Genomic DNA, 68,441 nt, shown 5'->3' on the forward strand with positions numbered 1-68,441 from the left:
TAAGAAAACATGTACGGCTTTTGTCTTTCCTTCTACTTCAATCTTTTTGCTATCCTTCACATCAACTCTTTTTTTAAATTTTTTTTTATTCTACTGAACTTTTAGGTTACTGATGGAGTTCACGTTAAAATTTATCCAAGAAACGATCCGGATGCGTTAAAAAATGCCTTCTCACTTCTTTTATCTGAGGGAAAACTATCTGAACTTGCATATTCTATTGCTTCCTCTGGAAAGCTGCTTGCCAAAAACATGTTTGCTCCAGAATGCATAATCAGATACGCAAAACTTCTGGAAGATGTCTTTAATTTTCCATCAGATGTTCTGCTGCCTGGCCATACTTCTCAGCTGAACCATAGTGTTTGGCACTGGAGTCTGTTCAGAACAGAAACAGAGCAGATATATGGGAACATGGAAAATCTGTATCCACAAGGTTCTTTGGGAGTTAATTCCAGCATTGTTTTTGACCTTGAAGAAGACATGATAAATTTTGTTGCATTAAAAACTGTCTCCAAAAACAACCCTGAAGATCTGAACGAGGATATTCCATCAGTGTTGGACTGGGATGTTTTGAGCGAAATAGAAAACTCTGAGGAAGTTGAGAGGCTTGAAAGGGAGGAGGTATGCCATCATTTTCATGTATTTCAGCTTTTTCCAACGTCTAAATTCCTAATCAACTCTTTCCAATTTAGCTGAAGCATGACTTTATGCTTTGTAGATTGAGGAAAGAATGGAGAAATATATTGGTGAATGGGATGACATTTATCGTAATGCTCGGAAGTCTGAAAAGCTTAAGTTCGAAACAAATGAGAGAGATGAAGGTGAGCTAGAAAGAACTGGGCAGCCAGTTTGCATTTATGAGATCTACAATGGGGCTGGGAGCTGGCAATTTTTGCACCATGGTTCATTATACCGTGGATTAAGTCTTGTAAGTTTCGATGAACCTAGTTGACATATTTTTACTTGCTATATGGTTCTACCATATTATGAATATGGCAGTGTTGCTAGCATTTTGCATTTAATGAGATTTGGCAAAGCATTTACATTAGTTCGGTTAGATATTTGTCTTTATCTTACGTGGATTAAATTTGTCATTTCATCAACGCCTTTTGTGTTTTGGCTTGTGTTAGTCTACTAGAGGCCAGAGACTGAACTCAGATGACGTGGGTGCTGTTGGTCGGCTTTCTATCTTGAATGATGCATATTATCGGGATATCCTCTGTGAGATTGGTGGAATGTTTGCAATTGCTAATGGAATCGATGACATTCACAGGCGGCCATGGATTGGATTTCAGTCATGGCGTGCTGCTGGGAGGAAGGTGTGATTTGGGAGTAAAATATTTACCTTCATAGTAAACACCATGCTTTTGATATTTAAATTTAAATGAATATTAAAGACCTCTTCTATCTGCTCCAATATGATTCTAGAATTCAAAAATATGTTATTCTCGTGAATGTCTTGACAAATTTAATTTGGTATACTTGCTTTCACATGTCAGGTATCTTTATCAAAGAAAGCGGAAGAGGTTTTAGAGAAAACAATACAAGAAAACTCTAGAGGAGACGTGATATACTATTGGGCATGTTTGGATATGGATAGTGGCATTGTTGGAAGCAATGATCTGCTGACATTTTGGTCCACATGTGACGTTGTTAATGGGGGAAGGTGCCGGTAAGTGTTGCATTACTTAAATCTTTTGTGGCATGATATTAAATCAGTTGATCTCGACTTTTCTTCAAATAAAATCTTGTTTTAGACCAATTAATTGGTTTGTGAAGTACGAAATGGTTGTTTTCTTGAAAGGAGTTGTAAGTGACCTTGTTATTGGTGAAATAAGTTTGAATGTCTTCTTATGACCAGTGAAGGATTATCTGTCTGATCCATTGAGCAGATCATTACTATCTGAGAATGGCTCATTGAGTAGTATTTTCTATGGATCTTGATTGTGCAATGAACTTTTTATGTAACGAGCGGAATTTTGGCTAGTTTCAAGATTATAGAAACAATTATTTCAATTCCTCTGTTTCCAAACACGCAGAACCACTTTTGAAAACGCATTCCGCAGAATGTATGGATTGCCATCGAGTATAGATGCTCTTCCACCAATGCCTGAAGGTGGAGGGCATTGGTCTGCGCTGCACAGTTGGGTAATGCCAACCTCTTCCTTTGTGGAGTTCATTATGTTTTCCAGGTAATTTTGCGGAAGATGTTTTAGGGAAATTGTTTGGTAGTAAGGAATATAACACACCCCTAGCTAGATCCAAGATTATGCCCCAGTCCGATATATATGTGTATCACATCATACACGCCATACATCAAGGCAGTCCAACCACCCTTATAGTTTAAACTACAATGTGATGACCCCAGGATGTTTGTGGACTCTCTTCATGGTCTACACATGAACTCGAGCAAGACTTATGATTGCTTGCTAGGTTTTTCTACAACAGAGGTGAGTCCTCGTAGATGGACGTAAAATGTATTATGTTAGGCTTTTCAACAGTTTGACTAATGACAACAATGAATGTTTCTTATGCGATGCTCTCTTTTTAACAGAAGATGTATTGTTATTGTCGACTTTTGGAACTATTGGTGAATGTATGGGCTTACCACAGTGCACGGAAGATGGTGTACATCGATCCTCATTCGGGTTTATTGCAAGAACAACATCTTATTGAACAACGTAAAGGATCTATGTGGGTGAAGTACTTTAATATCACGTTATTGAAAAGTATGGATGAAGACCTTGCAGAGGCTGCAGATGACAATGATCATCCATATAAAACATGGCTGTGGCCAATAACAGGGGAAGTTTACTGGCAAGGTGTATATGAAAGAGAGAGGGAAGAAAGATACCGCCTTAAAATGGACAAAAAAAGAAAAACACGGGAGAAATTACTTGACCGGTTAAAGCATGGGTACAGACAGAAGACACTTGGAGGATAGGAAGTCCATGGTCTCGAATCATTGGCTATTATTCTTTTTGGTCACTCGACAGCTCAGTTGATTGTCCAGTCGACGGCTACGCTCACAGAGGATTTGCCGTCAAAAGCATAGTTTTGAGTAATTGCTACTTACACAATTTTCTAACCGAAACACATTCTTGGAAAGTGAGGCCCGCAATGACGAGTTTTGGAAGATCTGGATGGTGCATGCTGAAGCCTTCAGTTTTTCGAACTCAACTTGGCTTCAAATTCGTTGAGATGCGTAAATTTTGATTAATTTACGGAGTCAGCTAATTTATAAACTCAATGCACTAGAGACTGAACTTATATTCTGGCACATTGTACATACATCATTCTTAATAAATAATGGAAGGAGATGTGCGAAGTTTTGAGGTGGGATTTATGATGTAAAGTCTTGTTTATGCATATTCAATAATCTCTTTAAAAAAAATTATATTCAATTAGTAATTTGGATTAGGTGCTGCTATTCTCCAACATGTTGCAATTGCTGGCAAATTTCCTTTTTGTCATAGGCGTACCTTCTGTTAGGTTCCTTCATTTTTCCATCATAAATCAGTTACAATGTTGTTACCGAATATAATAGAAAATGGTATTCCATTATTCCGACAGGATAGAAATTTTCAGGAGAAAAATGTCAAAAATTCATTTCGATTTATTCATTAGTCTTTGCTCCGTTTCGATTTTAACACGTATAAATTGAAATGTGTAAAATCAAAATTATCCAAAATCGATAAATGTATACTACTCTATAAAAACTCTTTCGAAAGATACGAAAAAAGAGTCGCCACCTTTGAACCCAAGCCATGACATCATTTTTTAAGCATTCATGAAGGACCCAGTAATCTTGGCTAGGGAGAAATAACAATAAACCCAGAAACACCCAAATCTCATTCACTCCAAAACTTCACAAAAGCAACCAAGTAAGACTTGACTGATTCCAAAAGCGATCCGCTTTTGTGAACAGAAGATTTCTTTGATTCCCTTTTCCAAGTTTCACTGCCAAGAAAATGCATGAAAGAGACATATGATGGCTGAACGGCCAAGAATGCTAGCGAAAGAATAAATGTTATTAAGAGTGATGAGACTTACAGACTTATTCTTTGCAGCAAAGGTCTGCTTCCTTCCGATACACTGCTCGTAACGTAATCACTGGAATTTCTTTCCGTTCCAAGGGATTCTTCAGAAACCAAATGTTTTGTCGCACTAGTCACCTGCAAGATAACAAAATGTACAAAAAATAAAGGAGGCGATTTGTCTTGAGTTTTTTAATCTAGCCACAGGATGATGGAGATAACAAACCAAAGATTGCACCATTTCAACAATGTGTGGGAGTATGGCCCTCTTACCAGTTAATGTAAAAAAGTGAGAGCTAATACTTATTTTATGAATATAATGTTCTAAAACACAGATTGAAAGATTAAAGATATGGTTTGCTCATAAATAGCTATTTTAAATTATGTGTTGTTTTCAGAGATAAAATATTTAATCTATCATTTTCCTACGCAGCCAACTGCCAACCCCCCCAATCTCCCAAAATGAATGCTCGGAACATATTGGAAACTAAAAGAAATGAAAAAAGAGGCAAATTATCCAGAGATAACAGAGATCAAAGGTTTTTTGGCATGGTTACCTTATATTCTAGGTCCTTGACATCACAGATATCAAGCTCGGTAGATTCAAATGGTATAGAAAGTCTTGAACACTCCACATATGGATCTTGAAGATTTCGAACCATTTTCTCATTCCTTAGTTCATCATCCAATTCCAATGTGGAATCTGGAAGCTTATTCTCATCACTCTCATTAACACCAGAAGGGCATCCGATAATAATTAACTTGTCATGTTGTCTTGTCTTTTCTTTCAAAATTCCAGCTAAATTTCTTTCCTCGAGAAACGTGTCAGAGTCTGCGCTAATGTCATGAATTCTCCCAAAAAGGGGCCTTCTTAAAGGAAAATTTTCCACCGTAACATCAAAGTTTACATGAGATGTCATGGCACACAATACTTCTATATCTTCAGCTCCTGTTTTCTTTCTACCCAACGTCTCCATGACAACTGATTCGGTACATATTCGTTGCCCGAATTCTTTGGTTTTCTCAACCGTCTGATTATTTTTGTTGAAGTATTTTTCTCCATTAAACCTTTCAGTTTCCGCTCCATCAAAATTCTGGACAGGTGTAAGGAAATTAACTTCGCTCTTGTCTTGATCATGTATGTGAACAGCTTTGGTACTGATTGCTTTATCAGAAACTGGATTTTCTTCAAACACCTCGCCACCACTAACAAAGATCTCAGTTTCAAACGCATGGGTATCGGATGGAGGTAGCTGCTCACCCAGGTTTGAAGTCTCTTCTGCATTTGCACCCTGGCTATGGTCAAGTAAAAGATGATTATCTGTATCATATCCTTCCTCCTTATTTCTCATCTCGCTTAATCCATTGATGATTTTCAAATCCAAGGATTCGGGTCCATAGGACTGTATGGAATAACTAGAAAAGTTCTCTTCGCTTTTGATTCCATATTGATAGGGCGATTTATTCATCACTAAATGAGTTCTATCCGATACCAAGGAATCATTTTGATGTTCCGTGGCCATATATCCGTTAACCAGAAATTGATAATGATCATGTTCTTCTAAATTCATTTTAGGTGAAGTTAGCACCTTATTTTCTTGAATTATCTCTCGAACAATCTCTCGCACTGTATAAAAAGAACCACCAACTTCTTTGTGTGTAATATTGAGGGACGGAAAACTTCCATTATTTGATTTTTGATATCTGCAAGAAGTCAAATTAAATGTAAAATTGAATATCTCGTTGAAGATCAGAGGTATTTCTGCTGATAGTTTGGCAGAGATTGGATATACCATGATCAGATGCGAGCAGACGAGCATCAAAATTCATCATTAGACTCCGAACCTTTTCAATGTGATGAAGAACCTCTGCAAAATGAGCATCGGAATCTATATGAGCTTTATTTTCTAAGGACCCGGTTTCTTCATGTGGATCCGACCGGTTGTCATCTTCTTCAACATCTGCCCCCTCATTCACCACATTATCTGCTCCAGTAGTACCTTCACGGTTGGGGTGAATGGGAGAGGCATCCTTGGGAACTTCGAATTCAACCGGTGGAGAGAGAGGAATAGGAGAATCTTGTTGTTGAGCTGTGAAGATCTTGGCAATGGATCTTCATAGACGGTCTCAGGAGAAGGGCTCTGAAGACTTATGTTTGGAGATGGTATATCTCCAAAGAGCTCCGTCATAGACCGTACCACATTGTCCGCGGAAGTGAGAGGCACCTCCGGCAGTGGCATTTCTGCTTCAGATGGGGAAACAAAAAAAAGAAAAGTTACCTCGGTCGTGTTGGTTCACTGGTTGGGATGGCGGTTCAGTTGGGGTCAGCGATCGAGATGGGTTCTTCAATCGCCGATTGATCATTGATAATGGCAGTGGCTTTATCCATCAAATCAGCGGTTGAGGGGCCACCATCCCGGTTTTGGTGAAGATAGTAGGATCAGGGACGGTCGTGTTGACCTCTTCTGTTGCTTCCGGTTCCTCATCATCTTCTGCATCCATCCCCATCTCGCCCAACATCTCATTAGCCAAATTGCAAATATATCAAACGTCTTGGCCAATGGCTCAGCAGGTATTTGAAACTCCCGCCTCTTGCTGCGAACCTTAGAAGCAGCATTGAGGACGTTGAATTTTATAGATTGGAGATCATTGCATCATCATCGGCAGTCGTTCTGCTCTAAGGATCAAAATTATCCTTTTCCTGGTGAACCATCAGACGCAGTAGGTATCCTCTCAGCTGAAAGTTGATGTAGGATCTCCGGCCGAGAGCCAACTCTATGTCTCATCTCTTCGGTCTTTGCCAACTCCAGCATTTGCTTTCTAGAGTGGCGAATTTCTCACGCAGATTATCCTCTAGGATGATTTTGAAGGTGACACAGGTGCGGTGGTCAAACCATCTCTCCAAGGAGGATGCCATCTTCCTGGCAAATGTTTTCAAAATTTGAAACAGAATCAGTGCAACTTCTGTCTCAACCGTTGTTGGAGGCTTGGATGGAGGCTGCATCTTCTTCTTCCCCTTGCTTTTGAGATCCATCAAGGGGATAGAAGAAGTGGTAGGAGTAGCACCCTCTCCAATGCGAATGCCAGCCACCGGTCGAGTGGGTTGGGCTTGTGCGGCCGGTTTCGGTTGTGTCACCTCAAACACAAGCTTTTGTTTCTTCTTCTTTGGCTGCTTAGCTTCTCCGAATCATCCTCTTCATCGGTCTCAGCATAGACTATTTTCCTCTTAACAGATGCCCTAGCCGGTGCCTTTTTCTTCTGCAGCTGAGCCACTTGCTCGAAGCTGGTTCTCATCACAGCGATTGAAGTGGCAGTGTCCCTCTTCAAGAAATCAGAAATTGTAGCAGCATTTAGCCATTTCTTGGGATGCAATGGCTCAGTAATCCCAAATTTAACTTTTAACAAGCTAAGCAGATAATAGAACTGCAATCCAAAACCTTCTGATTGGCCTTTCCCTTTCCCTGCATCCCTGATCATCTCGACAAAATATTGAACAGAATATCTGACCAATTTACACCGATTTTCGAGGCAATCAATGCCATGAACGGGAACTTCTTCTGGGTAATTTTGTCATATGCCCCAGCTTTGACGAGAAGGGCTTTGTCCACAATGTTGGCCAACAGTCGATATTCCATCTTCGGATTGTGCTTTTCAGCCGGAACACCGATAGGCCTGCTTGTCAAAGAGAAGCCACTGCACAAAATGTCACGTTGCTTACTGGAAGTTCAGAGGCCTTGCCCAGGCCAATACGGAGCAACTCCAGTGAGTTTAATTTTGCTAAACATATTTTTATCTAAAGTTTTGTGAAAAATATATTAGGTCACATCGTCCAAGTTGGCCTTTTTTTATCCTCTAGAGTCCATTCTGACCAGTGCTTCTCTGTGGAGCACCTTCAGTGACAGCAACAGCTGTATTTACCTGCAGATCTTTATTGGACCATCGGTTGTGACATACCACATGTCATCATCCTATGCAGCTAAATGTGTCTGCATACGAATTTTTCAATCATCGTAATCTTCATTTGAAAACATTGGGATCTTGTTAAAAGATGTCATTCGAGTATATGTATATCAGATGCTGAGAAAAACCCTTCTGTGATACCATTTGTTAGTATCGGTTGTGTGTTTAGAGGGGGTGAATAAACAATTTAAAAATTTTCTCTAAAACATATTTTGATGCGACCAACACTAAGAAACGGTTGGATCACAGTGAGTGCGGAAAAACGGTCCAAGGAATCTTATGAAAGATATATACTCAAATGTATTGATTTAAACAAGATGAACAGATGCATTGAAGTAAATAACACATAATATATGGAAGTTTGTAGGCAATCCTTCAATGTCTCCCTTTTTTCCACTTCAGAATGAATTCATTAGGAGATTTTGGTTTTACAAATATTTTGCAACAACCCACTTCAATCTTAGGTCGTATCAATTGCCTAAGTTGAAACTCTTGATATCTCCAACAAAGATTGAGACCCTAGGTCAACAATCAGTGCAACACGGTTTAATAAAATGGTATGAATCCTAAGATTCAAAGTTTTACAACTTCTAGAACAATCTCTGGCAGAAAAACGGTCTAGTGGTTGTCTTGAAGCTCTGAATGACCCTTGATGTTTTGATGATATCTTTAAGTGAGAGATGTTGAGCAGAAGATGATTTGAATCTTAAGAGTGATCGAAATGTTTAGCAAGCTTTTGAATTTCTCCAATGTGTACTGTTCTATGTTGATATGAGAAATTTGCTCGTTTATGCTATGTATAGTACTCTTGCCTTTTTTCCCGTTCAACGGCTAAAAGTACTGTTAGCTTTGACAGCTAGGACCAATCACCATCTCTTGCAGCAGCTTTCAATAAATGTCATTAAATGTTTTTCCTCTTTTTCCTCTATCCAAACTTTATTTTTTCAAAAGCTGTCAGGCTGTAGACATGTTTTCTGTCTAATGGGAGTTGGTGAGATTTGCAATCTTTCCATTTTAAGCTTTCAACTGATGAGCAAAATATCTTTAAAGTGATCCAGCTGTAACTAGCTTTAATAGGCTCAGTCAAATGGCTCTGAACTGTCGGATGTCAGAAGTTTACAAAAACAAGTGAGCGGTTGAGTACTTATTTACTCTGATGTCGGTTGAGTGGATTGTTTGCTCACGACCGTTTTCACTGTTTGCTTTACTCTTGAAGCTGTCTTCATAACTTGCGGTTGAGTGTTGTATCTTGCTTCCGGTTGAAAAACGTATCTCGCTTCCATTGAGTGCTTGTTGATACAGTTAAATGGCAGCTTTTCTATAACAATGAAATATTGTTTGTTATCATCAAAACTAAAGGATCTGACAAAATATGTCCCACCTGCCATGTCTTATAAGAAGAGTTTCCTAATGAGTACTACACTATAATCTATATTGTGAATATTATTATATCATACATCTTCCTATTTGTGTTGTACATACTATTAAATGACGTTCAAACAAATTTCATTTATCTATAAAAAGATAATCTATGATTGTAACCGTGTGTTTTATACAGCATCCCTACATTATGCTTTTAAGAGTACCAAAGCTGCTAGGGGTTCAAGAGCAAAGGGCACCCTTCCATTGAAGGGTGACATCTTAGTCATAGTAATGGTATCCGCTAACCAAGGATAGTAGGATATCCAGATTTAACGTTGACGAGAACATTATCTGATGCCGTCTTTATGGTTTAAACTCCACCACTGAAATCTCTAGAAAGATAGTAAACTTCCACTACAGTTTCAAATTTAGGTAAAAGCCCGCCTGCAAGGAGAATACTTCGACAGTGGCCTTTTAGAATAAATACAATTAAGCCGGCAGCTAAGGTTTCATACTAAAAAAATTGTAGGTAATTCTCTCCCACTTGAACAACTCAAACGTTTACAAGTTATCCATAAACCTGGCACCAGACTTGGACAAAATAATAATTTTCATCGTATAAAAGAAATCAGCATCATCAGTAACTTACGCCACCTATCAATTTAATCAAGCCCCAAATGATGCTGTCATGCACTGCAACTTGGTCAGACTGTAATTTAAAGTTTAAACAAATTTATAGTAACAATAGAAAAGATAAGGCTCCATAAACTTACTTCTTTATGAATGATTCAGCCAGTGATTTCCTCTCTTCTTTTGACCGTCTAATCCTTGACTTCCTCACCTCCAAATCACTGCTAGGAGCAATGGAACATGACTGTCTAACCCAACCATCTTTGATTGCATACATCCTTCAGACAGATTTTAAAAAACCATGGATGCAAATCTACACATAAGAAACAAAAAAAAATTAGTTCCTTGAACAAAAGTTCAATTTCAGCTGCTTAGTTATAAATCATGTTAAGCATTCTTAGATATAAATCATCACTCCAGAATACACACAAATGGACGTAAAGAAAAGAATTTCGCAAGATGATTTTACGGAAAAATTCACAGCAGAATACCCACTGCAAAAATGCTAAAAATTTTAGGGTGAAGTTAGTGGATGCCTTATGGGGCGATCTTCCCCCTCAACAAATAAATTTTTTTCCAGATTTGGACACGATAATCTAAAAATGCCAATGCCCCTCTAAAGAACTGGCCAATAAGCAAAATATATGAACTCGGACTTGTTTCATAGGCATAAAGATTAATCCATATGCAGCCATTGAATCAAGAAAACATTCAAATACCCATAAAAAATCATAAATACAAAACTAACGTAGTTTAAATTAAGAACGATTAAATGTTGATCAGAAGAATAATACATAATCAAACAATTCGAATCAACACCCACTGACCCACACATTTCCCACAATTCATACGAACCAAATTAAGAAAACAAGGTCGAAGTTTGCGTTTTTCCCCAGTTGTTCGTCGTCACAGCTGGCTTTTTCAGAAAATGGAAGTAAACTTGACAAAGAGGCCAAAGCCCATGAACCACCCAAGAAAAGGAGAAAAAAGTAGCAAGAATCCAAAATGCGAAGAAACGAAGGAGAGCCAGAGCGATCATAAAGAGAAGTCGGAGTTACCCCGCATTCCAAACAAATAATTGAAATTGAAAGTTAAGAAAATATCAATTTATGAGACCACGACCACAATGTACGTGACCAAAAAAGAAAATATGTCCACCAAGTTTTCTATTTTAGTCTTATAATTATAAATAATCAAATCATTAAAATTAATATGTTTTGATTTTTATACCAATAAATTGGGTTTTTAACTCTTAATGTCAGTGTATTTACATAACATTAGACAATGATAATATGATACCAAATATTGTTGATGTATTCTTAGCACTAGAAAAAAAAAGGAGAAAGTACATATAAAAAAAAAGACATGAACGATGGAGAGAGAGCAATGCTACTCATGATGATCCCAGTTGTTTTGAGAACTTTCTCGTGGATTGGGTTTTGTGAGCAACGAAGGTGAAATAGAGAAATCTCATTCAATATAGTAAGACGAATCGTCCGGTTTCATTAGTATCAATTTTACGATAAAAAGAAAAGGAAATTGAAATCAAAGAGGTGGCTTCTAAAATAACTACGTTATAGTAGTGTAAGCCTAGTAGCCTCCTTAAGAAAGATCAATATGCTCATCCAACTCGATCTTGTAACATTTGGTTAGCATATATAGTGTCAGAATTAGTCTAAACGGAAAATGTTACTTGTAGTAAATTAAGTTTTCTTTCTAACTTTTTTTGTTTATTGATTATTTTGATTATTAGTTCATGAGATATCATCAAAATACTTCAGTATTTTCAGCTGGTGCAATGGGTGTTTGTGCAATTTTATAAGGATTAAAATCTAGGATGTCTATTTAATTTTTATAAGACAAAAACATGATTTTTTATGTTTCACGTGGTTCTTTGGTGCAATAAACCTTCATAGTAATATTGTTTTTTCGTTTTAATATGAGATAATTTCAAAGTTTATCTGCTATTTTACACGTACACACCGAGGGGTTAGAGATATGTATAATCCCACGATGCAGGAAGAGCCGCACAAGATCTTGTGTCTGATCCAACATACGAAACTCTTCTTGTTCCTTGACCTCAACTTGCCCTTTAATTTCTCCAAAAATGGAGATAAAAACAAAATGTGAGCTCCGATTTGCACGTTAATGGTGGTTCCGGTGGAGAAGGTGGGACATGGAATGTGAAGAGGATAAAGACCTCTTCCCCACCGTCAGGGGAAAGCGCACCAAACGGTATATGATTCATTCCCCCATAGCCTTCACCACCGAACCACCAGCCAGAGATCACAACGCCGTCACAGTCTCCGACAGACGCAACCACCCCATCTCCCCCGCCTCCATCTCCTCAGAAGAGAGCACCACCACAGGGGTGGAAGACACCGCCCGCTGCCTGATTTTATTAGCCCACGGCCATTTCTCCAGGAACCCAGGACAGAACAACAATTCCGCCACAGCCAGTACCGCACAGGGTGGAGCCGGAGGTGACCATCAGGTGAAAGGAGCGTGCTTGTATACATGCAAGACGTGTAACCGTGCTTTCCGCTCCTTTCAGGCCCTCGGAGGCCACCGGGCCAGCCATAAGAAACCGAAAAATGAGAGAAAAGTATCCTTGTCTCTTCGTGAAGATGATTTCCGATCACCGTCATTATCGTCTTGTAAGAAAAGAATGTCCCCCGATTATCTATCTCTTCAACTGAACAATTTTCCCACCACCGCCGATTTCGCCGCACCAAAACCGGCTCCGTCTCCAAAAATCCACGCGTGCTTGCATTGCGGGGCGGAGTTCACCTCAGGTCAGGCCCTCGGAGGGCACATGAGACGGCACCGTTCCGCTCTGGTTACTCCATCTTCGAACCCGAACGCAGCATGCATTTATATTGAAGAACATAATCAAGTGATTGAAGGCGAGAATGAAGAAATATTGAACAAGCCTGGCAATGGGTTGGCTCTGGATCTGAACCTTCCGGCGCCCGAAATGGTTTTAACTTTGAAGGATTAATTTTTTTTTATAATGTTTTTTATCTTCAAACTAAAAAACAATTTGTTGATAATCTGACTTATGATCATATTAAAAACTCCAACAATCAAAAGAACTTATTTCTTCCAATCCATAATATTGTGTACAAGCTGTGAGAAGCCCGAAAGTTTATTGAACTCGTGTCATTACTTGAAATGAGATTGGATTACTTGATATTAAAATGCAGTTCTTGATTTCTTCAAAAAAATAAAAAAAATTTGCAGTTCTTGATGATCATAATTCATCAATATGTTGGGGACTCGAGATGAGATGTCTTTAATAATTGCCAGGAATCACAATTTTTGTAGGGNTATTTATGATTTTGAATTTTTATACTAACTAGAAATAATGCACGTGCGTTGCACGTAGGAAACATATGTTGAAATAATAAAAATTTGAAATAAATTAGTTAACTCAACAAAAGATAATGATAATAGTATTATAAATTTTGACAATTCTTGTTAATTAGCATATGTAACTAATTTGGAAAAAAAAACATATTTTTTAATTTTAAAAAAAGATTTGGACTACTAAAATTTTTCTCGTATCTTTTTTATCATATTGTTTTCTTTTGTTAGTTGTCATATTCTCTCAATAATGCATATATTTTATTATAATATTCAATTATTACAATATTTTTTGACAATCAATGATATGCAATTTTTTATTTACAATGTTTGATTATTATTCTCTTTCATGTAAATTGACAACAATTTCTACTGGATGCTTTTACTTTCCTAGTCACCTTTAATTTATTAGACACTTATACTTGATAACATATAAACTACACATTATTATTAGGGGTGAGCAAAATTTCGGTTAAACCGAATTAACCGACCGAACCGAGTCAATTCGAAAATTTGGTTTTCAAATTCAAAAAATTCGGTTATATCGGTTAATTCGGTTCGGTTAAGATTTTCAAAATTTTGAAATCGGCTAATCGAATTAACCGATAAAATAAATAATATTATTTAATACATTTTTATTATTTATCAATTTTAATATATTTTTTAATTTTTACTTTTTAATTTTAAAATCGGCCCTAATTCTAAAGAAAAATTTGTGATGTATGTGATTTTATGTTTTTATGCATTTGTGTAGACTGTAATGTTAAAAAAATTACATATATAATTAAAGTTAAATCACAAATTTTTTTAAAAACTTATCGGTTAATCCGGTCACCAACCGAATTAACCGATTTTAATTTGGTTCGATTTTCATCGCTTATGAAAATTAATTCGGTCGGTTCGGTTATTGCTAAATATTTCGGTTCGATCCGATTATACTAATTCGGTTCGGTTGGTAACAAAACTGACCGAATGCTCACCCCTAATTATTATAATAATCTATCATTATATAAAAAGTACTGATGGATTGATTTAAAAAAATATTGATTAAATGTTGTCATTTATTTACAATTTATAATAATAATATTTTTGACAATAAATCATCTTTTTACTGACTCTTATGACACTTATTTTAATATTTCATATCAACTCATAAGTATAATTAGCACAATCAAATTACTAATGTCATATTGATATTACCTCCAGAAAAATAATATATTTAATTTTTCTAATTATTTAAATATCTTAACAGGAACATTTGTGTACCCTTATCTTGAGAAAAATTCATTGCATTTATAAAGTTTGAACGGTAAATATAACTTTATAATATACATTTAATTTGAAAACCGAATTCATTATATGACAAACACTTCTTTCATTTCTATTTTTTTGTGTAACCCAAAAGAATTAATATTTTTTCTCTTTTATCTTCTCCAACTCACTGTAAAAAGTTATAAAAAAAATATTTATATCTAGAAAAATATTTTTATTTATTGTTTTTCTTGTGTATATATTTTGTTATATGTGAACATATATTCTACTTCATTGTCTTAAATGTTATATATCTTTACATTATAATTTGTGTACATTGAAGATGAATAAGTTCATTTTGTAGTTTTTTATTACCTGGACTTAGGTTGATATATTAATATGTGATATACATAAATATAAGAATTTTTAAATTCAATTTATTCACAATGATTTTTCATAACAAAAACCAACTCAAAATAATAAAATTTAGGATTCATAATTATTTTAAATATGATATAAAAATAATATGTGGAGACTTTTTTTGACATTTTAGTTGCAAAATACAGAGATAAATGCATGTAGGTGCATTATTTCATTGTGGCAATTATAACTTTATTTAAATATATTATTTCTCACTCAAGGATCAAAATTTGTTTATTTCTTATTTTGATTATCGACAAATCCAATATTTCATTTAAATATTTTTGTTAATAATATTTACATGAGTTTTATTGTATATTTATCCAATTTGAAAGGGATAAATTATAATTCAATATATAATAATATTTGAAAATTGTAGAATGCTTCTAAATTTAAAAATCGAGTAACATGTAAGGGATCAATTCAAAACTAAAAGTTGATGCAACATGTTTCTTCTAGCTTTACAATCGAATAATATAGGATCGAGCGTTTGTCGCTTTACCAAAAGCTATAACTGATGGTAACTATGCAAGTCAAATCTTTAAATCATACAACAGCTCAAGCGCCTACCCATCGTGGACAATTATTGTACCAAACAATCTATCTCCTAATAATTGCACCAATTGCAATCAATGAAAATCAAAGTCGCGATCTTGGCTCTGATACCAATTGTAGGCTCAAGCGTTTACTGTTTTATCAAAACCTATAGATTATGGTAACAGTGCAAATCAAATATTTTAAATAGTACAACAGCTCAAACACAACATTTCAATTACTCTACCCAACATGATCAATTATTGTACCCAACAAATAAGTTTATGCAAATAACCTTTTACTATATCATATGAATTTATAAGACATTTGAGTAGAATATATACTTGATATTCTACATAAGTAGTATGAAAAAAAAATCATTTTTCATTTATTTGAAAATTTATATTTTAAAATAAAAAAATCACACACACACACACACACACACACACATATATATATATATATATATGTCAAAGTACATCATTTTCTGATTCCGAATAACGATCACATTATTATTACGTTACAATGATAAATAAATTATTATTTTTAGTTTATCATCATAGTCTTTATCTCAATAAACACATTTTCGAATGTAGGATGTTAAATTTAATATTGACATTAGATAATTATAGTATTAATTCTAACATTCTTTTTTTATTCTTCTCAATATATTACTTTTTATATCTTCAAATATATTAATCTATTTATTATTGTATACAAAGTATAATAATTATTTGGTTAATTGATCACATTTAAGATTAGATATTTAGAAAAAATTCTAATATATCTTTAAAGACCAATAGATGATGAAAAATTAAGAAAATGTAGAACACTACAGTGCATAAACTTTCGCTTTATACAGTGACAAAAGATAAGGTGAGACCAAGTGAGATACTTATATATATGAGTCTCATTCAACTTAGCCCATTATAATATTTTTATTAACCGACTTTGTCCTTCGTTTTTACTTCACTAACTTTGCAGTGTGACTCATTCAAGCATTAACTTTTTATTTTTTTAGTACATAGTGGCCTCCACTCTCACCGACTTCAATCTTTAGAAGTCGGTATTAGTAGTTTATAGGTAAAAGACAATTATTTAATTTTTATTTTCTGTCTTTTGATTAATTGTGTAATTTTTTATGTTCTACCTAATTCATTTTTAGAATTTTTATAATCACGATTAGAAGTGTTGCACACATACAATATAAAATTAATATATTTTAAAATGTTAATATTGAAGTGTCGAATAAATGTATTAAATCATTATTTAAGAACTTTTAGAAAAACAATATACATCATAATTCAGATTTAAAGATTAACATACAAATAAAGAATTGTGATGAATATCTTATAAAATAAATGGTGTTAGCCCAAAAAGATTAAATATGATTATTGTAAATGAATTTTTCTTAATTAATTAGAAAATTTTCAGCAAATGCGCTGAATTAATTAGAATGTTTTCAATATAGTATGTCGATAAATGTTTTTCCATATGAGTTAGTGATTGAGTCCTTATGAACATTTAAAAAAAATGTGTCTTTAGTTATAGTAACGGTGTCTTATAATTTAAAATATTAAATGAAACAAATTATCAAGATAAAAAATTAATTAGGAAATTCAAGAATATGTGATTACTCAATTAGTTTAATTGACACGCTCTTTAGTTTGCTGATTTAATAGATGTTAAATCCACAATCACTGAGTTTGACAAGAATTCTTGTAGAATAAAATACAATTATAATAAATTACTTGATTGTATATGTAATAAAATTTTGTATATTTCATATATGTTTGATTTATTTCATTTATAAGGTTGAAATTTTATATATTATGATATAAGATTTGTTATGCATCTTAACATCGATAAATTCATTAAAAATTTATTGGTTTATATTTTAATTCTTGTTACCACATAATTTGGTTTCGCCCCAGACTTTGTGTATTCGTTTGCTTGAATCTAATGTTCCACATTTTTCTAAGACTCAGAACATATTAAACATGAAAGTAGATATTAATTTAAAGATATGATAATACTTATTTATTTTAATAAATGTGTTTATTATTCACGATACTGATAAAAATAACTTAAAAATAATATGTTGATGAACATATTATCAGGAATCCAAAAACACATTTCAAATGTCAACTTTGACACTTGATTTTCAGTGACTACCAAAATATCTGAACAACCCACAATTTATGGGCAAGATACTAACATATTAATTTTAAAATCAAGATGATATTCTCCTTTTTACATGAGGAATTCGTAATTGAAAATCGACAATATTAGATATTTAATATAAACTCGTATGAGCTCATTTAGGCCCACCTTTAAATGGGTTGACAAAATTTCAACCCAACCCATTTAAATTGTTTGGTGGTGTGGGCCAATAGACGGACCCAACTCAAATTGATGAGTCTAATCACAACGATCCTTTAACTTGTTTTATTCAAATAATTTATAAATATAAACCGCCAAAAAATATTGATTGAATTTTTTTTATTTAAACACATAAATTCTAGCCAGCGGTTATAAATAAAGAGATTTAAAAATTAGAAACTTTTTTTTTTATATAAAAATGGTATATTATAATAATTTTTTTAACCATATTTTATTAAAGTAATTTAAATATAAACCTTTGCAAAAAATATTTTTTTAACTCATTAGTTATAGCCAACATCACAAAAAAATAAAATAAAATAACGAGCACATGAAAAAAATTTAATAAGACATCAAAAAAAATTCACAATTCAACAATGAACTATTTCTAAACTTTAATTAATTGAATTGGCATAATGAAAAGATAAATAAAAAAAACTAAATCATTGGATTAAAAATAATATATTGTAATGTGGGTAGACAACAATAAAAACAAGCAATTAATAGTAACATCATAATTTTAAAATCAAGATGATAATCTTCCTTTTATACGAGGAATTCATGATTGAAAAGCGATAATAGTATATATATTGATATTTAATACAAACTCGCTCGGACTCATTTAGTTCCACCTTTAAATAAGTTGACAAAATTTCAACCCAACACACTTAAATTATTTGGCGATGTGGGCCAAAGAGACGAACTCAACCCAAATTGACGGGTCTAATCACAACGATCTTTTACCGTGTTTTATTCAAATAATTTATAAATATAAACCACAAAAATGTTGGTTCAAATTTTTTTTATTTAAACACATAAATTCTAGTCAATTGTAACAATTAAAGAGATTTAAAAATTAGAATTTTTTTTTATAAAAATGGTATATCACAATAAAGTTTTTAACCATATTTTATTAAAGAAATTTTCTTTTGCAAAAAATATTTTTTAAAACTAATAAGTTATAGCCAAAGTCACCAAAATAAATAATGAGGACATGATAAAAAAATTAATAAACATGATAAAAAAATTAATTAGACACCAAAGAAAATTCATAATTCAACAATGAATTATTTTTAAATTTTAATTAATTTAATTGAAGTAAGAAAAGATAAATAAAAAAATCTAAATCATTTGATTAAAAATAACATATTATAATGTGAGTACACATAAAATAGATCAAATACTAATTTACATAATAAAAAAATAAACAAATAAATCTAAATTGATAATGTGGGTAGACAACATTAAAAACAAGCAATTAATAAGTTAGACAACATTAAAAACAAGTAATTAATAAAACAAGTAATTAATAAGGAGATAAATGGAAATTCACATATAAAGTCACATATTTATATAGATAGATAATAGATTGATTTCAGTTTTAGTGTGTCGTCTTTATTTATTTTTTACGATTTAGTCTTTTTTCTAATTTGGCGTTGTCATGACACCAATGTAGTGCTAATGTGACGCTGAAATATATAGTGTCACATCATCACTTCCGAAGAAAAATGACAAAACTCCTAAAAATCAGAAAATAAATTACTAAAACTAAACTCTGAAAACATAGAGACCCAAAATCGCAATATGACAAAATTACAAGATCAAAAATACAGTTTTCTAATTTTCGTATGCAACATATCCATCTCCGGCCGATGGTTTGTTCCAGCTATCGGAAACCTGAAAACAAGAATAAATAAGTATAGGGCCTCAAAAGGATAAGAGACTCGGGTTCAAAACATTATATACCCATCTTTAATCATATTATATTCGAGACTAGAATGAACTTCTTTTCTGCCATTGATACACTAGCTCTATACGACTAGAAAACCTCAGAATACTATTTATAATTTACTTACAAACTCTGCTTGTTGAATTATATATAATTCTTCTCCGAATTCGAATATTTAATCCAAATGCGACCTACTTAACAATTAGTGCATGAACCTTATTTTATAAATTCTGTGAACATGCTTGTTATGTGAATTATTGTCAAAATGACAAACTTGCTTCTTTGTATGTTTATCGAGAAAATAGTCAGTTTAGTCTTTTAACTTGTCATATTTTCTGTTTTGATAATTTAATTTGTTAAAACTGTGTTTTAATCTTGTCACTTTTTTTGTTGTTGTTGGTTTTTAGCAGTGTTCTAATAAGCTCGCTTAAGCCTCGCTTAAGCTTGAAGCTCGGCAAAAACGCCTCGCTTCGGAGAAAGCGGAAAAAAAAAACGGTCAAATTATAGCTTGACCGAATTAAGCGTAATTAAAACGTTTAATTAAGCATATTTAAACACAATTAATCACATCTATTTATTTTTTTAATTTTTTTATTTTGAAGGTATGTCTTTTTATTTTAAAATAATAAATTAGGTTTATAATTTAGATTTTTATTTTTTAATTTTAATTATGATTAAGCGTGTCTGATAATGATTTGACAAATATTTAACATTTTTAATGTGGTCTAGTTGCAAAAACAAATAAAGATTGTAATTTTGAGATTTTTATGCTTCTATAAATATGAGAATTAATGCATCTGACTTATATTTATCATATTTATGTATTATTTTTATCTATTTATTGGTTTGAGATAATTACAATTAAACTAAAGATAAAAAAAACGCTTTTTCACGCTTAAGCCTGTGCTAATCTCGCTTAAGGTTGAAAAGCTTGGAGCTCGACATCCGCGCTTCGGAGCGCTTTACGCTTTTTAGAACCTTGGTTTTTAGTCATATTACGCTGAAATACTGACGTGACATCGAAAAATGATAACGTGACTTCGTAAATTGATAATGTGTTCAGTGTCACGTCGACACCAAAGGCATACATACCATCCATAGGAGAGATTGGCTGGGCTTAAGCTTATAAGTGTTAATATATAGGTTGAGCCCAATTATTAATTTATTTCAGCCAATTTTTTTACACAAACATCTAAATTTTTTTTTTTAACATAACACATAAAAAATTGAAAGAAAATGAAAATAATCAAAAACTGAATTCAGAGATCCTTCCATTCTGGTCTTCTTCATTTAATCCTTTCGTTTATATTGGCCATTCGTTCACCTTTCAATTTATTTAATATATTTTGTTATGTTCCTTTTGCTTTTGTTTATATTTTTTCTATTTTTTACTTTATCAAATTTAATATATCCTAATTCCTACGTCAATGCCAATGAATTGATGACTAATAGATTCCTTCAAAGATATGTTTCTCTTTTTATAATTTTAATTAGGTGTTTGTATAATTCATTTGTGTTTTAATGTTTGAGGGAGAGATTTCTTGTGATATTGATTGGAATATATAACTTACAGGTTTTATCTTTTGAAAAATTACAGGTTGCGTTTAAAGTAGTATATATAATTTTGTTGATATAGCTTGCTAATATTATCTTTGTTTTATGTTTTAAAATTTTAGATTTTCAATTTTTTATTTAATTTATAACTGGAAATAAAATTTACATTATTAAAACACCAACGTTGACAAATTAGAGGGGGGAAAAAATTGAGAACCAATTGGTCTAAACAGACTACTTTCCTGTGTTTCACGTTGGTTCTTTTGATGGCAAGTTTTCCACATGAGTCTTGTCGAACAACTGACTTCTTGTTTACCAATTTCTTCAAAAATCAAATTTCTTAAACGTCACATCTTTGATAGATATATATATATATATAAAACAAATATATTAAGTTTGGTGAGGAAAAAAAAATCGAAATGTCAAAATCCAAATGATTTTGGGGATACTTCAATTGAAATCTTTTTCTCAAATAATAAAATAAAACTAAACCTTGTTTTATTACATCATTTATGAGAAACGTACATACAACAAACCAATGTACAATTTTCAACATTATATAATGATCCTACTCATTAATACACCAAGAAAAATTTAAAGTTTCATAATGATAACACAACTCTCACGCAATGGAGTGGGTGAACAGAGTTGAAGATCCTATTTGTTAGTAAGAAGATATTTGGCTACCGTCCGCTAAGATTTTTTCTTTAACGTGCTTTTTGCTGTAACGGGTTTGGCTTCGCCTTGATTGTTTTGATGTTCTTGGTCCCTGTGTCATGAAAATTTAACTGCAATCTGATGAGTTTTCTTAGAGCATGAGTTGTGAAGTTCAAATCTTGCAAAAGCTGATTCTTGGAAAGAAATTATATGTTTCTGCTTGCATTCACTTTTTGAAGTTGAGTTTTAGCTTTAGTTTTAGATTCTTGGTTCTTAATTGACTCTGGAATATTGTTGAAATTAGCTTATTCTGAGGAATAATATAGAATCTGCAGATTTTGGTTAACTTCAGTGATTATTGAAAGTAATCCTCTGGAAAAACAAAATGAATGGTGTTTTTTTTTGTGTGCATTTACGGTATTTATTCTGTGGTAAAATGGATGGATGTATGTGTGTGTATAATGTGTTCTTATTTAGGAAATAAGATTTATTATCAGAACTTTTAAGTGATGAAATCCCTTGTTTTCCATAAACAGTGTATGGATGCATAAAGCATATATCCAAGAAAATGCAGAGTATCACTTCTAATATTCCTCTGATATCTTCTTTTCTTGTAAGAGATCTTGTTTATTCCCTTGTCTGTTTTCAGCAATGTCTTGGAAAATTATAGCGGTTTTATCAATCGGGCTTCTAGCATGGTGGTACAAGGCCGCCTTCTGCCCTCCCTCGCCGCTCATTTGTGGTTCTCTTCGTGGTCTACCCATTACCGCCCCCCGAATTAGGCTTAGAGATGGGAGACACTTGGCTTATAAAGAGCATGGAGTACCCAAAGATATAGCTAAATACAAAATCATCTTGATTCATGGCTTTCGTTTGAGTAGACATGATGATGCTCTTACCAAATCGGTATTACCACGACCGGCTGTTCAATTCTGACATTTTCTTTGAAAACCGCTATGTTCCAAATGAACACCTTATTTTTGCATTTTCAGGAATTGGCTAAAAAGCTTGGGGTATACTTTGTGTCTTTTGATAGGCCGGGTTATGGTCAGAGTGATCCTGATCCAAAACGAAGCATGAAAAGTACAGCATTAGACATAGAAGAACTTGGGGATCAATTGGGACTTGGACCCAAATTTTTTGTTCTTGGATATTCCATGGGAGGGCAAGTAGTTTGGGGATGCCTGAAGTACATTCCTCATAGGTTAATCTTAGCTATTTATTAAGACAACCTTTTCTTTTGTTCTGTATTCTATCATTGGTATTGGAAAGTTTGTTCACTTCTCTCATATGAAAACAGACTGGCCGGTGCGACGTTGATTGCCCCAGTTGTTAACTATTGGTGGCCTAGTTTTCCTCCAAAATTATCTACAGAAGCATACAACCAACAATCTTGTCGGGATCAATGGGCGTTACGAGTGACGCACTATGCACCGTGGCTCCTTTACTGGTGGGATACTCAGCAATGGTTTCCTTCCTCCAGTGTTGCAAATGGGATGCCTAATTTTACTGCTCCAGATCTGAAAGTTCTTCCTAAGTATCTCGCGGAACAAGTTACAGATCCGGTATGGATTTATTATCTTTTCGTTTTATTTCAATCCAACTACAACTTAAAAGAGTTAGCTGTGCTATAACTTTAGCGACATTTATTCAATGCTACATGGTACATAGTTCATAGCACCTAACTCCCAAAGTACAAAAATTGTTCAAATTTCAATTATTCGGCTTTTCGATGCACGAATTGTTCCATCACTGATGTTTACGGTGCTTAAAAATCCATGTCATCTTTCACAATAAATGGCACAAAATTGTCACACAATGGAAAATCTAGGCTCAATATTTGCCACAAAAGCACCATTTTATTTCATTTCATGGAAAGGGAAAAACTAACATTTCGCTTCCTTCTGGAGATTCTATGTACAAATAGTATTTTTTTTTCCTCTCATGTTTGGCAATAATACTTAGTTCATCAATAGGACTATGCAACACAACAAGGAAGATACGAGTCCCTTCACCGCGATTTGATGGTTGGATTCGGGAAGTGGGATTTTGATCCTATGAATCTCGAAAATCCTTTTACCGACAAAGAAGTTTCGGTACATTTGTGGCAGGGCCTTGAAGATGGTCTCGTTCCTCTCACGCTGCAACGGTTCGTTGCTCAGAAGCTTCAATGGATACAATATCACGAAGTACCGGATGCTGGGCATCTGTTTGCATATGCTGATGCCAAAGATGCAATCTTGAAAACACTTTTGGTTGGGAAGAAATGAATATCCAAGTTGAAATTTTTATGTCCTTTGTGATTGATCCTGTATTTTATGGAATGAATATTACAAGATATTTTGCATAAAGATCTATTAGACTATCTCAGATAATCGAGACAGTAATTTATATTTAGTTACTATTATAGAAAAGATATTGTAGATAATTATTGATATTATTACCTATTCAAATTCTGTAAATCTACTCTATAAATAGATGTCTCAAATGATGAATAAAGTATGTTAAATCATTCTCTCTCCTCTATATTCTCTACTCACGTTATCAGTACGAGTGCTCTTCAAGGTAAAATTTATAAATAATTTATTATTATTCTTGTATGAATACTGTTGAATAAGCACAATATTTAGATTTAATATTGATGCTCCTGAAGTAGCACCAATTATAAATTTATATTGATGTTCCTGAAGAAGCACAACTTTTAATTTTATGTTGATGCTCCTGAAGTAGCACAACACGACTTTAAGTTGAAAATATTGATAGATCTATGAATAAGATATAGATTAATAAGATTTATCAATATTCCCGAAGAATCTTGATCTAAAATCATAAAGATCTATCAATATCTATGAATAATATTGATATAAAATATAACGTTATCATATTCTTGAAGAATTTACATAACTATCATATGTTTCGACAATATTCTTGAAGAATATTGATTACAAATGTATTGTTGTTTTGATTCAAGTTTTTTTTATCATATCTTTGATTGCTTGTTTAAGATTTATATTATTTGGATTTTGATGATTTAACTAGTCACTAAAATATTTTGTGAATACTAGTATTTAATAGTTTTATGATAATTTTTGAGTCAATCACAACACTATAATTTATATTAATTGGACCAAAAAAAAAAATTCACAACAGCAACAGAAATGTGAGATATTCTAGGTGTGGGAGTAAAAATTTTTTTATTTAAGACATAAATTTTGTTATAATTTAATTTGTATTTCTTTAAGTCCAAAGTGTTGGATTTTTTTTTCCTTTAGTTTATAATGCTACAATTTGTAATTAGTGCAATTTGAAATAGATACATAAATTATTAATTGAGCACATCTCAATGTACACAAAATTTGATATACTAAATGATATTATGTTCATTTATATATATTTTTTTATGCACAAATGAAGACTAGATAATGGTTAAATATAATAACTCATTATTTATATGCATCGATGTTAGTTTAACAAATAGAATAACAAAATTTCAAAATTGCATAGTAAAAATGGTAACATGTGTATAATTTGTTATAATATTTATTTTCAATAATAGTAATGCAATTTTACTCTATTTATGTCATACTTCTAATTATATAAAAAAATTACTTCTAATTATATAAAAAAAATTTTAAGTTGCAATGGCGAACATTACCAAACTCGAATTTGAAGCACTTGACTTGACTGGAAAAAATTATTTATCATAGATTTTGGATGCCGAGGTCCACCTTATCTCTATGAATTTAGGAGATACAATAAAAGAAAGAAATGAAATGTCCCAGCAGGACCGTGCAAAGGCACTTATTTTTCTCCGTCATCACCTCAATGATAGGTTGAAAGTCGAATATCTCACTGTGAAAGAGCCACGAGAGCTTTGGAAAAATCTAAAAGAAAGATTTGACCATCAACGAACTGTAGTTCTCCCAAGAGCCTGATATGAATGGATGCAACTACGGTTACAAGATTTTAAGTCTGTAAGTGACTATAACTCTGTATTATTCAAGACTAGTTCCACACTGATACTTTGTGGAGAGAAAGTCACTGATCAAGACATGTTAGAAAAAACATTCTCCACTTTCCATGCATCAAACGTGCTCCTGCAGCAGCAATATCGTGAACGTGGATTTCAAAGGTACTCTGAACTCATCTCATGCTTACTAGTTGCTGAACAAAACAATGAGATGCTCATGAAAAATCACCAAATGCACCCAACTGGATCCACACCATTTCCTGAAGCAAATGGAACTACATTTCCTGAAGAATATGAAATTGCACTTCCTGAAGCGAATGCTAATTCCACTCAAAATCATAACAATGAAAGTCAACGTGGACGTGGGCGTGGGCATGGTCAAAGAAGATACTATCAGCAACAAAATGGAAAGAAACATAAAACAAGCCACAAGCAGTGGAATTTCAATAATGAAGAAAAATGTTATAGATGTGGAATGGAAGGGCATTGGTCTCGTACCTGTCGTACGGCAAAACATCTTGTGGATCTATACCAAAAATCAATCAAGGAAAATGGAAAAAAAGAGATAAATTTTGTGGACAATGATGATCCAATTGATATAACTCACTTGGACGTCTCTGATTTCTTTGCTAATCCAGATGAAGATATAGATAATTTTATTGGTGGTGGTGTGTTAGAAAATAATAAGTAATTACTTTCATTAGTCTTTTTCCAACTTTGAATTTCTATTGTTATTAGGTTATTGTGGTCTCATTTTTATTTTGATGTTCCGTTCATGTTTAGGATTTTTCATGGAGGTTTATTTTGTTATTCAATAAATGTTTTCATTATTCAATAAAATATTTCCTTTGAAAGTCTTACACATTATTTATCATATTTAGCTTATTGAATTATATTTTTATTTTAGATTAACGATGAACTGTCAGGATGAATGCTTAGTGGATAGTGGTACAACGCATACCATTCTTCAAAATAAAAGGTATTTTTTGGAGTTAACATTAGCTGAAAATAATGTTACAACAATATCGGGTGCATCAAAAATTATTGAAGGTTATGGAAAGGCAAAATTCATTTTACCAAATAATACGAGCCTATATATTGAAAATGCCCTATATGCGAGCAAATCCAGTAGAAATTTGCTTAACTTTAAAGATATCCGCCGAAATGGATACCATATTGAAACATTAAATGAAAATAATTTTGAATACCTTTGCATAACATCTATTATATCTGGCCAGAAGCAGATAAAAGAAAAATTATGTGCACTCCCTTCTAGAATGTATTTTACAACAATAAAAACAGTCGAAGCAAACATTGTCACAAACCAGAAGTTGGTTGACCAACAGAGCTTCAAATTATGACATGATCGACTTGGTCACCCTGGGGCAACAATGATGCACAAAATAATAATTAACTCACATGGACACCCTCTAAAGAACCAGAAGATTCTTTTACACAATGATTATCCATGTGTAGCTTGTTCACAAGGCAAACTAATTATAAGATCTTCCCCTACAAAGATTGATGTTGAAATCCCAACCTTCTTGGAGAGAATTCATGGGGATATTTGTGGGCCTATACACCCACCATGTGGACCATTTCGATATTTCATAGTATTGATTGATGCGTCTACTAGATGGTCACATGTTAGTTTGCTTTCAACTCGAAATATTGCTTTTGCTAGATTACTTGCACAAATTATTAAATTACGAGCTCAATTCCCAGATCACTCAATCAAGACAATTCGTCTTGATAATGATGCTGAATTTAAATCGCAGACATTTAATGATTATTGTATGTCAATAGGGATTTCAGTTGAGCATTCGGTTGCCCATGTTCATACACAAAATGGCTTAGCAGAGTCATTTATTAAGCGTTTGCAATTAATTGCTAGACCATTATTGATGAGAACCAAACTTCCATCATCTGTGTGGGGCCATGCCATATTACATGCTGCATCATTAATTCGTATAAGGCCAACTAATTATCACCAATACTCGTCCTTAAAACTTGCTTATGGTCGAGAGCCTGGTGTTTCTCACCTTCGAGTATTTGGTTGTGCAGTACAAGTCCCTCTTCCACCTACACAACGAACCAAAATGGGCCCACAACGTAGACTTGGGATTTATGTGGGATATGATTCACCATCTATTATTAGATATTTGGAACATTTACCAGAAGATTTGTTTACTGCGAGATTTGGAGATTGCCACTTCGATGAATTGGAATTTCCAAATCTAGGGGAAATAAAGTTGTGTCCCGAAGAACAACAAAAGATTTATTGGAATGAGAAAACACTATCTCATTATGATTCTCGAAATAATCAATGTGAGCAAGAAGTTGAAAGAATANCTATTTGTCCATGCGCTTTTATAAAAAGAACAGATGAGGGTTTTGCAATTGTAACAGTATATGTTGATGATCTAAATCTTATTGGCACTCCATAAGAGCTTACTAAAACTGCCAATTACTTAAAAAATGAGTTTGAGATGAAAGATTTAGGAAAGAAAATTTTTTGCCTCGGATTGCAAATTGAACATTTGCAAGAGGGAATATTTGTTCATCAATCATCATATACAGAAAAAATATTGAAGCGCTTTTACATGGACAAGGCACACCTATTAGCATCACCAATGTTTGTTCGATCACTTGATGCTAACAAAGATCCTTTTCGACCACCTGAAAATGGAGAAAAAATCGTTTGTACAGAAGTACCATATCTAAGTGTCATTGGTGCACTGTCATATCTCGCAAATTGTACTCGCCCAGATATATCATTTTCTGTTAATCTTTTAGCGAGATATAACTCATGTCCAACCCGAAGACATTGGAATGGTGTAAAACACATATTTCGTTACCTTCGGGGTACAACTGATATGAGATTATTTTATTCGACAAAATCAAAGTCTTCTTTAGTTGGATATACAGATGCAGGATATCTTTCTGATCCACATAAAGCTAAATCCCAGACAAGTTATGTGTTTACACGAGGAGACACTGCTATATCATGGAAGTCGGTGAAGCAATCCTTAACAGCGACGTCTTCAAATCACTCTGAGATCATTGCAATGCATGAAGCAAGCCGGGAGTGTGTGTGGTTGAGATCTATGATACAACATATTCAAGAATCATGTGGGTTCCCAACAGCCAAAGATGGCCCAACAGTAATATTCAAAGATAATACTACTTGCATTGCGCAGTTAAAAGGAGGCTACATCAAAGGTGATAGAACAAAGCATATTTTACCAAAGTTTTTCTATACACATGAGCTTCAAGAAAATGATGATATTGACGTCCATCAAATTCGCTCAAGCGACAATGTAGCTGACTTATTTACAAAGGCATTGCCAACTTCAACATTCAAGAAATTGGTGCACAAGATAGGGATGCATCAGTTGAAGGATCTCAGATGATTGAGATCAGGGAGAGTATATATTGTTGTACTCTTTTTCCTTCGTTCAGGTTTTTCCATTGGTTTTTACTGACAAGGTTTTAACGAGGCAGCATTTGAACTCCAACATCTCTTAGAAGTAATTTGTTGAGTCGATAATCATCTAAGAGGGAGTATTATAGAAAAGATATTGTAGATGATTATTGATATTATTACCTATTCAAATTATGTAAATCTACTCTATAAATAGAGGTCTCAAATGATGAATAAAGTATGTTAAATCATTATCTCTTCTCTATATTCTCTACTATTCATAACAGTTACAATTATTTTTAGCAATTGCATACTGAGAAACAAACATTTGGACCATCTTAAAAGCCGAAAATTTAAACAATAATTTAGACCAACTGAAACTCATTGAACAAAATATAGCACAAATTGATCGTCAATAATCGAATATAAATAATTCGCATGTATGCCCAACACAAAATATTTTGGATTGTAACGTCTATGGGTAAGATAACTTGTCTTGATATACATAATGTCCGAGTTGGATTTTCATTCCTGCTTACAAATACAAAAACCAAAATCTTGACATTTTAATAAGACAATTTAAATTCAATATAATATTTTGACTAATAGATTTTATCTTACATCATTTTGACTAACTTTTTCTTAACTAAAAATGAAGATGTACTCACGTTTGGCCAACCGACTCCACCTAATTTGTGGATTTCAGCCTATAATATCCACTCCATCTGTAATCATGCAACCACCGGATAGGAATCGGACATTTTTTTTTTTGCAATACTAAATAATGTTTGGTTTTATTTTTTGCAAATTATTTTTTTAATCCTTCAAGAAAATTATATTTTTATTACCAAGTTTTAAACTTTTAAATATAAATATTACAATAGTTTCTAATTTGATTTTTGCCTAATTTCCAAATAATTGATATATCTTGAACTTAGATATTCTACATTTCAAATTTTAAATCATCTCACTTTTAATCACAATCTACATTTATACCCGTTTTAAAACAATATTACGTAATCTTTTTATACTTTATATAGTAAAAATTGAATATCCTACTTTTTTGCATAAATTATTAGATTAAATATATCCTTTTATCTCCAATACAAAACTTCTTCTCAAAGTATTTACTCCAAAATTTTTTCTTTAACAATAATCTATATTCTTTCTCGTAGGACATAAAAATTGCATAATTAAACAAAAGACATAAAATAAAAACTAAATATTCTATCGACTTCTAAATATTTAAGTTGTTGAGAGTGGAAGTCGCTATTTAGTAAAAAAAATCAAAAGATAATGTTTGTCACACTGCAAAGTTATTGGAGTAAAAAATGAAAGACATAGTAAATTAATAAAATATTATAATGGACTAAGTTAATGAAATGCGTATATATAAATATCTTACTTGAGATAAATAATGGACTCGCTTTATCTTTTGTCGGTGCATAAAGTGAAATTCATATACTAGACTGTTCTAATTTTTTTTTGTTTTTTCTGTATTATTGGATCATTTATGAGGAACATACAAATAGGTAACAAGCTATTACAATTCTTCTCTTTCTTTCTTTTTCAAAGGGTGTCCAAATCACTGGACAATTTTCAAGATAATATATATTATCATACTTGATGATAAACCGAGAAAATTTGAAGTAGCAAAATGATAGCATTAATCTCACGCAATGGAGTGGGTGAACTAACATGAAGATCCTATTTGTTGGTTTGAAAATATATGGCTAGTAGCCCTCAAAGATTTTTCTCCATTCTCGTAATTTTCAGGTGCTTTTTGCTGTTATGGGTTTGGCTTCGCCTCAACTGTTTTGATGTTGTATCTTGAAATGTTAACTGCAATCTGACAAGTTTTCTTAGATCATGAGTTGTGAAGTTCAAATCTTGCAAAAACCGATTCTTGGAAATAATTTATCTGTTTCTGCTCGTATTCACTTTTTGAAGTTACATTTTAGTTTTAGAATCTTGGTTAAGTTTTAGAATCTTGGTTCTTAACGGACTCTGGAAAATTTTTGAAATTAGCTTATATATCTGAGGAATTGTTTAGGATCTGCAGATTTTGGTGAACTTCATTGATTATGTATATCTAATTATTTTTATTGAATCCTGGCATTTTTCAGAGTAATCCTGTTGGGGAAAAAAAAGTCACGTATGGGTATGTATAATGTGTTCTTATTGGAAATAAAAGTTCCAGGTTATAAAGATTAAAGAATGCTTATCTTAACCATTTTAGGCATTGAAATGACAAAGATTTATTACCAAGACTGTTGGTGATGAAATCCCTTGTTTTCCGTACACATTAATGTAATAGAGTCCTTTGATATCTTGTTTTCTTGTAAGAGATCTTATATATTCTCTTGTGTGTTTTCAGCAATGTCTTGGAAAGTTATAGTTGTTTTATTAATTGGGCTTCTAGCATGGTCGTACAACGTCTTCTACCCTCCCCCTCCGCTCATTTGTGGCTCTCTTCATGGTCCACCCGTTACCGCCCCTCGAATTAAGCTTAGAGATGGGAGACACTTGGCTTATAAAGAGCATGGAGTACCCAAAGATAGAGCTAGATCCAAAATCATCTTGGTTCATGGCTTTCTTTCAAGTAGATATGAGGATTTTCTTACTAAATCGGTATTAACATGGACGGCTGTTGAATTCTGACATTTTCTTTAAAAAACGCAGCGTTCCAAATGAACACCTTATTTTTGCATTTTCAGGAATTGGCTGAAACACTTGGGATATACTTTGTGTCTTTTGATAGGCCAGGTTATGGTCAGAGTGATCCTGATCCAAAACGAACCATGAAAAGTACAGCTTTAGACATAGAAGAACTCGGGGATCAATTGGGACTTGGGCCCAAATTTTTTGTTGTTGGATTTTCCATGGGAGGGCAAGTGGTTTGGGGATGCCTGAAGTACATTCCTCATAGGTTAATCTTAGCTATTTATTAAGGCACCCTTTTCTTTTTTCTGTATTCTGTCATTGGTTTTGGAAAGTTTGTTCACTTCTCTCATATGAAAACAGACTGGCCGGTGCCACTTTGATTGCCCCAGTTGTCAACTATTGGTGGCCGAGTTTTCCTACAAATTTATCTACAGAAGCATACAATCAACAATCATGTCGAGATCAATGGGCATTACGAGTAGCCCACCATGCACCGTGGCTCCTTTACTGGTGGGATACTCAGCAATGGTTTCCTTCCTCCAGTGTTGCAAATGGGATGCCTAATTTTACTGCTCCAGATCTGAAAGTTCTTCAGGAGTTGGCTGGGACACGTCTTACAAATCCGGTGAATATTTACTATATTTCTGTTTTATCCTATTCCAAGGTAGGACACAACCAACAGTTAGATTGCCATAATTGGTAGTGTTGGGGAGAAAAATTGTCTCTACCATCTTCTATGGTTGTGTACATGGCACCACAAATCAGTCGAAACATTATGCTTAGGATACTGCGCATACGGCTTAAAATATCAAGTTGCAGTGTTATTTCTAACTATAGCTTTTGATAAAGTAGCGACTTTTATTCAATGCTACATAGCACTCACTCCCAAAGTTTATATATATGTTCAAATTTCAAATGTTAGGCCTTTTGATGAACAAGTTCTTCCATCACTAAGATTTATGGCCCTTAAAAATCTATGTCATCTTTCAATATAAAATGAGACAAAATTGTCACACAGTCGAAAGTCTAGGCTCAATATTTTCTATAAAATCGCCTTTCATGTTTCATTTCATGGAAAGGAAGAAACCAACCTTGGCATTTTCTTGATTTCCAATTATGCTTAACCTTTGAAGGCTTTGCTGTTGATTCTATGCTCAAATAGTGTTTTTTTTTATCATATTTGGTCATAATACTTAATCTATCAATAGGGCTATGCAACACAACAAGGAAAATACGAGTCCCTTCACCACGACATGATTGTTGGATTCGGGAAGTGGGATTTCGATCCTATGGAACTCGAAAATCCTTTTATCCACACAGAAGGTTCTGTTGTACATTTGTGGCATGGCGTTGAAGATGGCATCGTTCCAGTGACACTGCAACGGTTCATTGCTCAAAAGCTTCAATGGATACAATATCATGAAGTACCGAATGCTGGGCATCTGATCGCACTTGCTGATGCTAATGTTAAAGATTCTATCTTGAACACACTTTTGATTGGGAAGAAATGAATGTTCAAGCTAAAATTGTATGTCTTTTTTGACTGATCCTGTATTTCGTCGATGGATATCGACATATTTGTGCATGAATAAATTATATTTTGTAATTCCATTCTGGAAAACAAACACTTGGACCATCACGAAAGCCGAAAATTCAAACCCAGCATTCATCCACGGACCCAAATGCATCGGGGTCGTTGGATCTTGCGTAAGAGCAATGGCCTAATGGCGTGATCGACATTCAAACACAGGTGTGATTGAGTTAATATTGCTCAACTGTTTTCATTGTCTTGAACAATTAATGAAAATAAATCGTGATTAAATATAATCAAATATTGATCATACCAATATCATATATTGATCCAATAAAAATTATAATGATATTGAAATTTAGTTTACGTTGATAATCGCTATCCCTACGTATATAAATAAGAACGATTCTCTGATAAATCGGAAATATGATACAAAAGGCTACCATATAAGCCATCCCAGTCAATACTAATTGGCGAGATCCACAATCAATTTTATAAATAAATTGAATTTAAATTTCAAGATTAAAATATTAATTTTTCAGAAATACCCTCAAATCTTCATTTTTTTTAACCAATCAAACTTGTCTCCAATATATCTCATCACTTATTTATTTTTATTAATCATATTTTATCTATTTTTTAAAAATTTTAAATTCATCTAAATTTTTAATATTTAATTAATTCATCGTGTCATTCCTGAAAATAAAGCAAAATTTAATTAAGATAAAAAAATTATATATTCAAATTTTATTTTTTTTACATATATGCGCGGTAGGATTGAGCGATTGTCGCTTTATCAAAAACTATAGTTGGTGATAACAGAGTAATTCAAATTTTTTGGACCACATAGCAGCTCAGGCGCTACGTTTCGATTGCTCAACTCAACATGGACAATTTTTGCACGCAACAATCTCCCTCTCAATAATTGCACTCATTGCAATCGATAAGAATCAAACACGTGACCTTTGACTCTGATATCAATTGTAAAACTGAGCGCTTGTCGTTTTATCAAAAACTATAGTTGGTGATAACGGTGTAATTCAAATATTTTTAAACGCACAAAATCTCAAACACTGTGTTTCGATTGTTCTATCCAATATCCAACATACATGTATCACGTGTAAGGGGTGCTAGTATTTATTAAAAAAATCAACCCCTTTACCAACAATTTTTCAGTAAATTTGATGAAGCCTTAATTAATTTTACAGAAATACCATTGAATCCTCATTTTCTTTTAACCTCTTCTCAAACTTGTCTCCGAAAATATCTCATCGCTTTATCTATTATTGTTTATCATATTTTATTTATTTTTTGAATTTTTATATTAATTTAAAATTTTGAATATTTAATTCATCATGTCAGTCCTAAAAAAACATTAAAATTAATTAACAAAAAAATTATGTATTCAAAAAAATTTACATACAAACGCGCATAAGTACGAGAGGCGTCTAGTTATTATTTTACATTATAGAGTGAGTTTGAATACAAAATTGTAGTTTTAAAAAACATTTAAATAATTCTAGCTTTTTAAAGTTATCTTATTAAAATAAAATAAAAAAAACAATAGCGGTTTTGGCGTTTGGATAAATATTAAAAAAATATTTTTTAAGAATTTTTAAAAATAAAAATAGAAGCAAAAGCGAAAAAACCAGTTTTGTTTTTAAGGAAAAGCTCAAAATAACTTTTTGGAAGCAATCCCAAAAAGTGCTCGCTTTAAAAAAAAAAAAGTATTTAAATAAGTATTTTTTTAAAACTGTTTTTGAAACCAAACATTTTATTTTTTAAGAAAATAATTTTTAAAAATGCTTTTTTTGTTTACTTATCTAATCAAACATACTCCTAATTAAAAATATGCCGTCTATATTAAATAATTTTCAATTAATTTTGTCAAACCTAAATGAAAATTAAAATTATATATTTATATATATAATATTAAAGAGTATAGAGTAACTAACTTATTTGTTATTTAAAAATAATTATCATATTTTATCTGCTAAATATTTTTTTTAATCTTAATTTCAGCCTTTGAATATTTAATTTTTCATGTAATTTTTGAAAAAAAAATTTAATTATCATAAAAAAAGTGCAAGAGTAGTTATTATATAATTAAAGTAGGGGATAACTAACTTACAATTAATTTGATAAAATCTTATTTAAAATTATAATTATATTCTCATTGTATAATTTTATTCTTTTAATTTTTTTTATTTCCTAAAACAACCCATTTTTAAATATTTTAATTATATTACCAAGGAGATAAAATAAATAGTTATTCTTCTTTGAAAAAAGAATAATAAAAAGATAGTTATTTTTGAAAGTGCAGATGTCTTATAAGATAGTTTCATTGATTTATATCTGTGAGATGTGTCGATCCGGTCTATATTTTCAAAAGAAAATAATAATTTTGGCATATAAAGTAATATTTTTAATGGGTCGGGTTGTGTGACGGCCCAGCCATCCCACTTGCGATATTGTCAGCTTTGGCCCGAGGTCTCACGGCTTTAAAACACGTCACAAAAGGTTGCTACACGCTCATTTAAATGCCCAGCATCTCTCCCGTAGTTTAGCAATGTGATATTTCGCCTAAGAACCTTCACCCCCCCTTTCGAGACTCAGCGTCATCGCTGAGGTTTACCCCACTATCCCAAACCCACGCGGAGTCGCTTGATACCAAATGTCATGGCCCAGCCCACTTGCGATATTGTCCGCTTTGGCCCGAGGCCTCACGACTTTAAAACGCGTCACAAAAGGTTGATACACGCTCATTTAAATACCCAATATCTCTCCCGTTGTTTAGCGATGTGGGATTTCGCCTAAGGAGCGTCATCGCTGAGGTTTACCCCACTATCCCAAACCCACGCGGAGTCGCTTGATACCAAATGTCATGGCCCAGCCCACTTGCGATATTGTCCGCTTTGGCTAAAGGCCTCACGACTTTAAAACGCGTCACAAAGGGTTGCGACACGCTCATTTAAATGCCCAGCATCTCTCAGGTGGTTTAACGATGTGGGATTTCGCCTAAGGGCCTTCATCCCGCGTTTTCGGGACTCAGCGTCATAGCTGAGGTTTACCTCACTATCCCAAACCCACGCGGAGTCGCTTGATACCAAATGTCACGGCCCAGCCCACTTGCGATATTATCCGCTTTGGCCCGAGACCTCACAGATTTAAAACGCGTCACAAAAGATTGTTACACGCTCATTTAAATGCTTAGCATCTCTCTCGTGGTTTAGAGATGTGAGATTTCGCCTAAGAACCTTCACCCCCCCTTTCGGGACTCAACGTCATCGCTGAGGTTTGCCCCACGATCCCAAACCCACGCAGAGTCGCTTGATACCAAATTTCACGGCCCAGTCTACTTGCGATATTGTCCGGTTTGGCCCGAGGTCTCACGGCTTTAAAACGAGTCACAAAGGGTTGTTACAAACTCATTTAAATGCCCAGCATCTCTCCCGTGGTTTAGCGATATGGGATTTCGTCTAAGGGCCTTCACCCTCCCTTTTCGGGACTCAGCGTCCTCGCTGAGGTTCGCCCCACCATCCCAAACCCACGCGAAGTCGCTCTGATACCAGATGTCACGGTCCAGCCCACTTGCAATATTGTTCGCTTTGGTCCGAGACCTCACGGCTTTAAAACGAGTCACAAATGGTTGCTACACGCTCATTTAAATGCTCAACATCTCTCTTGTGGTTTAGCGATGCGAGATTTAGCCTAAAGGCCTTAACCCCCCTTTTTCGGGACTCAGCGTCCTCATGTGTTTACTTGATATGATGAATCTCATGTTTATTTATTTTTTTTATGGCATTTCCTAAATAATAAAGTTCATCCACACTTATCTAAATAACATTTTAAAATTTGATGTTTCGATAATCATTTTTTTTAACTAAAACTCCTTCTAAATATCCATACACATAGATAAAACAAATAATGTGTAATTCTTAATTTTTTTTATACTTTATTAAATATCTTCTTCTTCTTGTTTTGATAACTAAAGTTAGTAATGAAACTGTAATTTTAAATAAAATATTATTTGTAAAATCTTTGGTTAAATCAAAATTGAAATAAGTTTAGGTGTTTTGTGGAAGATTGAGAGATAAAGTATTATATTTTGATAAAGAATTTGGATAAAATATAGAAATAAATGTAGCATGAATTTGCAACAGTTTTTGCTAGCTAGCTACTCGTCTTACGAAAGATGCATATGGATTAGAACCAACCATGCATATTCATCTTATGTATCAAAACTATGCATGTACATAAATAAATGGCGTACCAACACCGGCTTCAAAATGATCGTCCAAACCGATCGAGCAACCGAAGAACGCTATCGAGCAATCGAAGAACGAATATTAATCTTGCATGATACCCCATAAGAGCCCAGGTCATCCATGATCCGGGAAACTAAATGGATAGCCCGAATCAGAGTCAATATGCAGAGTGCTTTCTTCAGCAGCTAGGCAAGAAGATGCCCGGTATATTTTTTTCCCGGGCAATCAAGAGCTCGGGCTCTCATGCAAGCTCCCGGGAACTTTCTACCCGGGCTATCTCGAGAAGTGCACCACACTCGAGTATATTAGTATGAGCTACCTTATGCTTGGCAGTCATTACTATCAGAACTACATGGATTTGGCGTGTCAGAGAAGTCATCAAAAGCAGGGTATGGGCAGTCATCTTTAGGGATGGAAACTTTCCCCACGGGTTTGGGGCCCCTCGGGGAAAACCCGAAACGGGGATGAGGATCCCTGATTTTTTCGGGTTTGGGTTCGGGTTCGGGGATTTTTTTATATCCCCGATGTAGTTCGGTGCGGGTATAAGATTACTATCCACATCCCCGAAATCCCCGAACCCGCCCTGAAAATAATATCAATAATAAAATAATAGTATTATTAGTATTAATAATATAATAATAATAATATTTTTTAAAACATTAATATTATTATTATTATTAATATTGATATTAATATTAATATTATCTCTAATAATAATAGATTAATAAGTTTTGGTTTGAGAAAATCTCTGAATCCGTCATCGTCTTACCATATTAATATTTTTGAAACGGGGATGGGATGTTGATCCCCGAAGTTTCGGGTTTGGGGATTCCCTAACCCGAAAAAGAAGGGATAGGGGCGGGTATGGGGGTGGGGATAGAATTCGGGGATGGGGATGGGAATGGCAAACCCGCCCCTGCCCCTGCCCCGGTCCATTGCCATCCCTAGTCATCTTATCATACTTAGCAGGTGGGCACTGCAAACAAGTTAATCATGGGATTTCCTTCTATAAATAGCAAGTATAAATCTCATTCACAGATTCTGGAATTTTGAACTTTCAAACACTCACGTATATCACCACATATACAGTCATTTTACTCTTCTTCACCTGCTGACTTAAGCATCGGAGTGGCTACGCCGGACACTCCTCCGGCGCCTATTCACAAGCTCATTTCATTGTCTGCATGTCATAGTTGAAGCCATATCACAGAGATATACCTTCATCACATATATCTTCCTTGCTCATTTTCCTTAAACAAAACTTTTATCAGATCCGGTGGATTTTCCCGACCCTGCTCACCCAATTCACCCGGATATCATCATTAACGCGGTCTGTGGGAAATTGAGCTCAAGAAGTTGATATGGCTCCTACCAGAAAAATCAATCAAGATACTTCCTGGGCTCTAGGAGATGATGCAATTGTCTCTGGACAGGGTGGTCTGCCACCTATCGGACCTCCACCTGTCATTACTTTGTCCCCATAGGAGTTGGCTTGGATTATATCCGGTGCGGTGGAAAAAGCTGTAGCCCAGATAGATCCTTCTCATCATGCTACGCAGCCGAGAAGAGAGCAGGAAAGAGAGGAAGAGGTAGAGGAAGAAGAAGCAAAGATGGAAGAAAGGGAATCTAGTGCCGGTTCCAAGTCCTCGACTGTGGCGGATGAGTTTAAGAAACATCCCAGTATACATTTTATATAATAGAATTCGCTACATATATAATAAATTAGAATAATTTAGTTGTTAACTTAGATATTTAATTTAAATTAGGGCATACTTATGGCAAAACGGGCCAATCTGGTATTTCACAATAAAGTGATAAACAGAACTGCCATGAAACGACTTATTAGTAGATTAATATCACTTCGAAATGGCATATACATCACACATCCTGGATCAAGTAAAGACTCTGGGTTTTCAACAAGCTACTGCTACGTCCATTTCATTAGGAATTGATGATCTTTTAACAAGACCCTCGAAGAGATGGTTAGTTCAAGATGCAAGAATTGAGGCAAAAGATGAGAGTTTTGGAGGAGCAGATGGAGGGTCGGAGTCATTCTCGGGTAATTGTCAAAGGATGCCCGTTTGTTGATGCTATTGTCTGGTAACCTCTTCCCGGAAATTTTAATTCTGCCAAAATCAAAGACTATGATGGCAGTGCTGACCCGGAGGAATATTTGATCAGGTTCGAGAATATGGCCATGTTGCAGTGCTATGCTGATAGGATCAGGTGCAAAGTGTTCTTAACCACTCTGATTGATTCAGCCCAGAGATGGTTTGAGGAATTGGTCCCTCAAAGTATACATTCTTTTGAGGATTTCCATAATGTGTTTTTACACTATTTTAGCAGTACCAAGAAGTACAAAAAGACTGTATTTAGTCTTTTTGAAGTGAAACAAAGCCCGAAAGAGATTCTGAGGGCTTATATTCGAAGATTTAACAGAGTTGCCTTGGATGTCCTTTCTTGTGCCCCCGAGACCAAGACCACTGCATTCACCCAGGGGCTGAGGGGGTGAATTTTTTCGTTCACTAACGAATAAGACGCCCGAGGACTTTGTAGATTTGTTGGCCTGGGAAGAAAAATATATTAATATGGAGGAGGCGCAGAAGAGGGAGTTGGTGAGGAGAGAGAGCGGAGACCGGGTATCTAAGCCCTAGGAGAGGGTGTAGAGAAGGGGTAACCCGGGGCATTTTTCTCATCACGTGACTCTGAAGATTGCCCGGACCGGGAGGTCCAAGAGTGCAGTAGGGACTTGCCTCCCTCTCAACAATTTACCAGGCCCGATAAGAAGAGATTTTGCACTCTTCACAAGGTGTGCTATCACAATAGACTGCCTAACATTGAAAAAATATTATGTCTCGCCCTCTGTCTAGGGACATAATACACCAATCAAGAGTTCGAGCTTGCCACCTTGGGCAGCCCGGCAGCCAGAGCCCAGTGCCAGTGAGGATTCTAGGAGTGCCCCGAGGGGGAGAAGAGAGCCAGATCTCAAGAGGAAGAAGTCCTTGCCCCCTGTCTTGGGGGTGATAAAAATGATATCTGGAGAATCTACTGACGGTGATTCCTATCGGGCTCGGAAGTCGAGGAGCAGGAGAGATTTGATGGAGGTGGAAGGAGTGAGAGAGAGTGAAGCAGTTATTAGTTTTGGCCCAGAGGATCTTAAGGGTGTTAATCTTCCCCACAATGATGTCCTGGTAATTCAAGCCAGGGTAGCAAATTGTGACATTATGACGGTTTTCGTTGACTCGGGCAGTTCAGTGAATGTTATTTTCAAAGAGGCCCCCATACAAATGGATTTGCAGGGATATCAGTTGGAGACAGTGGACACATCACTTTTTGGCTTTTCTGGCCATGCTGTCTATCCAGAAGGGGAGATTGTCCTACCCATAACTATGGGTACCAGGAAGTTGAAGAAGACTGTTATGACCACTTTCACTGTTGTGGATGCCCCGTCATCATATAATATCATCTTGGGGCGGCCGGCTATGAACGAACTGAGGGCCGTAGCATCCATCTACCACTAAAAGATTAAGTTCCCGGTGGGAAGCCAAGTGGGTGAAGTCCGGGGAGATCAACCTTCTTCTCAGACGCGTTATGTAGAAGCGGTCTGGGTGGACCAGGAGAGGGCAAGGAAGGAAGGGAAGAAAATCAAGGGTGGTGAGGAGATGGAGAGGGTATTTGAGAAGGGAGAAGTCCAGTTTGTGGCAAAAGAGGATCAAGAGGTGGTGGAGATCGGGCCAGGCAAGAAGATCCGGGCGGCTCGGGACCTTGACTTACACACCCGGGTCAGTTTGATAAATTGTTTGAAAACTAATCTTAATGTTTTTTCTTAGTCCCAGCAGGAATTGATAGGGATCTCACCCCTGATAGTTGAGCATCATTTGAACATCCTCCCGGGGTCTCAACCTTTGAAGCAGAAGAATAGACAATTTTGTCCCGAGAAAGACAAAGTAATTGATGTACATGTTATAGATTTGCTAAAATCCGGTCACATTAGGGAAATACAATTTTCTACCTAGCTCTCGAATGTGGTGCTGGTACCAAAAGTCACCGGGAAGTGGAGTATGTGTGTTGATTTCAGGGATCTCAACAAGGCTTGCCCTAAAAACATTATCCCATGCACAAAATTGATCAGTTGGTGGATTCCACCTCTGAATATGACCTACTTAGTTTCATGGATGCTTACCAAGGGTATCATCAAATTCCTCTGGCCAAGAGTGATAAAGATAAGGCCAGCTTCATTACCTCTGGAGGCACATTCTGCTATGTTTTCATGCCTTTCGGGTTACTCTGGTTTTGGTCATGACTGCCCAGAAATTGCGACCTTATTTTTTGTCGCATCAAATCATTATACTTAGTAATAGTCATCTCAGGAGGATTATGACTCATTCAGAAGTATCCGGGAGGATGATCAAGTGGAAAGTGGAGCTGGGAGAATATGATATTGAGTACAGGCCCCGGGTTGCCATCAAAGCCCAGGCCTTGTCAGATTTCTTATCCGAGATGGTTCAGCCGGATGAAGAGGAGGTATGGAGAGTATTTGTGGACGGGACGTCTAGCCTTTCTGGATGTGTAGTGGGAGTAGTGATAATAGCTCCCCCGGGAGAAAATATAAAATTTGCACTGAGAATTGACTCCCGGGTGACTAATAATGAAGCAGAATTTGAGGCTGTTCTGGCTGGCATTCGAGCTGCCCGAGAACTTGGAGCTTGCCTGATCATTTTGTACTCTGTGTGAAGACCTACTCATGCAGCTCAATTTTAGGACTTCTTTTTAATAATTATGGTGTAAATATTTCGAATGAGAAATGTAGATATACTCTTGGATATGCAATATCAAGCCAATAATATTATGTATAAGCATGCAGATTTCGAAAGTTGGGGGAGAATATTTACAAAGATTGAGTATCATACAAAAATAAAAGGAATTAAGAATGGATATGACAAGAAATTTCGAAATCCCCCTAAATTAGTTGCCTAATTTTTGTGATGGATAGATACTAGTATGATTGGAAACTATATCATCAAATTTGGCTCAAAATCCCTTGGACTAGCATCATGATTTCGAGCCAAGAAAAAAGAGAAAGAATCAAGGTTAAATCCCACAAGTTAGTAGCCAAATAAGCTTTGCTTGAAATAAAAATATGGGGAGTCAACCGTGTGATTTGGAGGCAAATTATGGGCATGATTTGATTACCTTGTTGAGCCTCATATCATCCACCTATAAATACTCCATCATTCCTACTCATTCCCTACTCTAGATTTTCGAAATTCCCCTTGCTGAAAGTCTCGAAAGCAGCATTCCCTAGCCGAAATTCTGCTCCAAACCCGTCCCGAGTTTAGGCTAGAATCGAAGCCAAAGCGATGCTCGATCGAGGAACAAAGAAGCAATCCAACCCAAGCCGTGCACTCCGCGTTTCATAGCATTCAAAATACAGTAAGTGGGCTTGCTTTTAAAATTTAAATTTCGGCTTTTTGGCATATGAAATTTTCGGTTTTTGGGTTTTAAAAATTCGTTCGAGCACCGCCTCCCATCTATACGTTTTTTTTATGAAATTTTGATACGTTTATGTGCTGACACTGTGAGGATTCCCTGAAAAAAGGTGGAATTCCAACATATGGCCCTTCACGATGGGATATAACCGTTTTATGGCCTCGCCCCCTTAGATGATTAAAACTTAGGGACTGACGTCAGTAAACCGTTAAAGGTGAAAAATCGCCGTGTTGTTATGATACGGATATGATGTTACGATTATGAAAAGCATGCTGTATTTATATGTTATTTTCGAAAATGTTGTAAAATTTTTATGTCGTGTTCGATATCCCCCACTTGCTAAGTATTTCCCAAAATATTCATCCTCCTTACTCTCTCCTCCCAGATAAGTCCGAAGAACAGGTTGAGGATGAAGAGTCTGAACAGTTTTGAGGCTGGTGATTCACGAGACCAGTAGTAGTTTATATTTCGAATTTATTGATTAAAACTTTGTAAGACGTTTTCGTATTTATTTCTGTCGTTTAGTGATTTTGGTTGTAAAGACAATGTTCATTCGTTGAAATTATGAATTATAAACTGGTTTCGGTTTATAATGTGCTACAAAGACTTGTTGTTTCGATTGTGTGATTGTTAAATAACGTCGGTGTCAATCCCGAGTTTCAGGGCAAGACACTCTGACTCGGCAGATAAAAAGCACTTATGAAGCTAAAGATGACAGGATGCTTTAATATATCAAGCTCATTAAAGCCCAAGCAGAAGTTTTTGTGGATTGGAGTATTGAGCAAATACTCCGAGATGAGAATGGGGAAGCAGATGTTTTAACTAAAATGACCGCCTCTTTATCAGAAGTCAATACTCGAGAAGTATTGCATGTCACCCGTCTAATCCTCTCCATTGAAGAAGAGACATTACCAGCACCAGAGGATTCGTGGATGACACCCCTGATCAAATTCATTGTAAGCAATGAATTACCTGAAAATAAAGCTCAAGCTCAGAAGATCAAGAGACAAGCCCCCAAGTTTATTTTATTAAATAATATCTTGTACAGGAGATCATTTCAAGGACCTTTGTTAAGGTGCTTATTTATGGGAGAGGCGGATTATGTCCTCTGAGAGATTCATGAAGGGTGTTGTGGAGAGCATCTCGGAGGAATAGCATTAGCTCGGAAAGTCATGCTTGCCGGATTTTGGTGCCCCACTATTATCCAAGATTCTGCTCGAGCGGTCCGGGCTTGTGAAGGTTGTCAACATCATTCGATTTTCAACACAGCCCGGCCACTCTCATGAAGCCTATCTGAGCATCTTGCCCCTTTGATCAATGGGGCATGGACATTGTTGGCCCTTTTCCAGTTGCCCGAGATCAGAATAAATTTCTTTTGGTGGATGTTGATTATTTTCTAAGTGGGTAGAAGCCGAGCCCCTAGCAAAGATTACTGAGCAGAAAATTTTGAAGTTTCTGTGGAAGAATATTGTGTGCCAATTTGGAGTCCCCATGAGACTAATCTCAGACAATGGGAGGCAGTTTCAGGGAAAAGAGATCAAGGCTTGGTGCCAAGAAATGAAGATCACTCAATCTTTCACTTCTGTTGTTTATCCTCAAGCCAATGGTCAAACAGAGGTTGTAAATAGAATTATTGTGCATGGCTTGAAAACTAGGCTGCAGGGCAAAAGAAAAGACAGGTTGAGGAATTGCGTAGTATTCTCTAGGCATACAGAACTACTCCACGAGCACCTACTCAAGAGACTCCTTTTAATCTGGTATATGGTTCTGAAGCAGTTCTTCCGGTTGAAATCGAACAATCTTCTGCATGGGTAGAATCTTACCTGGAGGATAATGATCAAAGCCGGGCAATGGAGTTGGATTTAGTGGAAGAGAAGAGAGAGCATGCTCTGATTCAAATGGAAGCTTACCGATGTCGAGTTATAAAATCATATAACAAGCAAGTCCGAATCCGAGACTTTCAGACAGGAGATTTGGTGATGACAAAGTCAATCCAGCCGGAGATGTTGGAAAATTGGAAGCTCGGTGGGAATGACCTTTTAAAATAACTTGTAAGGTTAGCTCGGGAGCTTTTTATCTAGAGGATGCTCAAGGACTCTCTCTCAAGCGACCCTGGAATGTATTTCATTTAAAAAATATATTATGCTTGAAAGATGTAATTATTTTTTTGAAGGTATAATAATAGTTCTGTTCTTATCAGAAAGTGTATGAATGTGAATGTTATATCTAAACCCAGGAGGTACAAAGCCCCAGTTAATCTACAAGTCCCAAGACATGATCACCGGCCCAAGCCTCTGTACCTTGGTTATTAATAAGCCCAGGGCTCTACACCCTGGCTCGGGGCTCCGCACCTCAACCATTCTCAAGTCTCGGGACATGATCCCCGACCTAAGGCTCCGTACCTTGGTTATTAATAAGCCCAGGGTTCTACACCCTATCTCGGGGCCCCACACCTCGACCATTCCCAAGTCTCGGGACATGATCCCCGGCCCAAGGCTCCGAACCTTGGTTATTAATAAGCCCAAGGCTCTACACCCTAGCTCGGGGCTCTGCACCTCGACCATTCTCAAGTCCCGGGACATGATCCCCGGCCCAGGGTTCTGCACTCTGGTTATTGAAAATATCCAGGGCTCTGTACTCTGACTTAGGGTTTCTACACCTCGATCATCCACTAAGTACATGGATTTTTATTCTGTTCAAGGTTCAACATCATGTCCACTTGTCGACATTCTCGTCTAATTTACAACACTTAGAAATTTTTGTGATTTATTATTCACAAGCATTGATTGAGATTATTTCTAAGACTAGGCATGACTGATCGGGACAGCGAGTAAGACTCTAGCCCCACTATTTAAGAGATTGGTGGTGATACCCCCATAAGATCCCGGGTCATAGATGACCCGAGAAACTGAATGGATAGCCCAAATCAGAGTCAATATGCAGAGTGCTTTCTTCAGCAGTCGGGCAGGGAGATGCCCATGATATTTTCTCCTCAGGCAATAAGAGCTCGGGCTATCATGCAAGCTCCCGAGAACTTTCTACTCGGGCTACCTCGAGAAACGCACCACACTCGAATGTATTAGTATGGGCTACCTTATGCTTGGCAATCATTACTGTCAGAACTACATGGATTTGGCGCGTCAGAGAAGTCATCAGAAGCAGGATATGCGCAGCCATCTTACCATACTTATCAGGTGAGCACTGAAAACAATGTAATCATGGGATTTCCTCATATGAATAGCAGGTATACATCTCATTTACGGATTCTTGAATTTTGAACTTTCAAACACTCACATATATCACCACATATACAGTCATTTTACTCTTCTTCACCTGCTGACTTAAGTATCGGAATGGTTACGCCGGACACTCCTCCGGCGCCCATTCACGAGTTCATTTCATTGTCTGCAGGTCAGAGTTGAAGCCATATTACAGAAATATACCTTCATCACAGATATCTTCCTTGCTCATTTTCCTTAAAAAAAAACTATTATCAGATCCGGTGGATTGTTCCGACCTTGCTAACTCAATTCACCCAGATATCATCATTGCATTTCAAAGATTCATGAGTATATGGTTTAATCAAAATAATTATTAAAAGTCTAAGTTTTTAATTTGAGAATTTTATATTAAGGTTTGGTTTAATTCGGGATTAAAACGCAGTAATATGCTATATTTAAATAATAAATTAAAAGCCATCGATTTAAGCTAAATAAAAATACGAGAAAATTCATGTAAGATTAAATAATTATTTGGGACATGTTAGAGCCAATAGAATTAAGAAAATGTCAAAAACGCAAAAATTTACGTCCAGGGGTAAAACAATAATTTTACATCTAAAAATTAGTAAACGTAATGGCAGTGCCTTGAATGATGTTTTATATGCTAATATGATTATTTCAAATGTTTATGAATTTTTATACGTTAAATTATAAGTTTTAAATATTTATGGAATGTTATGATTATTTATGGAATTTTTGGATGAAACGATAAAGTTAAAAGATATGTTGCATGCTTGTTTTTAAAATAAAAGGATATTAAATGCATGATTTTTATAAAGTGATGAAAATGTGAAATATTGGAGGCGGTGAAGTAATTGTGACTATTGAGGATATGAGGATATGAATGGGGATATCGTGAGGGAAAAGGCCTCAGACGGAGTCCATTTATGGGATAAGGCTCCAGAGGGAGCCCGACGATCGTATTTTCATTCGATGAGGATAGGTCAAGGCTCAGTTGACGGGTGAGAGTGTCACTGATGTCCCCGTCGTCCAGTACTGTGGTTACATGTAGATGGATCCATCGACTTTTGAGGAAAAGAAAAATCACGATTAACGATCTGAATTCAATAAAAAGGAAAATGAAATGTTTATGTTCATGATAAAAGGTTATATGTTATGAAAAGGATAAAAAGGAAAAAAAATGTTGAGGTTAAGTTATGCATGATTATGAAATGATATTTTAAGTAAAGGTATTTTCACTGTTGCTTGTGAACTGTATATGTATTATTGTTATAAAGATTATGATGTGTTGAGTCTTTAGACTCACTATGTGTGATTGATGCAGGTAAGATTGATGGAGGTCTTGATGGTTGACCTTGCTGGGCTGAAGGTGCACATAACCCGAGGACCAGCGCTTCCATTTTCCGCACTTATGATTAATGACTTATGTTAAAAGATTTTACGACTTTTTATTTATGCTTGGAGATGTTTTTGAGAGGTGATAGTATGGACTATACTTTTCAAATTATTTATTTTTAGGTTTGGTTTTATTTTTAAACTATTTCCTTGATTTTCAAATAATAGTTGGTTGTTTATTTTTAAAGTAGTTCAAAAGTATTTTATATAATAGTATATGGTTTCGACCGAATGAGTGAGGTTTGGAAAAAAATTTCTAGTATTTTTAAAGCAAAACGATTAGCAGACGCTTCACAAGTGTTGCATACATAATGTTTTTTTTTATTTTTACGAGGCTTAAAATATTTTAAAATGAAAAATAATATATTTTCTAGTTTTTTTTTTTTAAAAAAAATATATCTCATTTAAAAAATTCCTTTAGTTTTATTACTGTTTTTCCTCCACTGGGAAAACTGAAAGATAAAAAGTAATTTTCTATAACACTCGGAACTCAAGGATAACTTGTAGGGATTAACACATAATCAATCAACATTCAATATTAACTTTTCATCAAAATGCTAAAATACATATAATGGCCAACGCGCCCTCACATATATCTTTACAGTAACTATCTTGGTCATTTTAACGGGGAGAAAAAATTAGAGATGTCAATGGGGCGGGTATGGTTAAACCCAAGACCCGCCCCATGAAGAAAACTTTGACCCATTACCCGCCCCACCCCGATTAAATATTCTTCGGACCCACCCCACCCCGAATACGAAATGGGGCCGGGTAGACCCACGAGACCCGTGAGACCCGAATTTTTTTTAAATGAAAACAGTAATCTTCTTATCACATGACTGAATTATGAAACAAACAAGCCTCTAAATACAAAACAATAGAAAACTAATTCATGTCTTCGACCACACTTAATAATAACAAACAAAGTATTTTCACGACATAATGAATTACATAGAAAAAGAGTTACAAGCTCTCAAAAAAAAGTCTTGACATCCCCAAAAATAACTTATAACATAACTTAAACAGATCAATGTAAAATCAGCGAGTAAGCAATCTTTCAGACACATTCTTCAGGATCATCTTCCTCTTTATCAAGAATGGTAGGACAAGTTGGTAAATTACTTGAAGAATTACTTACAAAATTAAAGAGAGAAAGTACATTGAAAAAATAAAACTGTAATTTAAAACCCTAAAAATGTAATTTAAAGAGAGAAAGTACAGTAACAAAATTAAAATGAAAGTAAAATAGCAAAATAAAAATGTGATTTATTTACCTTCCACCTCACCTCACAACCATCTTCGCGAGCACACCAATTTATATTCACATATATGGGGTGGGTATGGGGCGGGTATTATAGGACCCATGACCCGCCCCATACCCAGACGGGTCTCAAAAATTAGATCCGAGACCCGCCCCATGACCCATTTAGTATGCCCAAATCCGCCCCAGATGGGGCGGGTCCATTGCGGGTCTGGGTAAAACCCGGACCCATTGACATCCCTAAAAAAAATCTTCTCTGTCACGTTATGAGTCTGGCCATGCGCGGCTGTGCCTCTATTGCAACTACTTCGTATTCGTCCTCGCTTTATGAAAATGATTAACTCAAGTTGCTATAGAAGTCCATTGTAACTCATTATAAACTCATTTTAAATATTTAATTCTTAAGATATGGGACAAGAGGTATCACATTCTCGATAAATTCTAAAAATAACTAAATGATTCGTTAATCATAATCAATAACTTGAAAGACATTTAAAGAACCTATGCGTGCATGAATCGTAGCTTTGAAATATACATAGCAAAAATTCGTAAGCATGATATAGTTAACTGGTTGGCATCTGAAAACGGCAGAGGGGGCAATAGTGACTAGTCCTCAGCCATCTCTTGATGCAATCGCCATGAAATATATGGCAGCACGGCATGCAAACACCCTCGCAACGGCCTTCAAAATCATCTAAACAGATCGAGCATCTCGTACCGCTTTCATCCAAATAAGAATCGACAATCATGCTTTTCAAAGATTCGATAGATGCTTCGCTACTAGGGATCATGGCCGGGTCATCACTCCCCAGTAGTAACTCTTCGATCACATGATCGTCGTAACGAATGCGTTGGTGGACCAGGTTAAAATCGATGTCGAGATACAACTGGTTGTCGGATTGAGACATGGAGGAGACGAGAATATTCCAAGCCTCGTGGACCGCAAACTCGGCCAACTTGCTTCGGGCCGAAATCGATAGACGAAAGCCTATTAGACCTCGATGCAGTGTTCGGAACATTTTTTCTTTGGACCTCGCCGTGTTTTGGGGTTTGAACTGGATTTCTTTCGGGCGTGAGTATGACCAACGCTGCCCCAACGACTCTAACTCCGTCGAATTTCGGCGTAAAATCCGTCGACAATATTGGTGAGTACCAGAAAAAGTGAAGATCACTTGAAACTGTGCAGAAGGGACTGATTTTATTTCGAATTTTGGGGTCGGTATAATCAATTCTTGAGAGAATTCGTGGAAACGACGTGAATCCATATCGTTGTTCAAGATGCAACAAGAAAAACAAGAACAAAGAGAGAGCAGTTTTAGAATTATTTTCTGAGAAACGAAACATTTTAAGGATACCGTATACTGGTGGAATCTTTGATTCTAAAGGATCCATGAACCTAAGGAAAGATAATCTGCAAATCCCCTGGATTTTCCTTTTTGAATACGCCGGGGAAAATTTGTTAAAAAGAGAATCAAAATTTTCCCAAATTGAGCACTCAATTATAGTTAATGGATCGGGGTAAATTTTTATTATTATTATTATTCAAATTCACCGTGAGTTTCGATTCATCATTTGTTTACTTGATATGATATGATCAATCTCATGTTTATTTATTTATTTTTTTTATGGCATTTCCTAACTAATAAAGTTCGTCCACACTTATCTAAATTACATTTTAAAATTTGCTGATTCGATAATCAATTTTTTTAACTAAAACTCCTTCCAAATATCCATACACATAGATAAAACAAATAATGTATAATTCTTATTTTTCTTTTATACTTTATCAAATATCTTCTTCTTTTATAACTTAAGTTAGTAATGAAATTGTAATTTTAAATAAAATATTATTTGTAAAATCTTTGGTTAAATCAAAATTGAAATAATTTTAGGTGTTCCGTGAAAAATTGAGAGATTAAGTATTATATTTTGACAAAGAATTTGGATAAAATATAAAAATTAATGTAGCATGAATTTGCAATAGCTTTTGCTAGCTAGCTAATCGTCTTACGAAAGATGCGTATGAATTAAAACTAACCATGCATATTCATCGATGGATCCATAAGTATCAAAACCATGCATATACATAAATAAATGGCGTCCCAACACCGGCTTCAAAATAATCTTCCAAACTGATCGAGCAACCGAAGAACGAATATCTTGCATTTCAAAGATTCATGAGTAGATGGTTTAATTCATTACTAGTAATCATGGCCGGGCCGGCCGCACTGATGATCTCCATCGGCTCTTGGATCACGCATGGTGGAAACAACAATGTCCGGTGCCGTTTTTGGACTTGACCAACTATTCTCGATAACCTAGCTATGAGACCTTTCTTCAATACATTGAACATTTTGTTTTGATTGATTTTCGTGGTAGGAGTAACCCGGAATTCATTATTGTAATTGCGTGGAATTTAATTAATTTGGGGTAAAATTCAATTGTATACGGTGTACAAGTGTCTGCGGAACCTTGGGAATTTTCTTTGTCCGATTTCCGACAATGCATGTCCTAAGCGTGTATGTCTACATGTATGCAAACCGTGCCGATGCTAGCAAATGCCAATTTCAATTTGGCTATGCGGAGATAATTGAATATAGTGTAAAGGTAATACCAATATTCTAACATCGGCACGGTTTGTACATGCATTGTCGGAAATCAGACAAAGAAAATGCCCAAGGAAATCAGAGGCAATAATTTCTGCCCGATTTTGTGTACATGGCACCACAAATCAATCAAAACATTATGCTTATGATACTGTGAATACGGCTTAAAAGATCAAGTCGTAGTGTTATCTTCACCTATACTTTTGATATATTAACATAATAGTCGTTCCCAAAGTTAATCTATATGTTCAAATTTCAAATATTAGGCCTTTCGATGAACAAGTNGGGGATGGTGATGAAGCGAATCCAATTCGAGACCAGTCGAATTTAATCCGTCTGTTAATTTTATCATCATGTATTTCGCTTCCGCATTTCGTTTTAATCGCATTGTAAAGACGATTACTTAATTATGAAATAGACTGGTTATTTTGATTACTACGAGGCTTGTTGTTTACAAATTGTGTGATTTTGAAACAACGCCGGTGTCGACTAACCCCGGTCTCGGGGCGTGACACAAGTTCTTCCATCACTAAGATTTACGGCGCTTAAAAATCTATGTCATCTTTCACTACAAAATGAGACAAAATTCAAGCTAAGATTTACGGCGATGAAGATGGCATCCATCTAGTCACAGTGCAACGGTTCATTGCTCAAAAGCTTCAATGGATACAATATCATCAAGTACCGAATGCTAAAGATTCTATCTTGTACACTCTTTTCATTGGGAAGAAATGAATATTCAAGCTAAAATTGTATGTCATTTCTGTATTTCGTGAAACTAACACTTGGACCATCACGAAAGCCGAAAATTCAAACCTGGCATTCAACCACGGGCCCAAATGAATCGGGGTTGTTGGATCTTGCATAAGAGCAATGGATTCTAAAACACACCGGTGTGATTGAGTCAATATTATTGCTCAACTGTTTTCATTGTCTTCCTTTGATAATCCCTGATTCTCATTATTTGCTATATTTGACTTGTATTCACCGCCCGTACTCCACCTTCCGGATTCACCAGTCGCCAAAAGGTATGTCAACTTCATTATGCATGCATGGGATAACATAAGACTGGACTGAATATAAACTTGGCAAAATAAATATATTTCAAAAAAGTTGAACATTTTAAGCTAGCTAAAAGGCACAACTAATGGCTAGTTGAAGTATATATATAGTCTTCTGAAGTTGATTTTTTGTTACATATATATATATATATATATATAAAAACTAGTTAGCTATCGACTACTGAAGATATGCTTCGAACGACAAGATGCAAGGATTTTTAGACTACGCTTGTGGGGTGATACATTGTGGAGCAATTCAAAGGTGGCTCATGTTTTGAACCCAACACAATTCATGCCCACAATCCTATGCCCTTAACCAATTATACAAGAGTTTTGTGCAATGCAACCCTAAGAAGATTGGCATTACCACAACAATCGATCCATGTAAGTGATTCTACTTCGCATTCAATCTTGCTTTGATTATATATGTAGCTATTGTGTTCGCATCTCATCTTCGGTATATTTATTAAAACTAAAACATAATTGGAGTTCTTCAACAAAGAATGACACCAAAGTATCTATTTTACTCATTTTACGTTGTTTTTAATGTACACATTGGCTTTATTTTATGTCAAAACATTCTATAATTGATATTCATATACAAATATTTCAATTTCCATTGATCAAATAGAGGATGGATTATAAAGGACATAAAATCCAGCTTGAATATTCATTTCTTCCCAATAAAATTAAAATACACCTGTGAAATAGTGTATCTACAGCCAAACTATGACTGGCATAGTACATGTCAGTAAGTCTGTAGTCATTTTCAAAAGTAAAGCAAATCCGAGAAGATGAAGAGTTTAAAATGAATATAAATGACCAATAGCTGTTGTGAATGGTTAATAAAAAGTGAATGAGAAATCAAACTTAGTACACAATGCGATAAGAGTACTGAACGAAGGTTTACTGGAATTCAGTGAATGACTCATTTAGTAAATCCATCGTATATCAGTGAAATCCGTTCATATCTTAATCTTAAGTATGTCAGTTTCTTCCTCAAGGAGCGAGAAAAGGTTTTGGGAGGTGAAGGTGTGGGATCAGACACACACCGTTTGAGACTCGAAGGCAGAGGGATTGGTCCTGATGGCAAGGATTCACTTGATTGCTTTGAGCTCCCTGAGAATGGAAATGCAGATGTAGAGGCTGCCTCCCAAGCATTTGATCCAGGAACAGAAGACATTAGATCCAGCTTTGGGCTCAGTACCTCCATTAGGTCATTGACTCCCATTTCCGTTGATTGGACAACCGGCCTTAACGGCGGAAGAGTACGCACGCTACGGCTTAGGCAGTTTATCGGATCATAACATGATTCTCCCTAAAATCATGCACATCTAGAATTTGAATGTATGGTTTAATTAGATTTTTCTTATTTATGACCGTTTAAATGATCAGTAGTCTTATATAAAGATCGGTGTTCCAAAATATTTCGTAGTCTTTGTGATCGATTCTGACCAGAGTACTGAATTTATCTATTTCTTATTTATGTCAACATTGCTGGACTTTGCTGTTTTTAAATTTTTACGATATCAATGCCCATCATCAAAACTTTAATATTCTAACATATACATTATTTTTCAATAAAAAAGTCTTGGAATTATTTATAGTGCAAATTGCCGCGATCTTACGGTAATTTAATCCATAATTTTGACTAATAATGGTTTATTTAATTTATATTAGATTTATATGTGATATATCAAATATTAGAAATTTGTAAATTTCACAAAAATTTATGATTTTAAAAGTCGTTAAATCTCTATCGAAGGTAAAATATATGCTTTCAAAACAATATTATAAAAAAATCTTCTAAAAAATCATATAAAATTTGAGACATTTTCATTAAAAGTAGGATTATTATGTTTATTTGTTCCTCGTTAACCACACAATCCCTAATGCTATACAATAGGGTAAGTTTTGTTATGTACTTCTCGATTGAAATTTTTTAAAATGAAAAAATATATATATAAATCTAAATCTTTCTTCTTCTTCTTCTTTTTTTGGTTGAATAATCGTGAATTAAATTAATCTGAATTTTATTTATTTCATTAATTTGTTTATTAGTGTAAAAATTAATTTCAAATTCAGTTAAAATTCAGATATTTGAAATTCATCCATTAAATCTTCCGACAAAATCCAAATAAAATCTCGCTCTCGAGCCGACACGTCTTGAACATTCAAAGATGTTTTCGAAGATGAAGTAAAGATATAAACGAATTGAATGCATGTATCTATATCAAGAGAAAACAATATACTCTTACATTAAATCTAATCTAATCTAATCTAATCTAATTTTATTATAAAGGATAAGAACTCTCAAGACTTAAAAATAAATAAATAAATAAAATTATATAGATGATAATTATGAATGAAATGTAGGTTGTGTGATGCGAAATGCGCCACCCTAGGCACTATCAATTTCAAAGTTTAGTTTTCTTTCTCCATCATGAAACCAGCACATTAAACCAATCAAATTTAGACAATATCCACATTTGTCTCAAATGTTCAAAGTTGAAATTATAGGATCATTAAAATGTCTAAATAGATTTAAAATTCAATACGTACGTTTTTATATATTAAAAAAAAGAGTTTAATTTTATAATTACTACATAAATATACTTCTTTATTTTCTCCTTTCATATCATCCTAAAAATCTCAAATATTTATTCCATATTGTTGGGATTTTTTCGTTATTCTGACAAATATTTGTCCCCTTTATTATTTATCTCAAAACAAGTTAGATATATATATGTCTGATATTTATTCTTTGGTTCGAGATATCGTGTCACATTTATGATCCTCGTGTCATGTGTTATAATTCATCGACATAATTAATCATTTCATTACATTTAAGAATGTCATTTTTTTTTTCTACTTTGATTCCTTTAAATAGAGAATAGTTCCATGCATAAAACACGGAAAAGCTCGAATATCACAAAAACAATTCCTAAGGAGGTCTCAATCTTAATTCAAAAAATTCAATAATATTTTATTTAGTTGCCCTCTTTAGATTCTTTAGAAAGAATACATGAGAAAAGCCAAGCCCACAGAATCCAATGCTAGGCAAGAGATAATATAATAATTATGGGTGATTTTAGTTATAATAATTCGAAGGATTAGCATGCCTACAAAGTCGAAAAAAAATTTAATGGAGAGATGTGACATATAAAAAAAAATTAAAAGTGGGGCCAAAATTCCAATAAAATTGAGTATGGGACTCAATAATCCAAATTGGCTGATACTATATTGACCTTTTGAGAGGACAAAAAAATATTCAAATAGATTTTTGCCATGAAAAAATGGGGAATGGCCCATATGTTTTTTTTTTTTGTCTGTCATTTCTATTTGGACATTGTATAATTTGTCCTTAAATGTTTGTTTTTTTCCCTCTCTTGGGTCGTTATCTTTTTCTTGACACGAAGCCAATTGTTAGAAGAATTCGAAAAATTGATTCTCTTTTTTGTCCGTCTCATTTGTTTTGGATCATTGGTAGTGTAGAAAAGAAGGCAAAACCAATGAAATTGTGAAAGTTATGTATCTTGACGGCATACTTGCACTACTAGTTAGATAATTTGTTTTAAACATTTTTGTAGTTCTTAGTAGAGGAATAACTTTAATATCCTGCTCCCAAGTCGATCTAAAATGGAGAAATTAGTTAAATAATTTCGGTCAATTTTTTTTAAAAAAAAATAAACTCCTCCATTGTATTTGAAATATACTTGAGGAAGTCATTTTCTTAAAAAAAGAGTTGACCGAAGTTAAAAAAAATACCCATCTAAAATTGATTGTAAAATTATTTATGAGGTTGAAATGAATTTCTATACAATTTAAGTTATCGAAGATGAAATATTGTAAGTATTCATAAAGCAAGAATTGACTCAATCTTAAGACAAAAAAAAAAAGGACAAGTACAAGAAATTTCATTAGCTTTTTGATACAATAATATATAAATGTTTGATTTTGTGATATTTGCATTACCCTTAATTCTAAACGTTCAACTACAAATAAGTTATTACAAGGAATAATTAAAGCTAAAAAAAAGAGAAAAAACAATATTAATTTATACTTTGGGAGTATGGTCCCCTCTTTGAACAGATTCCTCGCTGCTTTCTCCATACTTTTGACCAAGAACAAGGATGCCATCTTCTTCGGCATCAAAGCTCGAGTGGACGCTATACAGAACATATACAAGCACCATAAGGGCGGAGAAGAATCCGAATCTCATGTAGGACGGTTTATCGAGAGATCCTAACAAGAATATATTAAGAAATATGGATATGGAAGGAATCCATGGCATCAAAGGGACACCCCAAAACTCGGGCTTTCGAGCTTGGGGAATCGTAAAATGGAACAACTGTACAACAGCAATGGCAACAACGCCACAGGCACCGAGCATGATGGCTTTGGGCTTTCCGAATGGTGCTAATTGCCAGAGGAGGGTAAAAATGAAGGAAGCGAGTGAGAAGGAGAACAGGAAAGAAAGGGTCGGCCATGGATTAGTCGTTCCTAGAGTTACATAGCGTCTGAAGATCACTGCATTTGCCACCATGTAGAAGACAAACAGTGTGCCAATGGATACAAGGTTAAGCAGAACATTTAGATCAGTGAACAGTGCAATTGCCGCGGTAAAGATCCCTGCAAAATACTTGCAGATATGAATAAACAGGATAAAAAAGAAAAAGAACGGAAAAAATGGTAAGCAGAATCTTTTTTAGAGCGAATCACTCATTGAAGGGAATAATTGGTCAAGTGGCTCTTTCCATGATAAAGGGTCGTTTTCGAAAGTGCAGTTGCTTTCATCTAAAAAAAACTTGCACTAATCTGGGTCTTACCTATGTTTTAGACCCACCGTAGCAGCACAAAATCTCCAAAGGTCAAATTTAAGGGATTCAATGAATTTATCCCAGGCACAAATCTCCCACTTTCCATGGCTATCGCCAAGTCATTTGAGGTATATTTACACGAACCATTTGTTATAATCCATTCAGCAAGTTAAAATAAAACTTTACACTCAAACCTATAAAACTATGTTCTTTGATCAGAATAAAACTGTGCGTCCGTTATTGTGCCTTGTTACTAGATCCTCATGTCGATATCAACAAACACCCGGAGTAATATTCAGAAGACATTTGTGAAATCTACCACAAAACTTTAACACAGTGGCCTCAGACATTAGAAATTCGAGAGCTGAACCGGATGCAGGATTTCATGTGAATGATTAATAACATACAAAAGTCAACTGATGAGTGTAATTGCATTATCTTACAAAACAAAAAAAAAATAGATCCTAGGAAACAAAAAGGATATTGGCAAAGGCTAAACAGTAAGTGGACCCTGTTCAGTAAAATCACTGGCCATGGAAGACCTCCAAGTTTTGACTTACCTAATCTTGACTGCTTTGAACATTTTGCACACCTAAATCTTGTTTGAAGATAAAAGAGAACAAAAGAATAATGTTACTATCAAAATCACATCATGTGATACAACGTTATTCTTATCAAATCTTAATTGTTCCACTAGCCAATTATTTAATTATGAAGCAAATAGATTCTAAAGACTTTAGTTCAAGTTCCACTCATCAACACCAAGTGCTAATTTGTGTAACCCGAACAGAATAGTAATTAATTATAGAAGAAACGAGAAAGATAGATCCACTTAGAGATGAGAGTGGGAATGGCATACCTAGAAAAGCAGAAGCATTGACTGGTGTAGAGGTACCAGGGTGAATCTGAGCGAACCAAGATGGTGCGATGCAGGACCGTCCAATTACGCACATGTACCGCGCTTGCCCCAACATCGCTACCAGTAATGAAGTCAAAATACCAAAACTTGCTCCTACACCGATCACGTTAGAAACCCATCTCCAACTACTTCCTCCATCTTTAAATGCACCAGAAAACGGTGCCTCCGGATCAATCTGTCAAAATATATATATACCAATTATGGTCATTTGCATTCAAGGTTGTCATGCTTCAATCTTCTAGCACATTTGGAGTATACATGGGAAAAGTGAGATATTCAGCTAATTAAATTTTAAAAAAAGTCACACTAGTTAATATATACATACAACTTTATATGAAACACAAAATGTATCGCTAGTTTTCTGAACTGAACGATACCATGTCATAAGGAAGAAGTGAGGACAACGAAGCGGCCATTAAGCAATACAGAAATGATACGAGGATCACAGATCCTGAAACCCCTATTGGAATATCCTTAGCAGGATTTTTGACCTCTTCAGCCATGGTGGAAACAGCATCGTACCCGATGTAGCTCAAGTATACCATCGCAGCCCCATTGAACATCCCGGTAACTCCAAAAGGAAAGAACCCACCCGCGTTTTTCTGGTCACCGGGTTCGGTAAAATTCTTCCATTCCCCTCTCAAAAACCCCACAACTATCACAAATGCTATGAACAATAAGTGCAGAGCTGTCAAAACCATGTTTAACCACGAACTCTCCCTCGTACTGTAGAAAGAATACCAAAGTTTAACCCAATGAGCTCTAATTCCAAGAATTCAAGGGATTTTAGAATGAAAAAAAAAAGTGGACTTTAGCTGAACTTTACGAAAATGATGAGATCAAACGACTAAAAATAATTATTTAAATGTATTTGATAGAATTTGTCAAAGGTGGTCAGATTTGAAAGGATTCGCAGTTGAAACAAGAAAAGATAAAATTTGAAATTCAATCTGAACTTTCAAAAAAAGCTTCAAATCCGTATGTTTCCAAATCAAAGTCCTATTCCTGCAAGAAGATTTTTGTGAAAGGAAAAAAAATGGTGCAAAATTATGAACCTGTAGCAAATGACGAGTGTGAGGAGCAGGACCACAGCCACAGCAATTACGTCCATTTCATTATACCCTTTTGGTAGGCCATTGATGGTGAATCTCAGCTGTGAATGGGAGAACAAACCCAATGCAGTACTTAAATACGCCGTAAAACTCCTCGCCACCGCCGCATTCGACAACACGTAGTCGATTATCAGATTAGCACCCGTCAAGAACGCCAAAAATTCCCCTACGAATTCACAAATTTCGCAACATAAATCAACATCACGCGTATCAAAAAAGGTATTCGGCACCATTTACATGAGAATCCCACGACATCAAAAAGTTCCAAAAACAAGTACAACAACAACAACAAAAAAAAAAGAAAAAAAAAGAAAGAAAGTGGGTAACAAACACCACCGACCGAACGTCGCGCGAATGTAGCTGAAAGCACCGCCAGCCACGGGCATGTCGACGGCGAACTCGGTGTAGCAGAAAGACGAGAGAAGAGCGCAGAGTCCGGCAATGGCATAAGAAACAATGACCGAAGGCCCAGCGTACACACGACTAGCTCGGCCGGTGGTGACAAAGACTCCGGCTCCGACCATCCCTCCGACGCCGAAGCCGATGAGATCGTACCACCGCAAGCTCCTCTTCATGTTCGGCCCTGAGCGAGCCCGAACCCGGCTGTCCTCCTGGAAAGAAGTGGACACGGAGAAAGCCCGACGAGAGATGCGGGACGGGGTCTCCGACAGCGCCCGGAGATAAGCTCTACAGGTGGAGAAAGACGAAAAATGGGTCTCCATCTGCTTGGAATTTCTCTGCGGAAGAATGGATAGAGAGGCAGAATGGGTGTAATATGTAACAGTATATCCGTTTGCAGGGAAATCAGACAGAGTTGAACAAGTAGTGGGGGAGATGGCCAGGAGGAATGGGGAATTCTATTTTTTATTTTTATATAATGATGTTAAATATATTTTTATAATTATTTTTTAATATTTACAAATTTGTTATAATTAAATCTCGACTCGAACTCGTCCTCGTGTCTCTAAGCTGTATTATAATAAACCCTAAAGTTTGTTCTAAACTTTGGTATTTTGTTAAAAACCATTGGCTCTTTGTTTTTCAATTACTTGAATTCTTTTATGGATAATAATTCCAAAAACGTCAGAGGGTTTGTTATGAGGCGTTTGTGTGTTGAGGTGGATGTATCGTGTATTTAGTATTTAATGTTTCGTGTGATCAAATTATATGTACAGCAGCAATAAATAATATAAGATATGTGTCTCGTATATATCTTATTCATGAAAATATTATTTTTAATATTGAAAATATTATTTTTCACTTCTAATATAAAATAAGTCGTCGATCCCTCTCACGTATATAAATTCACAATATACTTGATTTTTTAGTAGTTTATTTTTAATATATTTTTGTTTTTGAATTTTTTTTAGAGCCCATAGGTTTTTGCGAATTCAAGGGGGTATTTTTTTATAAGTGAACTTTAATATTTTATGTGTTGATTAAAACTTTTGTAGGCTTTTGCAATTTAACGGGGACATATTTGATAAATCTGTGTTTTCAAGGAGATTATAAGTTTTGTAATTTGATACGTCATTGCAATTTATTTTCAATATTATCATTTCAAATTGTATGAATTCTCACTAATTTTTTTCAATTATTATTAAATTAAACAATTAACAAAATTAATTTTTTTATATATAAATTACGATTATAACTATGCATAATTTACTAGTATACATAAAACATAACAAAATAAAAAAAATTAGTACTTATCTAAAATAATGATATGTGATTTATTTATATGTTTAGATTAATAACCTTTATTTTCATTAATTCGAGGTATCACTTAATTATTTGAGATAAATGGTAATTTTTTTAGTTGAGCTAGGCAGCAATTATTATAATTGGATTTCGATTAAAATATATATTATATAATAATATAACAACCTTTTAGAATAATATTTTGATAATTCTTATGGATATACAAAAATATCTCTTCTTTCTTTAAATAAAAGTTATTATAAGAATCTACTTAATAAATTCTAAAAAAACAAAAAAATAGTTATGTGTAACCAATAACTCAAAGATTTTAAAAAAGAGTGGGTCTCATGTGAGACCGTCTCACGGATCTTAATCAGTGAGACGGGTCAACCCTACTCATATTCATAATAAAAAGTAATACTCTTAGCGTAAAAAGTAATACTTTTTCATGGATAACCCAAATAAGAGATCCGTCTCACAAATATGACTCGTGAGACTGTCTCACACAAGTTTTTGCCTTTTAAAAAATAATTAATCTAGTTTAAAAAAATCTTGCTCTAAATTATGATTTGCATGCGTGGATTGCTTACTATATATTCTTGAGAATAGTGGGACATGTGAGTGTGGGTAGTGTGTGAATTGTGACAGAGACCAAGAAACAAGCGGCCCTCTCAGCTGCTCTTTTGTACGAGAGAACGACAAGTTTTTGATTTGCTTTTCTTCTCCTTTAGACACACTTTTCAAGTACCATCTTGGATCACAAATTTACATAAAATTATGATTTCATTACACTTGTAAACGCATGATGATTACTTCCATATTGTCTCCACTGCACATTTTAGGTCAATGAAGGTGGTTCGTACGTCACTTATCGATGTTTACATAGATATTGTGTTTTGGGTCAATTATAATCTTACGTCACTTATCGATATTTATATAGATGTTCACAATAAAAGCTCAGAAAGTCAATTTCATATATATAAATTGAGATGATATAGAGTTTGAGGTGTGGCTTATAAACCGAAGTGGTTGTTCCTACATCTAACATTTTATGCGATATTATATAATTATTTGAAAGATTTGGGAAGGAAGATTGAAAGGACATAAATGTATTTGGGGAATTAAGTAATATTCCCGCAATCTAATCTTTGCATTTAAAGCTTGGTTGACTAAACTCACTACACTACACTACACTACACTACACCACGCAAATAAAAAGCATAGTCACTAACTCACTATCATTCAATGCTAAGTTCCTAACATAATTTGATACGTTGTTGACTCGTTATATTCACATATTATATATATAATTTTGATATGTCTCCTANACACACATAGAACTTTATTTGGAATTTAAAATTTTGAGACCACTCTCAAATTTATTAATATCATGAAAAATACATGAAAATGTGTTTGATTCAAAATCAGTATTAAATGTTGATGTAAAATATCAGTCATTAGATTTATCTTTTGGAGGTTATATAAGTTGGCTTGAAAATTAGAATAAAAAATAAGATGAAATAAGTCGTACTTCAAAAAAAAAATGATGAAATAAGCGCAAAACATAGGATAAAAACGACAGATAAACACAAATAAAACAATATAAATCTTTAAACTCTCCATAGGGGTCGTGCTTATCATGTACCGATCCCCCCTGGTGGAGCCACATTCATTGGCATCCGGGCGGGCTTGGCCAATTTTTGTTAAAAAAATGTATATATAAGTTTTGTATAATTTTGAATTAATTTTATATTAACTCGGATAAAAAAATTTAAAATATTAAAAGATTTTAGGGTTTAAAATTCTAGTCTAGTTAAAACCATATTCCTAACTATGCCGTTGCCGATCCCCGTTGGTTGGAAACTCAAGTTATGAAATATCCAAGGATGTCCCTAGCTAATACGAGGACCGATCAGTGATATCAAGCAAGTCTGTGAGTCCTCTAGCATCGAGAATTAAAACGAGAGAAATGTGCGTGCGACCTCCGGGCGAACTGATCGGATGACTCGGCCGGGCAGCTTCCCTTAACGTTCAGATCGAGCAATTTAGAGTAGGGAATTCGGCCACTGTTAACCAAATTTGAATGATCTTGAAGTTCTAATATATATTAAAGTTTGAAAAAAATGCTGAGTCAAAATGCTTCGCTTTAGATGCAAATACAACAAACNTATTTTGTCTTCTCATCACAATGGTAGTTTAGACAAATACGGCAGATTGCACTTTAATAATTAGGAAAATTAGATTTTATTTTATTTTTTCATGTCGGTCCACTAATTTGCAGTTTTCTTTCATTTTAGTCTTTTTTTTTAGTGTAACGTTGACATGAAAACAAAATTGATGATTTAGCACCAGAAAAATACTAACAATAAGACACGTACATATTGTTGGTGTATCTGATGTCAAGTCGGCATTTCAGTGGAAAAATAACTAAAAAATTTTAAAAAAATATAAGATATTAGATTAAGACTAAGAATTAACGAATAACATGTTTGAAAAAAGAAAAAATGTATAAGTGATTCATCATTCTTTCTCTATGTTTATTTAATTAATTAGATTTAATTTATAACTAATTAAAGCTAATCAATAATATATCCAAATTTCTCCCGCATGCTTCTGTCCTATCAATTATGGTAGGTAATAGATTGAGACATTTTATTGTTAAATAAATTATTTGATTTGTTATAATAATCAATCAAATTTTAAATTTAATAACAACAATGATTTTTAATAGGAAATTACTATGTATGGTGCATGCATGCATATGAATTATTATTATGAAATTAATGGGTAGCTGATATTTGTGCCATCCAATCCAATCCAATCCAATCCTTCTTATTCATAGTCATCAAGTTGAGCATCATGGCACAATCGTATGTATTGATCGATCACGTTAGAGCTCCAGAAATTCGACTCGAATCAATCCAAAATGAAACAGTACTTATAATCCGAGTCTCGCACCTGCCTATATATCATCACAAACATAAATAATTCCCTAGTAAAGTCCAGAAATCCGAGTTCATGTACTCAGACGGTGTCGAGGATATCTATGCCTGTTGAAGATTCGACGTGTTCCACGTTTAGCGCTAAGATTCGTCCATGTCGCAAGGAACATGTGATCTCGAATGTTCCGGACGTTGAGCTTGTTGGGCGGGGATGGAGCCAGAAAATGAAAACTGGGGCCAAAAATATTTAAAAAAATTTAAGGAGCAAGAGTAAATTTTAGAAGAAAAATGAAAAAAATATAATTATTTTTAGAACCTTAATCAATCATTAAAATTATAAAATTGAGGAGCGGTGATACCCACCCGTCCCTTGACTCCGTCACTGTTGTTTGGTCAAAATTTGTCCATTGTAGAGCCGCTTCAGGTGCGTTTTGACTTTTGATATCCACAAAACAAATATTTTAAGAAACATTTAAACATATGTGAAATTTATTTCTTTAAAATAAAAAATAAAATCGAAACTTGTTACAAGAGAGTGCTTTGCAAAAGATTACAGAGAAATGTGAAAATATCATAAATGTTAGTGTTTGAAAATAAAAGCGAAATGTAAATTTTTTTTTTAAGATAGTTTTTATTATTGAGACTCAAATTAATTATAAAGGCTCAAGCCCGCTATACACTCCAAAAAAATCTATAAATAGGAGAGGATTCTCATTATTCAGGAGGTAGATGATTTTATGCTTAAACTTTTTAACTCTCAATTAACATGGTCTTTAAATTGTTTTATGACTTGAGCGTCGAAGTGTCTACGCCGGGCAAACCGCGGTGCCTCTGACGTTTTTTTGTGACACATGTGATAACCCATAAAGATTTCTCTCCACCAGCTACTTGGACTCGTTTACGAGCTAGCTAGAATATCTTTAATTTTACGATTACTTGAATTCGTTTACGAACCTGCAGAGTAATTCGGATAATCACAATTTTTTACTACATCATATAAGATTGACCAGAAAAAAAATCATTTATTTATCAAAATATCATAATCATTTTGAATAATCAGAATCAAACACGAGAATAGATTCTGGATTTGGATTACATTAAGCAAAAAACAAATTTTGGGGTAACAAAACACACCAAAAAAAAAAAAAAAAAAATTATAAAAAAAAAAAAAAAAAAAAAAAAAAAAAAAAAAACTTATTTTTAGAAATGAAAAATAATAATTTTTTTAGAAATCGCAAATCGTCGTTAAATTTTAAAACTACTTTATTCGTACGAGTAGTGTCGTTCTCATTAATAAATGAATGATGTTTACGAANTAACATTTTGTTGAAAATCACTGGTAAATAATAAAAAAGTTCAAAACTACACTCATGAATTCATTCACAATCAGTATATATGATATATAAACTTGCATGTCCATAGAAATGTTGAATTCATAAATTAGAGTGGAAGTTGACATATTAAAAAATATGCAAATCGTTTGATTCATGAGATGAAATATAGAAATATAAGGACAACAAAACTATTTTTCGATTCAAATTATGGTAAAACTTGAAACAAACGTGGAAAATGAAAGTATGTTTGCACCGAATTAACAATTTTTACTAGCACTGTGTAAATGGTCCAAAGGATTTAACCTTCATATACAAAACTTATACATCACGAAAGTTTGAAGTACTTCGGATTTATAAAGCAAGAAATCGCAAGTTTGAACTAGAACTTGATGTACTTGTAGAATTAATATATCATATGTGATATGCTGTAAATTTAAACATTTTTGTTCATATATAAATCTATCAATCCAAATAGATGGTAAAGAAAATTTAAGAATTTTTTAGTTTACAAATAAATTATTGAGATTTTGCAATGCAGCAAATTAAAAGAAAAAAAAAATAGATCAATTTCTTAAAATTTTGATGTATTTTAATTGATAATGAGATTAATCACGTACAATTATGACCCATAATGTAATTTTGTATAGTCATAAAATATCATATCCTCTTATTAAAAAAATCCAAAAGTATTATTATATACCAACATAAATTTTAAAACTAATAAAATCTCATTCTACTTAATTAATAACTATTATAATTAATCATGAAAAATTCATCTCTAAAATTTTTAATTATAACATAATATTTAAATAATTTACATAAAAAAATTAACTTTTACGCCAAAAAAATAATTCACACGCTCGAAACATAAACTTGTGGGCGTACACAATGAATGTTCTATCTCACGAAATTAAATTTTATCTATTAAATATTGTTGTTTTTAATTTATCTCCAAAATGAGTTATACTATTTTCAAAAGAAACAAAAGTTTTACTATAAAAAAATACTTTAACGACATATATTTGACTTATGAAATAATTTATTCTAAATTTATATAAATTATAATGATATTTGCACTAAAATAGTCAACGACTCTTGCCTGTGGAAACCACTTTCTTTCTTTCTTTGTTTTTTTTTTTAAATAAAAATAAAAAATAATATAGCATTAGAATGAGAACAAAATTCAAGTGGACAATATTTTTTATAATAAAAAAATTCAAGTGTACATTGAAAGTGGCTATTTTGCTTTACGACTTTTTTCAAGGGGCGCAAGTCCGTAGGATCATCGAATCAATAGCAATAAACCCAAGTTGAAGAGTTATATACAAAATCCTGGAAAAATAATTCGTCGACCGAGAAGATTCGAGGGATGGAAAACATTCTTCTACTCAAAAAGTATTATCAACATTTTTTTTTCTGAGCTTCTGTGTAAGAAAAACATGGGTGTAAGCGAACCGAATCAGTCGAATATGAAGAAGACTTTAAAGTTCGAGTTTGGCTTGAATTCGAGCTCGACGACACGAAAGATGTTAACATGTCATTCGAACTAAATACATTTATTTATTACATAATGATATTTATATTACCAACATTTTAAAAGTTGTGAACTATAAAACAAAATAATTTAGGTTCGAATTCGGTTTAAAAAAGTCCGAACATAGTGAGATTCATTTTGAATTTGATAAATTCAAATATGAATTTATTTTTTTTATTCGGCTCAATTCTTTTGCATACTTATTAGACAAATAATACATGGATCGAAAGATTCAATTGATCAATATTCACAAGTCAGAAGTCTATTTGGAAAAAAAAATTTCTGCATAATTTATTTTGACAATAATATTCTTAATATGAAAAATAAACAAGTAAAAATTTTAAATCTACGTGAAAAAATAAACAAGAAGTAACATCATCAACTGAAATATTGTCTAATGGACCTGTAAAAAACTTAAATTATATAACCAAGTCCAATAAAAAAAAAGTTTAGAAGCCCACAAAAGCCCAATTTTACGTAGCAAAGACCAAAGAAAAAGCCTAACTATTAACCCAAAAGGCCCAAATTAGAGAGCCCAAAATAAATTTAGTTTCTAATTAATTCCATAGCTTTGTAAAGTATATGTCTTAGCATATTGATATTGACTCGCTTTAAAAGCAATTTAATCGAGGGCTCCTATAAAATATTTACCTTCATTTATTTTAATCTCTCGAGCATTTGTCCTCTAAATTGGGATCAAAATTTATCACATGATCAAAAAGTATAGCTTTTAGTCAAGACGTATTCTTATTTCCTTTATATGTAGTAGCACAGAGTGCACATACTTTAGTACTAATAGGCCGGACTGTTAGGTACCTTAATTATTTTAAACCGTACAACTGCCTAAGCATTATGGTTCGACCACTCTTTCAGCAAAAACAAATATTGCACACCCAACCACGGGCAGAGCTACATGAAGATATACCCGGGCTGGCCCAATTTTTTTTAAAAAATTTATATGTAAATTTTGTATAATTTTGGAATAATATGATATTAACCATGTTAGATCAATTTAAAATATTAAAATATTTTAGAGTTTAAAATTCTAGCCCGATCAGAGTCATATTTCTGGCTCCGCCACTGCCTCAAACATTTTACATCCCTTATGTTTAGAAAGATCATTGAATCATTCAAACTAAATAGTCTCTTAATTTATTCAACACAAAAAAAAAAAATTTTAAAAAATAATTACCCAAAAATAATATCTATTCTCGAATTCTTTATAAATATGAATTTTGGTAAACTTCTATTTTATATTATCATTTATGTAAATGACATATTTTAGGTA

At 34.2% G+C, this 68,441-nt stretch overlaps 7 protein-coding genes across 11 annotated transcripts in view; 5 read left to right on the plus strand and 2 right to left on the minus strand.

The window, feature by feature from the left end:
- Positions 1 to 3,343, plus strand: part of LOC140973966 (uncharacterized) — an 11,850-nt gene extending 8,507 nt beyond the window's left edge. The window contains exons 7-14 of the mRNA XM_073437135.1: positions 1 to 11; positions 106 to 618; positions 716 to 925; positions 1,128 to 1,316; positions 1,497 to 1,669; positions 2,037 to 2,189; positions 2,366 to 2,447; positions 2,552 to 3,343. The exon at positions 1 to 11 is cut by the window's left edge and continues 193 nt beyond it. Coding sequence (XP_073293236.1) covers positions 1 to 11; positions 106 to 618; positions 716 to 925; positions 1,128 to 1,316; positions 1,497 to 1,669; positions 2,037 to 2,189; positions 2,366 to 2,447; positions 2,552 to 2,941 — 1,721 coding nt within the window. The 3' untranslated portion in view covers positions 2,942 to 3,343. The remainder of the gene's footprint in view (positions 12 to 105; positions 619 to 715; positions 926 to 1,127; positions 1,317 to 1,496; positions 1,670 to 2,036; positions 2,190 to 2,365; positions 2,448 to 2,551) is intronic.
- Positions 3,344 to 3,612: 269 nt separating this feature from the next.
- LOC140973967 (uncharacterized) lies at positions 3,613 to 11,039 on the minus strand. Of its 3 annotated transcripts, none has more exons than XM_073437139.1 (5): positions 10,842 to 11,039; positions 10,130 to 10,299; positions 4,694 to 5,738; positions 4,051 to 4,172; positions 3,613 to 3,957 (listed from the first exon to the last, which is right to left on the minus strand). In XM_073437139.1, exons 2-5 carry the CDS (start codon positions 10,261 to 10,263, stop codon positions 3,849 to 3,851), a joined length of 1,410 nt encoding a protein of 469 aa, XP_073293240.1. In that variant the 5' UTR covers positions 10,264 to 10,299; positions 10,842 to 11,039; the 3' UTR covers positions 3,613 to 3,848. The 3 variants fall into 3 exon arrangements, with proteins under 3 accessions (XP_073293240.1, XP_073293238.1, XP_073293239.1); XM_073437137.1 differs by having other exon boundaries at positions 4,592 to 5,738; XM_073437138.1 differs by having other exon boundaries at positions 4,592 to 5,738; positions 10,814 to 11,039.
- Positions 11,040 to 12,019: 980 nt separating this feature from the next.
- On the plus strand, positions 12,020 to 13,232 carry LOC140972292 (zinc finger protein ZAT5). The gene has a single exon (XM_073434741.1). The coding sequence runs from the start codon at positions 12,163 to 12,165 to the stop codon at positions 12,985 to 12,987; it is 825 nt and encodes a 274-aa protein (XP_073290842.1). The 5' UTR covers positions 12,020 to 12,162; the 3' UTR covers positions 12,988 to 13,232.
- An 8,508-nt stretch (positions 13,233 to 21,740) lies between these two features.
- On the plus strand, positions 21,741 to 24,215 carry LOC140973969 (uncharacterized). The gene is made up of 5 exons (XM_073437142.1): positions 21,741 to 21,885; positions 22,529 to 22,785; positions 22,872 to 23,083; positions 23,180 to 23,444; positions 23,856 to 24,215. Exons 1-5 carry the CDS (start codon positions 21,852 to 21,854, stop codon positions 24,147 to 24,149), a joined length of 1,062 nt encoding a protein of 353 aa, XP_073293243.1. The 5' UTR covers positions 21,741 to 21,851; the 3' UTR covers positions 24,150 to 24,215.
- A 6,620-nt stretch (positions 24,216 to 30,835) lies between these two features.
- Positions 30,836 to 33,543, plus strand: LOC140973968 (uncharacterized). 2 transcript variants are annotated; one of them, XM_073437140.1, is made up of 6 exons: positions 30,889 to 31,049; positions 31,400 to 31,434; positions 31,651 to 31,904; positions 31,991 to 32,202; positions 32,298 to 32,562; positions 33,146 to 33,543. In XM_073437140.1, the coding sequence occupies exons 1-6, from the start codon at positions 31,003 to 31,005 to the stop codon at positions 33,446 to 33,448; spliced, it is 1,116 nt and encodes a 371-aa protein (XP_073293241.1). In that variant the 5' UTR covers positions 30,889 to 31,002; the 3' UTR covers positions 33,449 to 33,543. The 2 variants fall into 2 exon arrangements, with proteins under 2 accessions (XP_073293242.1, XP_073293241.1); XM_073437141.1 differs by lacking the exon at positions 31,400 to 31,434 and having other exon boundaries at positions 30,836 to 31,049.
- An 11,174-nt stretch (positions 33,544 to 44,717) lies between these two features.
- LOC140972606 (uncharacterized) lies at positions 44,718 to 45,274 on the plus strand. The gene is made up of 2 exons (XM_073435001.1): positions 44,718 to 44,843; positions 44,933 to 45,274. The coding sequence occupies exons 1-2, from the start codon at positions 44,718 to 44,720 to the stop codon at positions 45,272 to 45,274; spliced, it is 468 nt and encodes a 155-aa protein (XP_073291102.1).
- An 11,439-nt stretch (positions 45,275 to 56,713) lies between these two features.
- On the minus strand, positions 56,714 to 60,489 carry LOC140973970 (cationic amino acid transporter 7, chloroplastic-like). 2 transcript variants are annotated; one of them, XM_073437143.1, is made up of 5 exons: positions 59,983 to 60,489; positions 59,586 to 59,808; positions 58,908 to 59,256; positions 58,471 to 58,705; positions 56,714 to 57,423 (listed from the first exon to the last, which is right to left on the minus strand). In XM_073437143.1, exons 1-5 carry the CDS (start codon positions 60,362 to 60,364, stop codon positions 56,849 to 56,851), a joined length of 1,764 nt encoding a protein of 587 aa, XP_073293244.1. In that variant the 5' UTR covers positions 60,365 to 60,489; the 3' UTR covers positions 56,714 to 56,848. The 2 variants fall into 2 exon arrangements, with proteins under 2 accessions (XP_073293244.1, XP_073293245.1); XM_073437144.1 differs by lacking the exon at positions 56,714 to 57,423 and adding an exon at positions 57,438 to 58,209.
- Positions 60,490 to 68,441: the final 7,952 nt, after the last annotated feature.

Source organism: Primulina huaijiensis, chromosome 3 (assembly GCF_012295235.1).
Source record: "Primulina huaijiensis isolate GDHJ02 chromosome 3, ASM1229523v2, whole genome shotgun sequence".
NCBI lineage: Eukaryota > Viridiplantae > Streptophyta > Magnoliopsida > Lamiales > Gesneriaceae > Primulina > Primulina huaijiensis.

Excerpts from the sequence above, each read along its gene's own strand:
- LOC140973967 (XM_073437137.1), bottom strand. The coding sequence starts at position 10,263 with ATGTATGCAATCAAAGATGGTTGGGTTAGACAGTCATGTTCCATTGCT. Across the intron at positions 5,739-10,129 it reads GCTGAATCATTCATAAAGAA|ATATCAAAAATCAAATAATG; the intron begins GTAAGTTTATGG and ends GACTTCTTGCAG. Across the intron at positions 4,173-4,591 it reads TCAAGGACCTAGAATATAAG|GTGACTAGTGCGACAAAACA; the intron begins GTAACCATGCCA and ends GTTATCTTGCAG.
- LOC140972292 (XM_073434741.1), top strand. The coding sequence starts at position 12,163 with ATGGAATGTGAAGAGGATAAAGACCTCTTCCCCACCGTCAGGGGAAAG.
- LOC140973969 (XM_073437142.1), top strand. The coding sequence starts at position 21,852 with ATGGAGTGGGTGAACAGAGTTGAAGATCCTATTT. Across the intron at positions 23,084-23,179 it reads CTGAAGTACATTCCTCATAG|ACTGGCCGGTGCGACGTTGA; the intron begins GTTAATCTTAGC and ends ATATGAAAACAG. Across the intron at positions 23,445-23,855 it reads CGGAACAAGTTACAGATCCG|GACTATGCAACACAACAAGG; the intron begins GTATGGATTTAT and ends GTTCATCAATAG.
- LOC140973968 (XM_073437140.1), top strand. The coding sequence starts at position 31,003 with ATGGCTAGTAGCCCTCAAAGATTTTTCTCCATTCTCGTAATTTTCAG. Across the intron at positions 31,435-31,650 it reads GAAAAAAAAGTCACGTATGG|CAATGTCTTGGAAAGTTATA; the intron begins GTATGTATAATG and ends GTGTGTTTTCAG. Across the intron at positions 32,203-32,297 it reads CTGAAGTACATTCCTCATAG|ACTGGCCGGTGCCACTTTGA; the intron begins GTTAATCTTAGC and ends ATATGAAAACAG.
- LOC140972606 (XM_073435001.1), top strand. The coding sequence starts at position 44,718 with ATGAGACTAATCTCAGACAATGGGAGGCAGTTTCAGGGAAAAGAGATC. Across the intron at positions 44,844-44,932 it reads AAGCCAATGGTCAAACAGAG|GCATACAGAACTACTCCACG; the intron begins GTTGTAAATAGA and ends AGTATTCTCTAG.
- LOC140973970 (XM_073437143.1), bottom strand. The coding sequence starts at position 60,364 with ATGGAGACCCATTTTTCGTCTTTCTCCACCTGTAGAGCTTATCTCCGG. Across the intron at positions 59,257-59,585 it reads ACACTCGTCATTTGCTACAG|TACGAGGGAGAGTTCGTGGT; the intron begins GTTCATAATTTT and ends TTCTTTCTACAG. Across the intron at positions 57,424-58,470 it reads CAATGCTTCTGCTTTTCTAG|GGATCTTTACCGCGGCAATT; the intron begins GTATGCCATTCC and ends AGTATTTTGCAG.